The sequence below is a fragment of the Sipha flava genome, unplaced genomic scaffold (genome assembly GCF_003268045.1).
Source record: "Sipha flava isolate LNK unplaced genomic scaffold, YSA_version1 89_pilon_pilon, whole genome shotgun sequence".
NCBI lineage: Eukaryota > Metazoa > Arthropoda > Insecta > Hemiptera > Aphididae > Sipha > Sipha flava.
The window spans coordinates 610,958-669,867 of NW_020273631.1; the positions used below are offsets into that span (position 1 = coordinate 610,958).

The window sequence follows — 58,910 nt, forward strand, 5'->3', positions numbered from 1 at the left end:
AGTAAAAATAATTTAAATCATCATTAGAAACATTATTAACGAATGTAGTTCAATCAAATATTTTGTATTTATTTGATTCATTTATATCGGGCTTAACCACGGGAAAGACGAGAATCAGCCGGGGGGTAACACAGAACGTCTGTCTTCGTCTCGTCGCCAACTCATCCGTCTTCTCATTCCGCCCATCCGTCTACCCCTTACTTCTTTTATAATGTTATCATGTATATTACACGCGTTGAAAAGATATTCATTATTCAAAACAGAACGCCGACGTACAAACAGAACTTTTCGCTCGGACGAGGTGGGTTACACCGCAGTGTTCCGCCGTTCACGACGTTCAAGTCATCATCGTCACGGGCGTTTGTCCCGTCCAACTGCTGCAGCGTGAATCAGTTACATTATCTTGGAGGCGGCGGCCGTACCCTCGAACATATACAGATAGACGTTAACGAAAGATTTGCAAAAAGAGAGGATGGGAAGGGAAGCGAAAAAAAAAACCGTTTACACGAAGGGTTAAGAACACCGTTGTCGAGTTTTAATCACTTTATTTTTCTTCTTCTCCTTTGTACAACAAATATTTGTGTATTTTCATGTATATTTTTCGACGGCTTATACGAAGCTTCGCGAATTATATACATGTACGTGCACTGTCTGTCGGCAAAAAAACGACGCTCTCGATAACTGTCAACCGCGCGGCTACAGGAATTTCATTGTACACACGTACACGTCGAGTTCAATTTGTCGCGTTGCCGTCGTACCATCTCGCACAGCCCGTCGTCGCGGGGTTGCGCCGCGGGTACGAAACTGAACGCAAACGGGGACGGCACGGAGGGATGGTGGGTGGGTAGGCGTCGCGAAGGAGCAGGAAACAGCGGTCGATGTACGCGTGTGTACACGGCACACGCACGCACACGTGTACAAAGCTCGGGGAGAGTGCGCGCGCGCGTTTTTGGCACGCGGTGAGGGGGTGCGCGCCCATCTGTCTGCAGAATCAATATATAAAAGGAAGTTTTCGGTGGCGGTGACGAGGGTGGGCGCACGCGCTCGAATCGACCGTACTACGCCGTCGCGCCGCCGGGTTTCCCGTACAAAATAATACTTTTTACTACAATACGCGCGCGCCGCACGCAGACGTGACCATCGCACACAGTGGTGGCCGCACGAACATCCGCCGCCGCCGCCGCCGCTGCCGCCGCTGAGTGTAACCGCGACCATTGCCGCCGCCGACGCTGTTCCTACCTAAAAACACCCGCGAACCGATGTAACGCGTGCACACACGAGTGCGTGTCGTCGTCGTCGTCGTCGTCGTCGCGCAGCCGTTACGGTAACAATCGAACGGTTACGATACGCAAGTTTTCAACGCTAGCCGTCCCGGTTTTCCCTGCCGCGCGCGTCCGTTTCCCGCTAACCGCCCGCAGTGCACATGTGTCTTGTCGTCGACGCCGTCCCAATAGTGCGGTCGAGTAACGCGCGTGCCGCATAACTCGCGCTATGGTTTTCGCCGACCGTCCGGCCGCCGCCACGGCCGCCACGTACGTTTGCCTCGTGCTGCTGGTCGTCTCGCCGCTGTCCGGCGTCCGGGCCCAGACCGAGGACATACCGCACAACGAGTGAGTAGTTGCGAACGTGCACAGTGGGGGTATCGGTTAGGTTAGGCGTACAACTTGGCAGTGCTAAAATTAGGTGACGAACCACCTGCGATTATTCGGCAAAAAAATGTTTTTAGTTTATGAATCAAACAATTTTCCGTATTACAAATAAATATTATCAATAAACATCGCTATTTTTTTTTTTATCAATAAGCGACCAAAACTGTAAACGGTAAACAAAACCAAAATGGCATTCCAGCAATAAACTTGACCATCCTCACAGTATCACGTGCACATGTAACATTAACACAAATACCCAATATTCTTACTAAACACATTATTGGATTGCACCAATACAAACTGGAGTATACTCATTCTTATAAATGCGAAATAATACTCATTAAACAATGTTTTTACCTCAAAATAAACTGGGAGTACTAATTTAGAACTTGGGAGTGTTAAGCACCCCTTGGCACTCCCGTATGTGCACCAATGGTCTTGTTAATCTCAACGGTTTTGAGAAATTATCCCACCAAATATCGTATTAATAATAATAATATTTCCCGATAATAAAGTTTGTCGATGACGTTCGTGCGTAGCACGTGCACTTCATTTAGTTACCGATACGTGAACGTCGATTGCGGTAGTCGGTAGTTATGTCGTACTACATAGTGTTAATTTGGTACTGCATATTTGAAATCAATTTCTCTTAATGGCATGTGACGTTAGTTTACAGGATAAGTTAGATGTGATAAAGTTAGTTGATAAAGGGACCAGCTACAGTATCATCTCAAGAAAATTTGAGATACGTATATCCACCATCAGTGATACAAAATAGAACAAGGAAAAAATAGAGAAATTTATCATTCAAACGGTAAATGGTCTAGGTAAGAGTAAAACCATAAAACAACCAGAAAATCCAAATTTTGAGAGTTCGGTTTTCATATGGTTTATTCAACAGAGAGGTTTACACGTTCCAACGAGTAGTGAAATGCTTTGCGAAAAAGTCCGCCAGTTTTTAAAAAATCACCATGCTTTTAATGCAGACAAAGATTGGTTATACAACTTCAAAAAGCATTATGACATAAGGTCTCAACATTTTTGGTAAAACATTTTTTAGTATAGAAAACTCCATTAAACCGTTCTAGGAAGAGTTTAAACAACTTATCAAATAAAAAAAAAAAATTAAAGCAGAACAAAGTTCAATGCTGACGAATCTGGATTTTCTGGTGAATGTTGCCTGACCACACTTTTGTGCCATCTACAGAAAAAAATTATGAAAGAAAGGGTTATCTTTATGTTTTGCACTAATGCAACTGGCAATCATAAGTTTCCTTGGCTTGTTGTGGGAAAGGCTCACAACTTTCGTGTGTATGAATCGGTTGCACTTCCTGTGCGCTATCAAGATAAAAAAAATGTGTGGGTCACAAGAGATTTATTTTTAGATTGGTTTAACAGTGAATTCGTTCCTACCGTTCGTCGTCACCTTTTCCAATGAATTTTCCTATGGAAGCTGTACTGCTATTAAATAACTGTGACTCATCTGCAGAAGAACTTCGCAGTGAAGATGGCAAAATACGAAATACAATAAATTCAAATAAAAATATACTAAACCAAAAAAACTAATTGAGCAGGAGAAAAGTGTTAGGTATTCTTCGAGCCAAATAAAAAATTCAAATTATAAAATAAACCAATGTAATAAAATAACAGAACATAATCTTAACATTGCTTTATTACTAAAAATAGTTCAAAACAATTATAAAAAAGATGATGTAATTTCTAAAAACGATTTTGTAAATAATTGGAATTTTACCTAGATACATTTTTTAAAGAATCTGTCCCAACAGAGAGTAAACAAAATTATAAATCATACATAGACATATTATGAATGAAATCGATAACAATAACAAATCTTTCAATATTATAACGCTCGATGGAAAAATTAATAGCTATACAGATAAGACAAAAAATTCATTACGACACGCAATCTATTTACGACTACGAGTCCAAATTTACGAATCAAAGTACCTATTTGGAAAATAAACAAAATTCATCATTCTTTTGTTATTGATACAGATGCTACCGTATCAATAATTAATATAAACAAACTACCAATGCTGGTTAAACTTAAACAAATAGATTTCATAAACTTAATTACATCAAACGGTTCTAATTTAGAATTACTTGGTACAGTTGATGTCACTCTTAATCTTAATAATTTTGATTTCCCAATAAAATACATGGTTGTCGAGAATTTAGTAGGACCTAGCTTATTAGTTATAGCCTTTTGAAATAAGTACCAAGCAAATATTGATTTTGTCAATAAACAAATAATTTTATTAGGCAGTGAAAGCTCAGTGACTTTAAAATGAAGCAGAAAATTTAAATAAATCTCAAAAATTAATAAAAACAAACACACAATATAGAATGGTGCTAGATTATAGAAAGTTGAGTAGCATAACTATTAATGAATCTTTTCTCCTTCCAGTAATTCAAAATATTTATGATTGTCTAGCGGGAAACGAATTTTTTTCATGTTTAGACCAGTGCATTTTATAACATATAAAAAACTAATAAGGAAATATATAAATAAATAAGAATAAACTAATAAGGAATTTCCACTGAGCGACAAAAAATGTTTTTCTCAAAATAGTCAATGTATAATACCATAGTACGATTATAGTATTACACGTTAGTTTCGCATTATTTCGCCCAATCTTTTAAAATACTGTCGACAGAGTATAATCACTGGGTGACATTTGTGTGGCCTAGTTAACTAGTTAAAAAATGCACTGATTTAGACGTCATGTCGGGATTTCAATTTTGGGATATATTAGATACATATTGGTAGAATAATTCAATTTTGTAAAAATTTAAACAATGGCTAAGAGTAGTAATGTTCAAGTCTCAGCAAATACTCAACGAATATTTTGTGTTCGTATGCTGGTGTTGTGTTTATTTAAATGTGTGATGAACTTTTAACGATAACAGATAGCATTTAAGATAAATTTGATGAAATTGTTCATTTATAACTATTTAAATTAATATCTATTTTTATATATAAAATAATGCGTCAAATTTATATAATTGTGTCGTTAAATGCGTAGAATTAATATTCGTCGAAATGTCGTGTAGGTCCAATTGCTTTGCGTCGAATTTACCGCATCCATTTGACTGAAACGCGTTGAAATGACATACATTCACTTAATTGGGCCCTCAGAACTGTTTGTTCTCACGAAATAACCCCCGTTCTACCCAATCCAACACTAGGCTCTTACGATTGGGACATCTAAACATTCAGCATCCCAAAAAGTATCTAATACTAGGCGTGATGATATTTCATCGTTCATACTCGTAATTGCAATTTGATCGTATATACCACTAGATGCATTCAGCAGCTTATTTTCACATACTTTTCTGTAGATTTGCATAGTTTTTTCCTCTCGACGGATGTTTTTCCTGTTGGCAAGTAAGGTTTTACACTTGTTTTCGTAGTTTGATACACATACAATGAATTCAAAACTTTCTGCACATAATGTACGAGTATGGTATGTCCGCACGTTTATATTTTTTTCACGTATATTTTCATGAACGGTTTAAGCGTTGATCATTACATTTACGGATTCAGTTTGGGTTAATCCTTAGAGAGTACGATTAAATTTATAATATTCTAATCTTTTGAAATATCGATACCACTGAATTAAAGTACATAATTTATAGTATTATGTACTATAGGATAGCTCACCGTGATATCCCGATAGAAATATCTCCGTAGATATTAACTTTTTTTAAAATTATTAGGTTTAAATGGTTATATTATAGCGGGAGCCACATAAAATATTTACAGTCAAATTTGTGTTTTCATATCTTAAACGATTAAGAAAAATAACTTTTGAATTTTGAATTTCCGTAAAATGACTATACATACAAGTTTTGATATAAAAAATTCAATTATACCGTAATCGAAAATCAAATTATTGGCAAATGTAAGTTAGTAGAAGGGGCTAAGTGTTAATACCAGAATTATTACTGACTCGTTAATAAATTAGTATAAACTAGATAGGTACCTAATATATTATATTTTAATGTTATAAAATAAACTATCTTATATTGAGGCATTTATATGATTGCACTCTCTATCTACATGTTATTAATCTACATATTTATATACGGAAACAATTAAAAGATTTCTACTATCATAATAATCAACGTTTCTGTCGTATCTACTTTATAATAATTTATTATAATTGTTAAATATGTTTATCCTCACTCATAAATATACATTTAGGTACTTCATTTATGAAACCAAAATTCGATTTTCGATTGCGATACATTGATATTTTCACAATAACTTATACCACATATTTAAACCAACTTTATAGAAATGAAAAAATCAAAAGTTATTTTTCCCAGTCGATTGAGAGTAAAAGTTGTAAAATTGTCTAAAAAGTTTTCTCCTTCCGCATATTAACGTATATGTCTATAGTTTTTTGTAATTTTCTTAAAAACCTAAAATTTCCTAAAATAACCTTAGTCAAATCTAAAGTATCATCTGCATCAAATTCTCGTTCTATATTGAACAAATATTTGTAAAAAAAACTTCAATTATATTGCTTTATTCGATAAAGTATTAACTTGAAAAACAAATTTGAAATACAAATAATTAAATAACACGAATAAAACAAAGATTCACTATGCTTCAAAAAATACATATTAATTATCATTCGTTATACAATTATAATATTTTTTTCATATTTTTGACCAAATTAGCTAGTTAACAATAGTTTAGTTATATCTAGTCAAACATATTCTGCAATCTTTTGAATATTTTATTTAAGTATTTTATGAGTAAAAAGTAAATATATTTCATGATGACTACATCATGAACTAAATTGTTAAGACTATTGATATAAATCTCTGTACGAGTATAGTCCTTTGTATATTGAGTTGCAATTAAACTTTAAATAAAAGTTATAAAATTAAAAATATTATTCAATCATGTAGGAAAAACATGTATCAATATTTTATGGTTGGATGATTTTAAAATAGATGAAATAAGCATTAAAAATTATTATTGAATAGTATTGTTTAAGTGATTGTTTATTAAGAAAATCAAATTGAACCAAGAGTGAAAGATAATTAAATATCTTATCTCAACATATATATATATATATAATAAGAAACTGAAGACGGGTACAGTATTTTTTTTATTTTATTTTTGAAAATTGGTTTACTCACCAAGAAAACATGATTTTTTTTCAATATATAATATTTGTTTTTAATACAACAAGCGAATGTTTTCATAAATCGTTCAAGTTATAAAGTTTTATAAAACTGTTACTATCCCTTGTACCCAAATAAATTTTCTATGGTTTTTTTTTTTTTTGATAATATTATTAAGCTTGGCTAGACATCACATTTTTTCTTCTAATAAATTTTACATTCAACATTTTACTAAATCTTATCAATAATAAAAGGAATTTATACTTATTTAAACATTGAATTGCTGTATTTGTTGTAATCATTTCAATTCCATAAAATAAAATTCATAGTATAAATAAATTAAAATTTTACATTAATAGTATCATAAGATATTTTCTTATTTTTATTTTATAAACAATTATGAGATAAATAATAATTATAAATTTACTAGTGTATTTTTAAAACAATATATGATTGAAATTATTTGCCTAAATATATTTTAAAATCATAAAATAAATTATTTATTCAATTCAATTTCTTCGTAATATTTTTACCACTTGGAGTAGTGAGACACCATTAAAATATATGTACTTACTTATTATACTCGTAGCTAAAAATAAATATAAAAAATTAAAATTATTTTTTTTTGATATTGACTAATTTAACAAAATGTTTATTATTTATGTAAAATTTTATATAACTATTGTCTAAATTTTCATTAGATTAAGTAGTAGTTAGGTTAGGTTTAGTAATTTCATGTCGATCTTAATTAGTTTTCTCGTGTTATAATTATAAATATTAAATCAATGGACACATAAATCATAAAACAATAGTAAATACAAAAAAATGGAAGAATATTAGAAACATTTTAATTATTTGACTGATTCAATGATTGGCATTCGATTATTTAACATTACTGTATGTCAATTTATTCTCTCTCTTCTTGTTTTCAACCCTATGATTGATTTTAAAGTCGAATAAGCGGTCTTCACTCTATCCTGTTACCATCTAACCTTTTTATTTTATTGAAGCTGGATAATCCAACATCAGAGATCATTTGATCGACAAATAATGTTATCGGATATTTTCGTTCTCTATAAACTTAAATTTTCCCTTCTATTATTCTATAAACTAGTTTATTTTCGTTACTAATCATGTTCCACCGTCTTGCTATGATGATTATAAGTATCTCTCTGTGTTCATTTATTTCACTGAGTATGCTTTTGATTATACGGTGTTCCACCCGACTCACTTGCAGCATCCTTATTCAACACTAAATTTCAAAGCCTTGGATGATCGTTATTCTGCCTATATTAATTATGTCCAACGCTAATAATCTCTCAATAATCTTATTTGAATATATCTATAGAAAATACCCAAAACATTTTTTTATTTTTAATATTTTGTTTTTAGTCTCACCAATGTTACATCCTCTAATTAATTTCTTAAGATCTTTATAGCAAATGTTAAATGGTTTACTTTCATATTTTCCACGATGGCAGAAATTAAAATACTTAATAATCTCATCCGTCTTTAGAATACAATACACTTTCAATGATTTTAATATAGTATCAATTATTTCTAGTTTTTTATTTTTTTTTATCGTATTACACAGTTTTAATCCATCGTGACTCTGGTGATAGCTGTACAGGACACTGAGTACACACAGTTAATTATTAAAATTACGTATTATTTTTTTATTAGCTTGATGTGGTTGTGAGAAATATAGGTAATAATCAAACACTTATGTTAAAAACCTCAGTTTTTTTAAAAAGTTATAATGATTTATTATTTAATAAAAATGACAAAATATTTAATATAGCTTACTAATATTTAGAAAAAAACAATTTAAACTGGGTAAGACTATGTACTTGTTGTGATGCGGCTAAAATAGAATTCATGACGAGCAATAGTTTATAAAAAGAGTAAATGACCAGCTTATTATTGTCTAACTCCTAACTACTTTCTAATTTACACTAGGTGCCCTGCTCGTATGTATACGATTACTTACAATAACGTACGGTGGCGTAATATTATTAATAATATGCTTACTATGTAAATTACAATATTCAGCAAAAACGGATTTAACATATTATGTTATATTCGAACTTTAACTCTCTTATTTCTAAGAATGCATATCATATTGCACGTACACCATATTCAAATTAAACAATAATTTATATATTGAAATTATGTATTAACTATAATAGCTGTATTCGGGTTGACTACTTGACTTAATAAATTTAATAACTTAACTACTTGCACTTCCGTTCCTCATCTTTCATGTCCATCTCCGTAGTTTAAAAGTATATTAGTATGTTCTCAATTCGATTACATATTATTTTAATTATTTTGGCTACATGTACCATTTACTTTATTCTAAAAATCGAATTTTTCTTCAACTTACATTAAAATATCACTCCAGGAAGAAATAACATAAATTGAATAAAAAACATCAACTATCTATTCTCTAGCAATCTTGCGAAAATATTTCACTTTAATTAAAAAAAGTATCTAGAACTCTAGAAATACATTCATTAATTTTTATTTAATTTTATTGAATCGAAAAGAAAATATTGAGGGAGCAATTTTTAATGGAAAACTATTGTACTTTTTTTGATAATATACTATTAATTTTTGTGGTTAAAAAGTATTAATAATTTTAATTTAGGGTGTTTATTTTTAATATTATAATATTTGATTATTATATTGTAATTCAGAAAATAAATATCGTAATGATTAGACTATAAACACTCTCAACGAATACTTATTTTAATTACAAGTATATATATATATATATATGATGCTTTTAAATTATTTTAGGAGTTATATTTTAATGAATGGTAATTTTTAAAAACCAAAAATATAATACAAGATTAATTCACGATTAATACATATTCCAACATTAAAACAATCTTGTTTTTTTTTTTTTTTTTTTTTATGAGAGTTTAAAGTATTTATTATATCAATTTTAAATATGATAATATAATGAATATATATAATTCTTTAGATTTTATAAACATTAATTAAGTATTGATAAAAATTTTTTTTTTATGAGCACTTAAAAATGATAAATATCGTATCAAATCTTGAAGCACTTTAAAGTATTTTAAAGATTTATGGTTTATTATTACTTTCACCTATTATAGATTAAAAATATCCTCTAATTTTTATATTTTTATTTATTATTGTAAGAAATTGTTTATTAATTGAACATAAATGTAGTTTAAAAACACAGAAATTCTATAAATTAAATTTTTTTCCATCTAAATGACCGTTAGAGGTCTTTGTTGACATATTTATTACTTGGAAGGGTAAAGTAGAATGTAGCACCTTTTTGTTTATCTTGTCACGGTCATGAGATATATGTTCAGTATAGCTAATAATTCTTCTGAAAACACGTGAGCACTATGTTATACTCTTATACTCTTTATATACTCGTTATACTCTTATATACACTTATACTTATATTTTATAAGTTTAAATTAATTTAATATGGTGACTGTTATTATTAATAAAAATAACATTCTAACTCTTTTGTTAAACGAAGAAAATGAAGATAACATTTTTTCTGGTCAGAAACCAACGAAAAGAAATCCAACTATAAAATATTTAATAAGCGTTTTAGTCATAGACCTTGTACTATAAGTATAAGGTCTATGGTTTTAGTGAGGGATTTTTTGAAGTATTAATCAACAGTCATTTAAAAAATAATGAAATAACGAAAATTTTTTCGAGTACTATTTTTATTATTCATTTTGATGCCATAGCTATATGGTATATTGGTCAATGGTCGTTATGACGTATTGCATGCTACTGCTATTGAAGCAAAAGTTTGATCGTAGCGACATATCACGTCTTGCAAACTAGTGTATACCATTTTCGTATAAAGGGATAACAACTTGTCGCTGTGACATGTCGCCTCTTAGAAACCGTACCCTTAAATGTGCATTTTTTTTTAAATTGCTGGGTTTAAACTGATGACAGCATGCGTAGTAGCCAACTATTTACAGGGCCACATTTAAGATTTTGTCGGCCAGGGACAAAACATTTTTACCACTCCTCTTCCATAAAGTGCATAACTGAAGACAACTATTCATTACCTATCTATTCATAAAAACCCACTCGTTACGCTCACAATCCATTTCCCACATTTAAATATACTATTATGCTATATTTGTAATTAATATAAGATCCGAAAAAATAACTAAGTTATAATAACGTAAATAAAGTTATGTAAAATTGTCTTTAATAAGATTGATTAGTGGTACCTTTCGGTCTTAATGACCCACTCTAATACAAATCAAGATTAAAGCAATACCTATATCTCAATAAAATATCATATAAAATAGATATACATACATTTTACAATCTACTAAATAATATAAATAATTGTTTAATATTACATTTAATTTTCACATATTTTTATTTATTAAATAAATTTTATCGTTTATAAATAATTTCCATTGAGGATGTGAAAAAATCAATTTGTTTTTGTTTAGAATCTCTGTCAAAATTTTGCCACGCCCTTAAATATTTCAGAAGAGCTATTGCTTCCCTGAACCACTTCTTAAATACACCACATATACAGCATAATATAAGTTAATATTTTACTAATAAGAATTGTAACTATGTAGGTTCAGTACCTACTTCCTTATATTTTCGTATAAAATAATTCAGTTTTCAAGTTTTTTAAACGATTTATACCTATTATATTTAATAATTTCACCCCTGCACTCAAAAATGGTGACCCAAAAAAATTGCTTATCTCGGTGTCTTCTTTTATTTTGCACTCAGGGCAAATGTCCCTTTGATCCTCACGCCCCTTACTGTGTAACCACTGTACCACATTTCTCCAACTAAAATTAATAAATACAAATATTTTTAAGTTATTTTATTTTGATTTGATTTTTTAAAAAAAAACAAGATTGTTTCTCATATTTTAAATTTGTGTAAAAGCTGTTAAAAGATTATTTATTATTTTATTTTGTAACTTATTGTACTAAAATAATTGAAACTATAATTTAAAAAATAAATAGGTTTTGCGTTGAAAATGGCTTCTGATTATTTAATAAAGATTCAAAGATTTGAAGAAATGTAACATTTGATTTTTAATATTGTAATTTAAAATATGAATTATCATAATCATTTTCTAATATATCTATGAAATATTTTTTATATTCTGTTTATAAATATTTTAACAGAACTTTAATAATTAATATATCATAATGAAAGAGATTTTAGTAATTAGTGTTTTATTTAAATACAAATATCGTGGTGTTTAAAATGCTTGGAAACAGCTTGACTGAAGCTTCAATCTTTTGTTAAACATTGATGGTGTTCCATTAATGCTGTACAACTTTTTACATTAATTTTAAAATAATTTTTAATTACTGTTTTTTTATTTATATACTTTATTTAGGGCTTAAATAATTAACATTTAATATGAGACTATTTATCGAAACTCTGTATGGTTTTCCAATGTTGTAAATAATGAACCAATTTTGACAGAATACGTTTTCTCTTTTAGATGTGTATTCATAAATGATTTTGTAACTTATACTTAAATAAAAATGTTTTTTTTATTTACGTATTATTATTATTCTTTTAATGTCGGTAATGTCATGTGTTCAGAATATTACACATTAAATGTATTGTTTTATATTTTAATATTTTTTTAAATACTTAGAAGTAGTAATCAATAGAATACTCAAACTGAAATATTTTTCTTTAAAAGTACTTTTAAAAAACAATAATTATTATTTAGAATTAAATTATAATAATTATTTTGATTCGACAAATGTATACAAAATTTTGGAAATAGAATACAATATTGATTTCAATTCATATGGATTCCGAGTATAATTTATTCTTCGAATATCGTAATTGTTTATTGTAGACATTCTATAATCTCCTAATTCTTTGATTGAAATATAATACCTTCAATAAAGTTGCTAGAGATATCGAAAAGTAAACATTTTTATTCAGGGTGAATATTGTATCTCTCTATAGATTATTAGTTGTTGTATTTCTTCGAGGTCTTCAAATATTCATTATAATTGACTTGAAAGTATTTTCCAAAAGGGTTCTGAACCCCTAAAATACGTCGGATGATACCATACACACTTGAATACGCTATACTTCTAATCGTGTTAATGACATTTGAAACGAGGTGTTGATACGATTTTTGATTACGGCTCTCCCTCCGTTCACACGGTACGCGTCTTAGAATCATACGTACAACTTACTACGTTGACGGAGCTTCTTATTTGTTTCGTATTTTCTCCTATATTCGAGAGCGTAATTTAAAACATTTGCGAACATTAAGCTTATTGATGGTATACACATCGTTACGGTGCGTATGAAGAACATGTACGATGACAACAGCGGTGTAAATATGGAACACAACGATGAACGAAGCAGAAGAGGTTATGAGCGATTGGTTATCGTGTAACCACTTACCGCACGGAGAAGTAACGGGCGAGAGATAGAGAGGCATGGAAGTAAATAGGTTAGCGGGTATTGGTCGGTACCGAGGATATAGGAACGGCGTCGGGAAATCTAAAACTAGATACAGCAGGCTTACGCGGCCCGTGTGTGTGCAACGCACGCCATTAATTTTATCTCGAATTTGATCCCCGGTGGTTTTCCAAAAGGGCATTTATTCCCGTACCACGCGCGTTGTGGTACGGCCCTGTATAATGAACGGGAATCGGTGAAATATTGCACTGTAACCGCCCAGGGGAGGGGAGGGGAGGCAACAGATGCCATTGTACGGAACCCGTAATAAAATGTTATCTCTTCGCGCGTACGCCCGCGCCGCAGTCGGCAGAGGTAGTGGTTTGTCGGAGACGGCGTGCGACGATCGCGACGGCGTGTTCGCGCGTCGCCGAAGCCGTCCTTATTCCACCACATATCGGTGGCCGCACGACTTGTACACGACAACCGTGGTGTATCGGAACTTTATGCTCCGCAACGGTTTGTTTTTTCGTTGTTTACCGATTCACGTCACATTACTGTGTAGTTATTGTTGTCCACTTGCTTTTATTTATTTTTTTTTATTTAAAAAAAATACTCGTTTATACCCTTCCCTCACCACCGGTCGCCGCAATCGACAACGTTTGTTCGTTCCTCCTACCTACTTACTAGCTGCCTACCCACCGCCTCCGTTCCACATTATTAATTGATATTCGCATTGAACCCAACGCATAAGGCCGGGTTAGATTCCACCGCGTTTTCCGACGGACGAGCTATACAAGACGTATCCGCCGAGCGTATTCCGCCTCGTATATCTATACAATATCAATGCAATCGAATATGCAATCGAATAGCACAAATTAATAATAGGCACTCATCGATCGATCATTTGCACTAGTCATTTCGTAGGAGTAGGTTATCATTATGCCGAAAATTATACCAGCGCTAATAATTATTAGCTATGCCTCATTTATGACAATTATAATTGTCATAAATGAGGCATAGGAAGAAGAAAGAGAGAAAACTATACACAGGAAGTTTGCGGTACATCCTTACGGGGAAAAAAGGACAGAAAAGGTTCAATATAATATATGAAGATTTACGACGATTTCTGGAAAATTTTTTTAGTTATTACGAAATTTCTGTAAACACATTTGATGAATTTTTAAATATTGTAAAAAGTGACTTGGAAAAAGAACAAAACATCAAAAGTGATACAATACTGGCAGCGGAAAGATTATCGATAGCAATAAAGTTTTTAATTTCGTGTTATTATTAGCTGGTTTCACGTTTGGGTACTCATAATTTTGATATAATTTATAAATTTTGACGATATTATAAATTTATGACATAGTATGATGGTAATATAATATTGTTTTATACTTTCATTGAAGTATACATTGGTAAATTATTATTTTTTGTTTTTAACATAAATTATTTTATTAACAAAGTTCTTCCAAGTTAGAAATTCTCCCTCAAATGTCTTCGAGTCCACCCATTTTTAAATTTTTATGAAGGGAGGAACTAGGAAGTTTCAATGCATTTTATATACCAATTTCTTTGGACACCACCTATTGAACTTTTCTATGATTGTTACATTGTTACAAAACTGTTCTTAATACTTCAATAAATTGAAATGATGTAAAAAACACAAATTGTTAATACCAATTATAAATTAAAATGATTTATTTACTTAGATATGTTGATACAACTTATCAAGTATGAAATAATTAAACATTTTTATTTATGTTATATATTACCTAACCTAATTATAAAATATATAATCTATTTATTATTTATTGACTAGGTAAGTAGAATTAAATTAAATATATGAGATATTGAATATCCACTTAAAATTCTCGTATTCATAAAATGATGGCGTAGACGCAGCGTTTTCCGTCACCAGTATAACCCATCCTAATTTAAAACAACGTAAAATTAGGAGTTAGCGTTTTTATTACTTTGGCGTTTTCCGCCGCGGATGAAAACGCAACGTACTACATCCGTCGTGTTTAGCTACTCCGATATAAATCAATGCATTTTGAATATGACGGAAACGCCGCGTAATACGCGGCAGAATCCGCCGTGTATAGCCCCGGCCTAAGGGCTGCGCGTGTGTTGCAAAGAAAAACAATTGAAACGACTAACGAAAAATTCTTATACACTCATTTTTCACGTGGCTTGAATATACAGTAGCGGTGGATACAGCTTAAATAAAACGCAAGCCCGTAATTTTTTTCATGCAAATCGTATTGCATGTTTATTAGATTCTCGTAAGTATATAAAAAAATATATTCCTCGAACGGACGAAACATAGATCAGAGTCTAATGAAAAATGCTTCAGACACATGTACGGAATAGTAAAATATTGCGTGATGAACTGATCTGAGACTGTTCATTCAGCTCAATCCTGTGGGGTGTTGTATCGTAACAGTTGAATGTGCCAATGGATAAGATATAACTAATAAATATTCACAAAGTGACCTGGTTCAAAAGTATACAGCATGTACCAGAGAATAAATATGTGCAATACAACTTCTTTAGAATTACTCTCAAAAATCATACATTTTGTACTTGAAAAGTTTATAGCTGAGGCTTTGAACCAATATAATTTAATTTTAACCAACTAATGAACCAATTTACTATTTTTTCGGTCTTCTCAAATAATTATGTTTAGTATAGATGAATACAAATGCAATTCATAATTATTTAAAGATAAGTAAGCTGGAAATAAATAAACATATTATTAAATTGTTAAAAAATTATATTATAATATAATTTTTTAACAATTTATTGTATACAATAACCTAGTACACGGTGAAAACCCGAATAGTGATCGTAATATTTGTTGGCGCGGCAAATGCCCAACAATAATATAGGGCTGGCTTGTTCGCCGGCTAAATAAAACACAATATAAATATTAAGGGAATTTATAATAATACAATATAAGTTGGCCCTAACCCTACAGTGGTGCAACTAGAAAAAATAATGTAATAAATAATAACAATATGTGGCCCAACACGGCACATAATAATTATGAAAATAACTCAAAATGTGTGGCCCACACGGTTCACACTAAATATAAGAATAATAAATATAATAAATACAAGTGTTGGCTCACACAGCGCACACTAACATAAATTAAATAATATAAATGGTAACAAAAATGGCAAGGTGCAAATAATTATCAACACAAATACATAAATATAATAAATCAAACATGTGGCCACACCGCTCACATTAAATATAAGACTAGTAGATAAATAATAATAATACGTTGGGTCTACAGTGGCACAACTAGTATAAATAATGTAATACCAATGCCCTTGACGACTAGACCCGTCGGCCTTTAAACAAATGAAACAAATATGGTCGACCAATACTCATATGTGACTGTAATTGATGGCGGATTTTATACCAACACGACAGCACTGTGATTTTATAAATGCCTACGACGGCACACCGTGGTGTATGAATAAAAAATAAGTCACAGCCACTAGTACGTGCGACCAGCAAAACAGTCACCAATGAAGATGGAAGGTCTACAGCTCTAGACAAGACAATACGAATGAAAACCACGTTAATCACACTGGCTGTTGGTTAGTGACCACTCTAGAACATGGTCACTATAAATAGATCCGTATCACCAGCACGTCCACTTTTGAATAATAGTACCAAACCTTGACAGTATTTTGTACTTTTTTTTTTTGTAGAATTTTCTACAACCAAAATAAAATTTTGTACACTCATCCAAATCCAAGAAAACTCGATTTTTCTATGGCCGTTCTGGGGATACGCATCCAAAGCACGGCCATTAACCAATTATTATAAAATTGAAATTTAACTTTACAGTATTTTGTAAATCGCCCAAACCTGAGAAAATCCAATTTTTCTATGGTCATAACATTTTATACTGTGCCTACTACCTATAATAGACACAATAGTGTACAGTAATACCGTATTACTAAAATAATATGACAATAAGTTAATAATAACTTAAAAATAAGTATCAACAACCTGAGTTTTACTTTCCACAGCATTATACCTCTCATAGCATATGGTGGACTAAATATAAATAAAAATAATTAAAAATAGAAAAACCCCAATTTCTGGTTTGTGTATGTAGCTTGAATTATTTGACAGTCGAACAGTGTCATACAAACTAAGGATACTGTTTATAACATAAACTTCCTTACTTTGCTACCTACTTGAATTTTTTTTTATCCTTACTTTGATACAAAATAAATACATTAAATTTAAATACATTTATATACTCCTATATCTTTTACCATATCCTTCAAAACTTCACTTTAGGCGTATCTGCCATTTTTTTTAAAAAAAATCATAAATAATTAAATAATTTTATCACTTACTTATTATATTAATAAATTTCAATATGGATTCATTAAAAAAAAGTTTTAAATTAATATTTCAATTCTTTATTAATATAATTAGGTACATAATCAATACAAGTTCATGACGTGTCAATAAAATATCATGCAAAATACTAAGACATGTCCGTTGTAAGGTATATACTTATATACCTATACAAGGTACTTGTACCACTGCTATCTTATAAATAACAAAATTTAACAATTATAAATTGAATAATGGTACTTACTACTTAATAGATTAGAATGATAAAAGGTACTTCGTAGTGCGTAACACTGACATTATGAGAAAAATGTAATAAACTAAATACAGTATTTTATAGGTGATTTTATCATTAACGGGCATGGGTGAGTGTACAAAATGTTATTTTGGTTGTACAAAATTGTACAAAATACTGTCAAGGTTTGGTACTACTATTCAAAAGTGGCCGTGCTGGTGATACGGACCTACTATAAATAAAAGCAATACTATTTGCGCAGAACGACACTAACCAGACAGCCGACACGAAAACACAGAAAACGTGGTTTGATGAAAATGGCTGTAGACCAACGAACGAACACTTGAATATGCCACAGTTGGTATGTACACAACGACGAACGGGAAAAGAGAGCGAGACGGCGCCGGCGACATTCACCACGAAGGCTCTGGCCGACGGACATCAAAAAATGAAGATAAATGTCTCAGTGCCACCACGCTAAACTAAAAGAGAACTTATGAAACTTTGTGGCACTGAGAACATGAGTTTGACTTTTACAAAAACATAACCGGAAAACTGAAAACGTGGAATAACGAATTTTTGCGCGCGACGATAACAGCGCGATTACGTATCTAGTTGTCACTCACGGAGGTTATCACCGCCGTTGATAACGGCCGCAGATACGCAACGCACCGCTATGCATCGCACGAAAATGATGGCAAAAATTTAACGAAAAATACAAAATACATCAAACAATTAATTGCTGAGCAAATAATGCTATACGATTACAAGGTTAATTATTGCAGTATAGTGTCCGATTTTACGCACGACCTATCGTGAAATTATAATTTTTTTTTTAGCTTTCGACACAAAGTAATTACAGTTGAACAATTAAATCATACAAGTAAGATAACTAAATTTACATTATAACATTGATATACATTTATCATTATCATAAAATAATATTAGTGTAACCTAGTTGAAAAAATAATAAAACAAAAATTAATTAAATATAGGTCGAAGATATTCGACCTATTCAAGTTAAAAACAGATAACATATTCAGTGATAAAATACGTGATAATTTAAATTAATAAGGTAAAAAATTATTTTTACTATGGGTTAAGCAGTGAAGAACAGTTGTAAGAAGGGAAATATGAGGATTTATTAATGTCGAAAGATCTGAAATAAATTTGGAAAATATCTTAGTGTTCAGAGAGCTATTAGATGTAATGATATTATTAGAATCAGTGACAGAGGCGTAAAAAGCTTTGGAAAGGTGAGAATATTTGGTAAAAGGAGACGTGAGCACAGTAATTTTATTTTGGTGATTTGAGTGAGTTATCTTGTGATGTTTAAGAAATAATTCATATTTTGGATAACGTCTATAGTTGGCAGTATAATCACCCGCGTAAAGGGCAGATTTAGCTAGAATATTTATTTTTTTTGGTAAGACTGAGTAATGATTTCCCTCACATTTAACACAACGTAAAGGGTGATGGCAATAATCAGCGCTGTGTCCTTAGCTCTGGCATTTTCGACACTAAGGTGTTCCACTATAGATATTATAGGGTAATCCAACTTTAATTTTGCTGTACAACATTGATAATGCGTTAAGAATTTCTTTATTGTTTATATTTGAATTAAACTCTACGAGAAACAGTGGAAGTGGATGGTCATTTTTAATGACGTTCTTAATTCTTTTGGCAGAATAACCTAATTCAAGGACATCAGATATATCAATTATAAGTGTTGAGTGGTGCAGATTTCTGATTATAACCCAGTATGGTCGATATTATGATGACGTAAAAGATTGAAAACAAGCACTGGTAGTCATTTGGTGTTTCTTGATTGTATTAAAATTTAGACGTCCACGAAGGCGAACAATAAAAAAAGAAGACGATGATTTACATCCGAACCCTTTAGGATCTATGATTTGTAAAAACATGTTTTCGAATGCGCAGAAATTATTAATATTTTGAACATAGATTAGTAAAGTCCTGATGTTGTCATGTTGATGGTGAACAATAGATTCGTTGTTTACATTAGGAACATCACAAGAGGTATCAAGTTCAATTTCGGTGTCCTCTTCGATCGCCAAGACAGCAATATAATTAGGCGAAACTAATGGCTTGGTTTTTTTTTTTACCATGTGGAATAGAGAATTAGGTTACTATGACAGCGACTGTTTGGATTTAGTAGTAAACGGAGAGGATATATTATCCATCATGAAAGTGAAGGCACATTCAATAAAAAATAATACCATGAACTGATTACATAATTATATTCGCTATAATGGAACCAGCAAATGACAATCACATAGACATGTAACCGTTTAGGTCAATATTAGACTGAAAATGATAGTGAATGGGCTTATTAATAAAAAATGAATAAAATATATAAACTGATTATAATAAAATATACGTAGACATTTTATAAATATAATCTAAAATAATAATGATTGTTGAATGTAACATTTGAATAAATATACCACTGTTTTTTTTAAAGTCACCGTTAATATACTATCGATATTAATTTTTTTTGTATAGCAAGGCTTACTGTAGAAGATATCAGTACTTTAATTTAGAAAATATAGAAAACAATATGTATAGTTTAGTGGATAAATCATTTATCGTAATAAAATAATATTGTTATTTATAACATTATTGTTGTGTTCATATCTTCGATCTTATATTATGATCTTCATTTAGGAAAATCATTGTTATTTTTTACCTTGCTTTGCGTTTCGATCTAAAGTTTACAATTAAGTATATTATTATGACAAAAAATAAATAATAATAACCTTGAGTTTGTATTGAAATGTAGTATAATATTTAATAATTAACTGTTTAATCCTAAAATGTTTGGAATACTTAGATTTTCCTCAGCATAATGAAAACATGTTTATTTAAAGATTCCATAGCAAATTGTTTACATAACAAGATTTATTTCTTAAATTTCAAGAATTAATTTTTCAAATATTATACGTGTATTAAGACATTTAAACTGTTGGAATTCCATTAAGAAATGATGCCTTCTATTTTGACAGATTTTAATTTTTATTTTATAAAACAACATATATTGAAATATTATCTTTCTTTAAAAAAAAAACATTGTTTAACTTGCTAATATTTGTATTATTTTCTTAGACAAAACAATAATATTTTGCATAAGTATTTTATAAAAAAAAGAATTTAAAATTTATTAGTGATATTTTCATAATTAATAATAATTAATAAGGATATACTAAATTAATTTACTTATATTTATAAATAATGTTTAATTTTTTTCAAAATTATTTCCTAATTAGCAAATAGAACATCATACACATTTAATATCTGACGTATAATTTAATTTATTAGTTTTCAAAATTTTAATCTCTTATTAAACCCAATGAATTTAAATTGTATTTTAATTAAATTTTAATACATTACAGATTTTATTAAAAAAGTTTTTTTATGCTAATAGAAGAACCTTTAAAGTTTTTTTTTAATATTTTTAGAACTTGAAGAAGAAAATTGTTCATTCATTTATAGAAGTAATGACTTTAAATGATTGCTTAATACTGACATATCTTTGAAATATTGAAGTGATGTTGTAATTTACATAAATTAAATTATTTGTGTATATTGCACAAATGAACCGAAAAGTTGAATTACATCAAACAATATAGATTAAAGAAATACTGTAAAATGTATATGCTTAATTTATTTATTAGTTTTAATTTTAATGTAGAAACATAATAGATAGAGCTATGAGTCAAGTGTTTAGTATTTGGTTGCTAATTTAAGGCCTACTTTAAATTAATAGCAAAAATAGCATTACTCTTCATAAACATAGACTTTTTTCAGCATCTTATTAAGAATTCAACTGTTATTTTTTATTTTATCGCTGTATCATGTAATTAAAATTTTTTAATAGAAAAAGAGTTTGATCATTACATTTGGTAACATTTACAAAGGGACTATTGGTCATTATAAATATATAAGTACCTGTATCTACGTTGATATAAATATAAATCATGTTTAATAAAGAATTTGTAAGGAGGTGATAGAATATTTTAAATTTTAAAGGAGACTTCAATAAAATTGAATTTTACAGCGTGATCACGATAAGTGGAAATACTCAATGACTTTGTGCAGGCTTTAAATATTTCAATTCTGCTTTTTTGGCTTTCTAATAAGCATTATTATACACATTTTCAGATAATTAGACTATTTTTGACCATAAATTATTTTTTTCTATATTTTTTAATTAATTTTAGTAGTTAAATATCTTTTCCAAGTTAAAAATTGACCAAGTTATAGCAACTTGATTTTATGTTACTTACACCGGTATAACAAATTATAAAATACATAATGATAATAATAAAAATAAAAATAACTACCTAATTCAATTTATGAAATACCTGTTTACTTTTAAAAAATTAAAACTAAAAAACATTAACAAAGACAGACCCTATTTTTATGCGCACCCTGGCACATAATGTACACCATGAATGTACAAGTGTGCACTACGGTTTTAACGTGTGTGTACTACGGTCTACAAAAAAAAAAAAAATTAAATAATAAGCCAACTAATAGGAAATATGAGTATTATTGAATTTTTTGAAATTGAATACATATATATATATATATACTATGTATATAATATATTTCTTTTTCTAAGACAGTAGCGAGACTAAATTTTCATTTAGAGCAGTTAAAACAAGTTTAACATTAAGTGTGCAATCCGAAATTGTACAAATAATAGGGCCTAAACAAAGATGTAGATAAAGTTTGTTCGTACATACAATTTTCAACCTTTAACACAGTTATGTACACAAGTATTTATTTCTCTATTTTTTTCCTTTTATTTATACATTTATACCATTCATTTCTATTAATTTATAGATATGGATACCAAAATAATGGAAAAATGATTCTCTATTTGTATATACCTTCAAAAGTTGCTTTAAGATTGAGATTGGCATCTCTCTCACTCTCTCTAACGTTTTAAATTTCTTCTTATCTAAGTATTTAAATGGTTAGTGAAACCACAGTAATTATAAATCGATTCACAGTAAAGTGATGACTCATGTCAATAGTTTATAAAAACTTTATTACTACTACCTTTGCACGTTGTAACAATAATACCTATATCAATCTACCATTGAAGTATTCTAATAATAGTTTTCAAATTATTTCCATTGGTTCAACAAAAACTGTTAAATTCAAGACAGTATACCGACAATCAGCACTTCACATATTTTCCTCCTTAACGACAATGACCCTAATTATCAACACAAAAATCACCAAAAACAACAAACTCCTCCTCTCTTTCATCAGAAATCAAAAAATCTTAACCAATAATTAATCTCGTTCAATAAATTCTCTATATCGTGTTATAAATATACACTAAGTTTTGAACAAACTATATAATATTAAAAATGAATACTTTTATCATCATATACCTATATTTATTAGAGGAATCTCGTATTTTTGTTTAAATCAAACTATAAAAAATTCATTTTTTTTTTTGTATTTCTGTTCGATTTGAAAATAATTTAAAACTCAGATCTATACAAAAAATTTACTACTTTTTTTAAATCAGTAGCTTCTATACACATCAATTATGAGTAAATAATCTGTAACTATCCGAATTTTCATGTCTTTTATTTACCTCTTACTTTGCATAAACCAATAAATAATTTTTTTTTTTAGAGATTTTTTGATAAACGTTAAAAAACGTAACATTGGGTATAATTAAAATAAGATTATTAACATGTAAATAGTATGTACTATCCGGCTATAACGATGGAAACTGATAGTAAATTATAATAAATTTAAATGATTGTATTAGAATGCCAATATATATTCTCTTGTAATAGTAAAAAATATTTAAGTAATATATCATAGTTTTTAAATAAAACCTATGTTTAGTTATATTCGTAATTTCAGTGAGAAACCATTTAAATAATCGTATTTAAATATTAGATGACCTCGACTAAAGTGTATAATATTATTTATGTTGCAAAACGTTTATGCGTATTATGAATCAAATATAATGTGCAGTGATTTAATACTTATCGGTTAGGTATTGAGTATACATAATGTATAATCATAAGAAAAGATGATTTTGTAGTACTACAAAGATATTTGAAAATAATATTCATACAAGTAGATAATTCTTAATGCCAAAATAAATAATATAATATATGTGTGGTAAAATCAAGGACTATTATTTTTGTAATAGAAGAAGAACAAAATTATGCAATTTTTGTACGAGTAAATATTATAAAAATATACCTATCTGTCATAGTGAATAGTTTTATCTAGGTATCAGTAAAGTATATGAAATATATAATTACTGTAAAATAATAAAAAGAGATTATTTGATTCTTAGAAAAATATCTATAGAGAATTTAAAGTGATTTAGAATTATTACTCTAAGAAGATATAATACATGTTAATTATCAGTATCAAAAAATAAAAGTAAAATTTTAATACGAATGATTGATTGTTCTATTTTAACGTATTGATTAGGTATTACATGGTTATAAATTTATCTTCATAATCATAAACACTAAAACAAATGCAAACATATACAGATGATAATTTTAAAATTGTGTCATAATTAAAATATAATTGATGCATACTTAAATTATGTAATGAAATTAATAGTTTTAAAATACTCTTTTTTTGATAATAAATTTTAATAGACTTTGTGAAAAAATAGAATCGATGTATCAAATAAAACTTTTTATTATTCTTTTTTGCAAATTTTGAATCCGTCATGATCTTATTATAGAAATATATATGTAAGAATACTTCTCAACAAGAAACATTGCAAATTGGTTTTTTTTGTATTTTCACTCAAAGTCCTTTGTTAATTGGATAAACCGTTTAATAATTGTATGGATAGATAGATGGCAGGGATGACAATAATAATTTTTAAAGTAATTAATGATGTTGGATGAGTGTGAAAAACAGAAAAACACGATGAAATTTCAAAGATTGTAACATAAATAATTGGTATGTATTTGAAATTTTTTGGGTCACTAATATCTGATTTACTACGAAATAATATATTATATGGGTTTCATTTAAATTCTGTGAGCTGTACCAAAATTATAGTTGTTTTCTTTCACAATTTTCTCAGAAATTACTAAGAAATTTCAAAAATGACCTGTCTAAGATACCATCTGTGTTCTATTTTCAATCGATAGAGAGAGGTCATATGAAACTTTCGGGACATACTCCCTCAACTTATAGACGTTCGAACGTAATACGTTTGTAAGCGCCACCTATACGATTGAAGTAGAAACGAATTAAAACCATAGAATGAATGTAATATTAATTCCATACACGAGCGAACTGTTGATCAAATCGTCGGGTGTTATATATTGGTTAAATATACATATTTAATCAATGTTTATACGATATTCTAACGTGAATTTCATAGGAATCAACGTAAGTAGTATTTATAAAAAGGTTGACGGAAAGAGACTGCGCGTACATCGTCAACGATGTTATCGTCACAGAAATATTAAATTATACGCGCGTAGCGAGCGATCGGATCGAAAGTTGCAGACAACGTAGGAAAAACAAAATTCCACAGATCGCTACGGTTACGGTGTTGACGATGGGGAGGATATTATAGATACGGCAAGGGAAGAAGCTGCGGCGGCAACGATGTGGAATACGAGGAAACGCGCTAAAGGGGGGGGGATTGTTCGATGCAGGTCGTGCGGGCCTGCCGCCACACTCTCGTCCCGACCCGACGCACGGCGACCCACTATCGTCTCAACCCACCCGCGCACACTCACACGCATGCACGCTCACACGGACCCACGCGTACACATACGTTCACCTTTTTCGAAGGGTATAGAGGATGAACACGGTCAGGGAGAGAGGAAATCGCGGACCGGAATTCAGGGGGTTCGTACTCCAACTGATCGATACGGTGGTGACGACGGTGGCGGGAGGCGCTAACGTTCCCGTGTGTACCGCACACGCACACGCCGTCACGGCGAACGTACTACTAGTAGTGGTAGTTACAGTAAAAGTAGTAATAGTAGTAGTAGTAGTAGTAGTAGTAGTAATAATAGTAGTAGTAGTAGTAGTAGTAGTAGTAGTAGTAGTAGTAGTATTAGTAGTAGTATTAGTAGTAGTAGTAGTAGTAGTAGTAGTAGTAGTAGTAGTAGTAGTATTAGTAGTAGTAGTAGTATAGTAACTGCTTGACAATGTCTGTGCGTGCGAAAATGCGCGCGCACACGCGGGAGCTAAGGGTCACGACGGTGGACTACCCCGTCCCGCTTGCCGACTGTACGACATACAACCGCGGGTGTAGAGGTGGCGCGCGGTTGCGCATTCCACCCTGCTACCGTCACCAGACCGTTCCGTGTGATTAATGCCTCTTAGCCATAATAACAATAATAATAATAATTGCTCTCGTAACCATCTCGCCCGTTCATTCGTTAACACCGCCGCTCCGGAGTTCGCTTTAGTGTATTATTGGTTTATTTTTTCCATTTCTTTCCGTTCACAGATCATCCGTGGACATCACCTGCTTCCACATAGCTCCGTCATCCTTCCCCAACTCTCGATATCCGCAATATTATTGAAGTTATATATATTCGCACGTATTGACCTACAAACTTTTTCCTTCCTTTTCGCTTACTGTTTCTACAATCTTAACAAACTTTCACGACCATGGTATAACCTTAAAAAATAGTTCGTGTTTCGTGGAATACCACTACAATTCCAGTCGGTCTATGATACACTCGTATTTCGTCATAAAACTGAACTAACTTTTTTCAAATAATAAAGAAGAATTTTCTGAATATTTGCATATATATTGTAAGACAATTATGGTTGTTTTGAGAATACATCAGGTAAACACACTTAGGAAATAGTTGATCTACTTGATAAAGTAGATATATAGATTGATAAAGTATCATCTACGTGAAACTTGCCAATAAGTGGCTGTTTATTTGATTATTCATCCATAGGTACGTGTTTACTATTATTGGCTGCATCACGATTGCGTAATTTTTCCTTTTTTGACCCGATTAATTACACCACGATTGCACAAAAAATTTATAACATGATTGCACCCCGACCCCTTTTTACTTGATAAAATCACAATACCATTGCGCACCAAATAATAATATGTGTATATACTATATATAATAATTTATATGTAGTATAAAATAATGTATACAGTACATACTTTCTACATATTATTTTCATATACATGCGCTCAAACTTATTACCTATTAATTCACAATTTTTCTTCCCAATTATTACAGGCTTAGGACTGTTAACAAATTATCATTGTTGGCTTGATAAAAAATTGTTTTTTTCTAAATTACATATATGCTAAATGTATATACTATCATGGTCAATAATCGAAACATTTTTTATTAAAAATTTTTTTTTTTCTTAACTGATAGTCATTAGTCGATATTATTATTATAACTATCATAAGCTCAATCAACTTTTCATTTCGATTTGAAAAAGTGCATTTTGTGAATTAATAGTTTTAGTGCATGTATATGCAAATAATAAAAAGTATGTATTGTATACATTATTTTATGTTGTACATAAATTATTATACATAGTATATACTTACACATAATTTGGTGTGCAATGGTGTTGCACCGCTATTATTTTAGTTATATGCTACCGAAATGTTTGCGTTAGTCGTTGTATTGAAGTCAACTAGGGTTGTATTAATTAATTAATTTACCATTAGTGTTTTATCGATAAATCGACCATGATTAACTAACACCCGAATAAGTCCAAAAAAGTTTCTCGTTGAGATTATAATAATTTACCAGTGTGTTTTTAGTGAACATCCATGTTTTGCCAATAGACCATTTTCAAGCGCAATTAAATCAATAGAAAATAGTGACCACGTGAATGACTAAACGACTTATTTATGTCATTTTTTCACCATTTTTTCATAATCATACCAACAATATACTCCAACTCGCTATCACCGAATTTTCAAAAGCCAAGTGAATCTTAGCTTTCTCGCCATTAAAATTCACTATGTTGTATTCATAGGTTATGGTGCATTAAACTTTTTACTATTCGAGATATTCGTTAATTATGCTTCTAAAAAAGTGTATTATATAATACAGTGGCAAATGTAATATTCGGCAGGCATGTAAACTCCGCCAGAAAAATAAAACAAGTAAAATTGGGTTCATGTAAACACCGCCACAAAAAAAAAAAATCAGGTAAAATTGAGTACATGTAAACTTTACCGGTGAAGAAAATCGAGTAGTAGTATAAAATTAATATAATATATTATTAAACAAAAATTATAATATTATATAATATCATATTGTCCACATTAAATATTTTAATCACAGTAAAAAAAAATCATTGCAATAGATGACAACGTATTTAATGTGAGAAGGCACGTGGCAATGTGAGCACTAAATAGGTAAACAAAAAAAAACTAGAGGAGTTTACACTAGACCTTTTATTACCTTTTTATCTTAATTGGTATTCTGGCAGAGTGTACAATCGCCCAATGTTCGAAACTATAAACTACCTGATTATAAGATTAGACTTATTATAAGCGTATAATTTTGGTTTAGTTGGTTTCCTGACGGTTAGGTTTATGATTTTTTATTATTCCTTTGATATTTTATACATTTTTATGTATATATATTATTTTAGAATTGCTAGTTTTTTTTTTGTTTGCTAGTATAAACTATTAATATTATTCAAGTTTCATACAGTACCTCTATCGATTGGACACAGATGTTACTTAGGGTTTTTCAGAGCAACTAAATGAGGAAAAAAGGTTGGACATCACTGGTATATAATAGTACGTACTCGTATATTAGTACGTCAGGATATTGAAGTGCTCTCGAATGACTTTAAACTTAACTAACTAGACTAGTTTTTCCATCTAATAATATTCACTATACCAAAGTAAAATGTTGCTTATACATAACAATTCGTCGATTTACTGTTACTTTGGTGCTTGAATTTTATAAGTAAATTGTAATACAACACGCATTAATTGTGGCCGGATCATATTAACAAGTATCACGTACGTGATATGTATAACCTACAAATATACACCCACCATCACTGAATAATCACGGTCTAGTGAATCACCAGACATACCCTCGACTACCTTTAAATCCACCCAGTTATATACATATACTTATGACGTACGCTTGTGTTTTGTTTTAGAGTGAAAAATTGGGCACTGAAATTTGGCGTGGACCTGTGGGAGTTTGGCAGACAAATCACTAATATGAATGAAATACAAAGAGTAAGTTGCTGTATAATACAACTGTAGAACTTTGTACTTTAAACATTCTTCTGTTAAGTATGTTTTATACGTTTCTATTGATAGGTTATCATTGGGATGTATTTATTGAATTGTTGGAATCAGTTTTAATAAAAATTAAGTTAAATGTATTTATGTTTGATATTGGAGATTATGTTAAATACACTAAGTCAAGTTACTGAAGTAGGAGAAAAAATTAAAATAACATTTTACGTGGTAGTTATAAAACGAATTAATAGTTAAAATAAAAACATGTAAAAATCACTCAATTTTGATGTAAAAACATTAGTCGATGAGTTTTAAAAGAACGTGATTTATAAGTATTTCAGAGGTATTACGAGGTCCCTTTCTCCAGCACCCCCACTTTCAAACTTCGGGTTCGATCCAGTCCCAACCGTTTGTACCTCGTTTGTACCTGATTGTACCTCTAGTCCCTTCGTTTGTACCTCAACAGATTCTAAGTTGTAAATGTTTTAATTGTGGGGGTGCTGGGGAAATGCCTGCACCCCCACTTTCGAATTTCGGGTCCGATCCGGTCCCAATCGTTTGTATCTCGTTTGTACCTGATTGTACCTCTAACCCTTTCGTTTGTACCTCAACAGTTTTTAAGTTATCCATGTTTTACTTGGGAGGATACAAGTAAATCACACTTTTACTCTAGAAAATAAAAAACATTGTGTGTAAAGTTTAATTTTGTCTATGATACATACATTAACTTATTTTAAGTTATCCCTGTTTACTATCATGTACATTTTCAACATTTCTTAAGTTCGTGTGGTTAAAATTTTTAAAATTTTGCGGAATTTTACATTTTCCGCATCAGATGTATTTCCATGACTAGTATAAGATTAGGCATACATCATATTCAAATTTACAATATATTTTTAATAAAAATGAATTAAAATACAAACGGTTGAATATAAATATATGTGTATGTAAATTGTGACGAAAGTTATATTAATCAACTTCACTTTAATTCTGTTTTAATAAATTATATACGTAATTTTTTTTGAATTCACTATTTAAGATATATATTTATTTTATTTCTTAATAAAAAATAATAAATGTCGTATTAAAATTTATCCAATGGTATTTATTTGTTATTAGAACTCCAATATTGAAATATTTTATCATATATTTTTTATAATAAATAGTTTTGCCTAAATTTTTTTTTATTATTTATACTTTTATTATAAATTTATATTTACATAAATTATTGCCGGCAATTACACGTTTTGGTCTGACACAACATTTTTAAAGCATTAAAAACAATGTTTACAATTAGATATTTAGAAATGTGTTACAGTTTTCCTTGATTTGTGAACATTTTGGTTTTTGGCAATATCACCTTTTGCATTTCTCCCCTTCAATTATTGTATAACAATGTTATAAAGATAAACCCCAGTAAAATTGATATAATATTATATATGTTTAACATTATTTTTTATATATAAAGAAAATGTATAAATAAAAATGCAAATAAGTATCTGTTAAACTACACCTGTGGCCAGGCGCGTACACAAGGGGGGTTTTAGGGATTCAAATCCCTCCTAAAATTCAGGAAAATAATTAAATTTGTTTTTATATAATAAAATTTATAAATATAATTATTATATAAATTTATAAATACATAATAAATATATTTATAAAAATGTACAACCTAAAACCCCTCCTAAAAAATTTATTTATTTCACTCAATTGTGCTACGTTAGTGCCGTTTGTTCTACTTGGTCCCGCGTTTGTGCTGACTTTTTAACCCTGTGAAATCAAATTTTAAGTTTAGCCGGGCTGAAGAAGTATTAGCCTCGCCATATTGGAATTTCGAAAAAAAAAAGAAAAAAAAGTTGATTCTTGATACACAAATCAAATTAGTTTAGTAAGAATCAATAAAAAATGTAGTTACTCAATTAAATGAATAGCAAACCTAATTATATGTTAGTATAGTGTTAATAACTATTATTATTATTATTATTATTGTATTATTTCTCTATTTTCATGTCCTGATATCAATTGCTTATTTGATATATTATAGTAATTTCTAATTAAATATAGCTTTTTATAGCTATATAATACAAAAAAAAAACTTAAACGCTTAATTAGTTAAATCATCTAATACTTGTTGGTGTCTATTTTATTTAATGATAGTGAATTATTATTATCCAACATAGTCAAGAAGAAAAGCTATCTGCATTAATAATTTTATGATTAAGAATAAAAGCTGATGTTACTACAGTATTAAGCTATGAAGATGTTATTCAAGAATTTGCTCAAGACCATATATGACAAATAATATAAGAGTATTTTTATAAATTTTTTGTTGAAGTATATTTTTATTATCTGCAAAAAATATTTACCATTAATGTATATTTCATGAGTGTGGAGTGCTAACTAAGCTTTGTAAGTAATATAGAATAATAATAGAAAAAAAAACATAATAGTAATTTAATACTAATTTTAGTGCTTCCATAAAAAAGTAATAGTAAATAAAAATAAAAATAATGATAATTTCTTTCATGTATTAATATTATAAGAAATATATAGAAAATGTATATATTATTATGCATTACATTTAAATAGTGTAAATAATCATTTCTGCATTAATAACTGTAGTGCCTTTACATTTTTGTGGGATATCGTTATAATCATCTCATAATTCTCATTTGTTTAATCCTTCTCGATAACAATATGGCATAAAATACTTAAAATCTAAAATACTTAAAATATGAAAAAAATAACTTAATTATTAATTATTATTACAATATTACGTAAATATATAATAAATATATGTATATTATATTATATATGTAGAAAAAGATATCAAGATGCTGAGAAGAAATATGACTGTTGACCTGGCATTGGACAGGGAAAGATGGAGAGAATTGCTTGTGGCAGCTCGGGTCCTATAGGGACCGTTAAGCTAAGGAAGAAGATATTATGTTATAACCTACTCATTATCAATTTTACACATTTCTAATAAAAAATTAATTCAAATGAATTCGGATAATTTAGTTAGGGTTGGGAAGTCAGCACAAACGCGGGACCAAGTAGAACAAACGGCACTAACGTAGCACAATCGAATGAAAAAAAAAAAAAAATTAAAAATTCCAATGTGGCGGGGCTGGGAAAATAGACATTATATTTAACGGAAAATTATTGAATTATGATAACATCAATAATAATCAAATTAAAAGCCAAAAATTATAGAGACTTTGTTAAGTATTTAATGGAATAATCTTTTCACAAATAAAATAATATTACCGGCGATCAGATGGTGTCGGATTATAATAAAATCGTGCCGTCGGTCCTTTTATTAAAATAATAATAATAATAAAATAAAAAACAATATATAAATAATAAAAAAGGTTTGACTTAAATATATTTAATGTGTTAATTTTAAATTGTTACAAAAAGATATTTCAGATCAAAGTCATAATCCGAACGGAAAATAATGTGTACCTAAATAACATTATAATAACATAAAAAAAGTTTATTTAGTAGAATAAAACGGGCCAAAGCCCAATAGTACATATAGTATAGTTTGAATACAAATACAATAAGATACAATATACAATAAATATCTGAAGGTATATAAAGATTACGAAAATCTAAAAAAGGAAAAATAGTATTAAAATTGAAAAATAGATAATTGATAAATAATAGTTAAATAGTCATAATAAATAGGCAAATTTAATAATTACACAAACTATAAGATAAAATATTTCAATAGAGTTCTAATAACAAATAAATACCATTGGATAAATTTTAATACGACATTTATTATTTTTTATTAAGAAATAAAATAAATATATATCTTAAATAGTGAATTCAAAAAAAATTACGTATATAATTTATTAAAACAGAATTAAAGTGAAGTTGATTAATATAACTTTCGTCACAATTTACATACACATATATTTATATTCAACCGTTTGTATTTTAATTCATTTTTATTAAAAATATATTGTAAATTTGAATATGATGTATGCCTAATCTTATACTAGTCATGGAAATACATCTGATGCGGAAAATGTAAAATTCCGCAAAATTTTAAAAATTTTAACCACACGAACTTAAGAAATGTTGAAAATGTACATGATAGTAAACAGGGATAACTTAAAATAAGTTAATGTATGTATCATAGACAAAATTAAACTTTACACACAATGTTTTTTTATTTTCTAGAGTAAAAGTGTGATTTACTTGTATCCTCCCAAGTAAAACATGGATAACTTAAAAACTGTTGAGGTACAAACGAAAGGGTTAGAGGTACAATCAGGTACAAACGAGATACAAACGATTGGGACCGGATCGGACCCGAAATTCGAAAGTGGGGGTGCTGGGGAAATGGACCTGGTATTACGTATGGATGATTACCTCATTATCAAATTCGTGCCATACATCATATTATACTATATTATCGTATTAATGTAAAGTTACCAATGAATATATTGTATATTTTTGTTTGAAAAAATAAATAAATATATCAGCAAGATTTATTGTAATGACTAGTAATATATTTCAAATTAAATTATAGTTAATAACTTACTGTATATTCAATATACATCATTATTATAATATTTATATCAATATTATAATTTTTTTTATACTAAACATATTATCAGTACATTTATTTTATTGTTTAATATTATTGTAACGTAATTTTTTATTGAGATAAATATTAAAATAATCCAACTGAAATATATCTAGATAAAAATATAAATTAACTTAATTCATATTTATTCAGGTAAAAATATACACTATTTTATTTTGATAAAATAAAGATTTTTAATGAATGCAAACCTGACATTATCATTTTTTTTTTTTTTTTTTTTTTTAATTTATAATTTACTTAAATAATAATGTGATTGCCTAACAGAACTATGTCAAATTTATAAAACTCAAACACAGATTATATTTATAATTCTTTTTTTTTTTTGGATTATTAAATTATTGTTTATTAATGAAACAATGAATAAATAATAGGAAAAATGAAGAACATAGTTTTTGAAATTACATTTTAAAATAAATATTGTTTTAATATATCAAATATCAATAAGAAATTTTGTCATATTTATAATTATAAATAGTTAAAATATAAATTAATTATTCACTGTGTGACATTTAATTTAAGATTATCCATATCTCATAAGTAAAATGTTATTAATAATTAATAAAATATTAATGCTTATTACTGCAAGCATCCATTCTTATAAGATTATATTTTTGATTTTTATTTATAAATAATAAACATTATATCATCAATTATAATTATTAGTATTTATCAATAATTATTTCTGCCGATGTGCAATGGGAAAAAAACATTATAATTATTTATACATTTGTTTAAATTATATTATTTATATTTTATTACTTATTTATCTAGATAAGATAAAATATGAATTAAAAATTATTTAGATAAATAATATACAAAGTGTAGTATGAACTTTATACTACACTTTATGCACTGAAATTATGATTCTTATTTTTAAAAATCCAAACACATACATGTTATGAAAATTTGTAAATAAGATATAACTTGCTTTTATGTCTACAAAGTTTTGTTTTTAATTTAACTTTTTTTCAGTTAAAGTAATACTTATGGGTATATATTATCATTAACCGAATGATTTACAATTAAAATATTAATTTAATTAGAAATACAATATTAATTTATAATAATAAAAAGGCCTTATTTAATTTTAATATTATAGAAATATCGAGAGAGAGAATCTAAAGTTCGAAGAAAAGATGGACTCTTACTTATTCGTGATTTAGCAGCTGAAGTTAAAAATATGATGGACATCAAAATGAATTCTGTTTTGGTAAGTAATTTCTATAATTTATTTATTCCGTATGCAACATAACATAATGGTTAGTTGATTCATTATATTAACAGAACAATAATTATAAGAACAAGTAGTAGTTATATTAAATTTTAAATTAAAATAATGCATTTCTTTTGTTTCGAATTGTAATTTACGCAATTATACAGACAAGCTAGTGCTTACAACCATAAATAAGCGCTCACATTATTTTGTTAACGTTAATGTAAGCATACTAAATCTCTTTAATTTCTATAACTCATATACACAATCAACTAATGTCATTGAAATCACACAACCTTCCCCCTCAGTGGTTTGTCGCCGTCGAGCATAATTATATTGTGCTTGTAACGACGTTTACTTTATATGATGGTAACGTATACTACGAGATTCCAATCTGATTAAAACATTATTACACATCTCAATATGGCGTCTATATTATATCAATAAACGTTAATTAACTTAGCGCGGAATGAGTGTAAGGTGGGGAGTAATTAGATCTTCATTGGGTGTGTTGGCAAAGGGTCTTAACAATAAGCTTTCTATTCCTCTCTCTCTCTCTCTCTCTCTCTCTCATTCTTTCTTTCTCGTTCTCTTTCTCTCACTCAATACCTCTCTTTTTCTTATTAACTCTCTGTTTCTCTCTTGCTTGCGTGGTGAGGGTTGTTGGAACCAATTGTTTTGTCAAATTGTTTTGGCACTGAGAGAGTAAGAGAGGGTAGAGTATAGTGAAAGTGTTGGAGGGAGAATGGGTTTAAGGGGTAAGAGAAAATAATATGGATGAGGAAGAGACACTTGCACACTCGCGCATATAAGCACAGGCACAGTGCAAAACTCGTCGAGGAATTTAATTAACAGGATTCGTGGCTGAAAAGGAGAACCACACCATTTTAACACCCCTAATGACTAAATCCTCCACACTTCTCATACCATCTGATGGATGATATTATAAAGCACTACGTGCAGACCTAAAATCTCTCGTTTCTTTGCCATTTAATTTGCATAAGTCGTAACCATCATCTAACCGTTATTATTTGTATGCTATGCTCATTTTATTAACTTAATATCCTGTCAAAACAATCTCCTAATAATAATAATTTCAATTAAAATTGAGTCTTCACCGAAGCGATCACATCGTTAATAACATTTAAACGGCTTATTTTCATCGTACTATAAATTTTAACAACATCAGCATTGTTTTTAGAAATTTTAATACATACATTCTATATTACTTTTAAAATATTTAAAATTAACTTCACGGTAAAAATTGTGTACATACTCGTAACTTTGAAGGCAACAATATTAAAATATAAATATATTTTCTAATTCAAAGTCTTGTTATTATGTACTATTATTAAAGAAGTTATAATCACAATTTTTTTTATATGATACATATTCACTATCTATCAGCTATCAGAATAAACAAAAGCCCACGTAACTAAAAAATTGATAGTAACATTAGGTAATCATCAAAGATATATTTATTAATTAATTATATATGAATCTGTTCATAATAAATATAATTCAGTATTAACGGGGATTTAAAATAAATAATCTTAACCGAAGTAAACACACTTCTAAAATATCAATGGTTACCTCTACGTATTATTTATGTATATTGTATATAATATAAAAAAATTAGTATCAAGTAATTTTTAGTTAAAACTTTTAAAATTAAATAATATAAATACTAATAATTAAATAAAATTAAAATTATTTTATCATACTTAATTAATTAAATTATATCTCATGTTTAAGATTATATGAATAAATATTATTTACAAAATTCTTAATTAATTAATGTAGGTATTTATTTTATACAATCATTTGAGAAATTTGAACTTTATGTGGAAAATAAAGTTGTATTTATATCAAAAAATAAAATTTATATTTTTATTATTATACGTAATAATTATTGTAATATAAAAATGAACTTATAGTTAATATTTACCGTAAAACTTAATTTTAATTATTATTTATTATTAAATATTGAAAAATTTCATTATTTATTAATATTTATAAATCAAATATATTCACTAATTCTCAAAATGGATTATTTTCTGAAGTCTGTAAAAGTGAATTTGTACTTTCAAATTTATTTTATACGCATTATTTTAAACGTTTCAATTGTCTATTTTATACTCTTACTTGGTCAACTCAGACATGATTTAATACTTTTAATCTATGTTAAAAAAGCAATCTTTTAAAAATTAAATTTTAACTTGGAAAATAACTGTCAACATAAATGATATTAAAATGTGAAAAAATCACACTAACTGTCGTAAATGTAAACGTGATCTGATTAAAACCTTCACAAAAACTTTTCTAGGCGGTGCCTGTCAGCATCATCCTCTAACGATAATAATAAATGTAAATATTTTTATTTAATTTAATACATCTCAAAAATGCATCAGTCAGTTGTGGTAGTTGTCGTTTTAAAATTACAAAAGCATATTTTAAAATAAATTTTTAATATAAGTAAGGTTTAGTACTTATAATAAAATTATAGTCGTTTAAATAAAATTTATCTCGAATAAGAATGTTTAATATTAATTGTATTTTTTTTTAAATATAGATCAATTTAAATTAAAAAGTATTAAATTATAACAAAATAAAATAAATGTAATATTATTCATACTATTTAATTAAATAGAAGACAAATTTATAAATGTGTGAAGTATTCTTCTGTTATCTGTATTACAAAATATATCCATAGGGTAAAAGATTAAACATAATATTAAACTTTTATTATTATAATATTCTAAAAACGAGTTATGAATGATTTAACTTCAATGAAATAAAGCTTGTAATTTTATTACAAATTAATCGAACAATATTTTATTTTTTTTATTAATGTTTATTTGTCTAATTTTAAAAAGTATAAATTGATATACACACACAATATTATAAACTACCTTCAATCGCAAGTATATTTAAATATTTTATAGTAAATTTGCATATTGTAATAGATCTGGATTTCCTATAACTTATACAGGTCAGTAGACAGAGATCAACGTACATTTTACTATACTAATATACCGATGTTGCCACACAAAGTTTTAAAAAATTACTCGACGACAACTTTCGACTATTGTTTTACAGGTTTTTTCGATTTATTCCTGTCTCAAAAGTTTTGATCCTATTTACCAACTTTTTTCATTCTCCAGACCTTACTTTTTTTTTATTTAAAATATACATACGCACCACAAAAATAGGATATTGTGCGTCCGATTTCGTAAAATTTAAACTTCAGGAAAATAGTTAAAAGTTAAAGAATTTGATAGCAAAATACCAGTGAATAAATAATTATATTTTAATCTTATAATTAGACTCTAATAAAACTAACCTTTAGTGATAATAACAAATATATTATATTTTTTAATATATGTATATTTTAAATATTTTTTTAGAGATTAATGGAAGCTGGTGAACAATCTAATCTAGCTCACCAAGATACATCTGTGAAGAGTGAACGTTATGTAAATGATGGTTTTGGAGATTATAAAAGTTTAGAATCAATAGACCGATATGATCAATGTGCATTTAATACTACTGTAAATTGTGTACTGCTACAGAGTACATATGTAGATCCAGGTAACGTTTCATTAAAGCTAATAAAACGTGTTCGGATTCGTATTATGGATAAAAATAATACACATCATACATTAATATTTATGACTACTTAATATTAAAAAATTGAAATACAGTCAATTCCAATTAAGACAGGTCTTTATTTAAAATTAAATATTTATTTTGTCCGTATAATTCCATGTAAAACTATTTACACAGAACAAATAAATAATGTATTTAATTTATGAAAATGTAAAATTTTTAATTTATTTGTTTTATATTTTAAATTTCTATTTAGATTCAGTGGACGAAACAGTGTTACGAGATATGCAATGGACAGACAATTTGGATCCAATATTTGTTAGCAATTACGAAATGGATCCTGTACTTTCGTGGCAATATTTTGGTAGCACAAAAGGAACACTAAGAAGATTCCCAAGTAAGTGTGTTACGGCGTCCTAAGTAGGCAATTTAGCTACGTTTGTGTCCATAATTCTGAATTAAGTTTACATAATTCATGAATCACATTTGCACGTTGACAAGTATATTTTTATATTTAATTAAAAATTAACAAATTATATTTTAGACGACTGCAATACATTTAAATTAAAATAAAATCACCTACAGAAATTAACTATAGTTTAATAACTTATTTGACTATATGAAAATTTTTATAATAGACATTTAAAATATTCTACTTCATAAAATTAAAATACTATGTTACTAAGCCAAACCCAAAAATATTACCATGGCATATAATAGTAAAAACACTTTTGTAAATCTATAGATTCAGAATAGAAAAAAATTCAGTTGACCGAGAAAATATTATAATTTGTTTGTCTTACAAGTTACAGCTTCTAGACCTACTACACAAATTTGATTTAACTGTTAATTTTAACATTCTTACAAAATATTTTATGTGACCAAATTGACTCTTATATTTTATTTCAAATATACTTTCAAAGATTCTAATAGATTTATATACAAAATAATCATTTATTTTATAATCCTTAACTTTCCATTTACTCAGAGAAACAAACCATGTATTGTTTGATGTAAATTAAATTATTTTTACTATCTTGTTTTATTATATATAATATTATATAATATCCTCTATTATATTATTGTGTACACCTATTGTATTCTCCATTGTTACTAAATATTTATAATTAATATATCTTAACTACACCTAGAGCTCAATTTTGTAATAGAAACAAAATATATAAGGAGTCATAATGACGAATTGAAAGTTAAAAAAATAAATATTGCACTTTAATATTTTTATAACTACTAAAAAAAATATCAAATTAATAAGAAGTTAGGACTCTGTTGGTAAAAATTAATATTTTTTTTCTCACTAGACATATATAAGAGCCAATATAATTTTTTAGTTTTCAAATTCATCATATGAAAATAAGCTTAAAATTACTAAAAACATTTAATTTTCGACAATTACTCAGAAATCTTTAAATTTACTTAGCCTAAACATAACCTTGTCTTTTATTTTAAATTATTGTACAAAATATTTTATAATTTATAACCAAATTAAAATTAAATTTCCAAAATAAATTACTCAAAAACTGTTAACTACTTTGTTATTATAGCTTTGAGATGGCCTTCGTATTCGGGATTATCGCCATCTGCTCTATTTGATTACCGACTAAATCCATGGTTTGTAGAGGCTGCAACTAGTGCCAAAGACCTAGTTATTATAGCTGATTTCTCCATCGCATTATCTGACTATAAGCTAAGTCTCGTAAGAGCTACTGCTTTGGCGGTCCTTGATACACTGGGAGCTAATGATTTTGTCAATGTCTTATCTCTTGAATCGTCAAATTATGAAATAGTACCATGTTTTAAGGATGTTATTGTGCAGGTAAATTATAATTATTAATTCCAAACCTTTAAATGATAATTTATTCTTTTGGATTCTAGGCCAATGAGAAGAACTTGAGAGATTTAAGATCAGCTGTGGCACAGTCAAAGTTTGCAGGCAGTTCTAACTTCACGGGAGCTCTATCTCGTGCATTCGACATACTACACAAAGTACCTTTGAATTAATTAATTTAGAACGCTATAACTTAGTATAGGGAGGAGTTAAATTGTTGAGGAATGTGAAAGGGTGGATATTTGTATTGTGTTAAATTCTATCCATGTTACCTACGAATATAATCTTAATAATATCTGTAATATTATAATTCAGTTTAATCGTACTGGTCAAGGAAGTCAATGTAATCAAGCTATATTGATAATTACCGATGGTCCATTTGGTCCGTACAAAGAAGTTTTACAACACAATAAACCACATATGCCGATTCGAGTTTTTACGTATTTAATAGGTAAAGATAACTCAAACGCGGCTGATATGAATTGGATTGCTTGCAATAATAAAGGTAAATTTTAAATTTCTTACATATTCATATTTTAATTTTTATAAAAAAATGTTTGTATTAAAAAATATATTATAATATCAAAAGGGTATGTAAGTTGTGACAACGAGTATTTATCAAATATTCATACAAAAATATTATATGAATTTCGATTTATATCTAAAATCTAAAATCTTTAATTTATTACAAAATTATTAAAACTTATTAAAATTATAGAATTACACATTGTATTTAAAAATACTTTATCGAGAAATTTTAAAACATTTTTTTTTATTAAATTCTTATTTTATTTTCGTAAATATACTTTTAAATATTACTGAATAACAATATTATAACTAAAGACACTAAATTAACCAAATTATTTGTTATTTAAATTTAAATTTTTAGCAAATTTGCGTTAGAGTCGTAATATGAATTAAATTCTATGTTGAATACATTTTTTTATCATTGCTTTCCTATTTAAATGACTTTTTATTTTCTAATAATTTCAGGATTTTTCGAACATATTGAAGATCAAAGAAATCTTCGAGAAAAAGTATTAAATTATATTTTAGTAATGGCCAGACCCTTAATTATGTATCAAACTGATCATCCTGTATATTGGTCTCCAGTATACCTTGCAAGCAAAGTACTACTTCTATCAATAAAAGCATTGAATAAATTATTTTATTTTCTATTAATTTTTTCCTTTTTTTAGGTTGATAATTTAAAATCTACTGACTCCATAGATGGTAGGCTCATGACTACAGTATCAGCACCCGTTTTTGACAGGAGAAACCATTCGGTAAATATACTGAGCACTTTAATATAATATTTTATAATACTATATTATACTTCACCTTGACAGGAACGAGTCGCCAATTTATTAGGTGTGGTCGGTATGGACGTTTATATTGACGACCTGAAAAAACTTGTACCGGCCTATAAGGTAAGGAAAACATTTTATTTTTTTATTTTAAAAAGATATGTTATAAAATAATATCAATATATCAATGTTTATATTATTTTTGTTTGTTTTCACAGCTCGGAGCCAATGGTTACTCCTTCATATTGGACAATAACGGACATGTCCTTTATCATCCAGACTTCCGTCCAACGGTAATGTAAAATATAAACTTATATTTATTTGACTATAAAAATTAATTATAATATTGTTTGGTAATAATATTATGCAGCAATCTGATTCGGTCAGACCTCAATATAAGACGGTCGACCTGAGTGAGATTGAGTTGCCGGACGCGGACACTAATAATAACACTCTATTACTGGAAGTAAGTACACATTTTTATAGAAAAAATAATAACTTATAAATTGAACATTTTTTGTTTTAGTTAAGGAGAGAAATGATTGAACAACATGAAGGTGAGACTACCTTAAAAGTCAAAACTCACTTGGATAATATGGTAACCAAATATAATATTTTTAAAAAATTAAATATAATAAAAGAAAATAAAACATATTTTTATCAATGAAAAATTTAAATTTGAAAATGATGAAACTGTTTTTTATCAAAATTATATGAAACGCAACATTAAAATAAAATAAGAAATTACGTAATATTTAAAATTAGTATAAAATATTTTTCGAACAAACTAGGAATAAAATTAATTGTTTACATTTTATTGTTTAGGAAAGTTTATAGGCTTCAAAAATGAAATACCTAGCTCAATATATTCAATATCAGATATGAATTATACTACAAACAGAAATTTTGTTTAATATTTCAATAGTTTAATAAATCACGAGAAACAGAAAAAATGTAAACAAAATAAAAATGTACGTATTCATTTTAACTTAAAAAGTTTAAATCATAATAGTAATCACTAAATTCCATGTATAAACTTTAAATGATCAAAATAAATCAAACGCCTAAGATAAAAATCGCTGATGGAATAAACAATTTTTTTTTAAAATATAGTTTTATTTTTCAATCTTTACAATACACAACTTTACTAAATAAGTCCATTTAAAAAAAAAAAAAAATAATAAGAATTCAACTTAATAAAAAGTTATTAAATAAACCCAAAATAATCTTTTAGTCAAAAAAAAAAAATGTTTTAGAAGTATTTAATTAATCGTTTTTAACTTTCAGAGACGAGTATCCACAAGAAAATATAAATATTTTTATCATCCCATCGAAGATACACCTTTTAGTTTAGGCATAGCTCTGCCCGAGAGTTATGGAATGTATGAACTTATTGGAGAAGAAGAAATCAAATTAACTCAATTCAACAGTAAGTGTCTGAATAAAGTGTAATCATTAGTTAATATTATTTTTTTTTTCCAGTAACAGAATATTTTAAAGGTAAAAATTGGAAAGTTCATCCAGATTGGTAAGTACATTAATACCTTATAATTATACTTATATAAGTGTAAATTGATCGTTAACACTAATATTTCTACAGGGTATATTGTGAATATAACTATGGAAATGAACATAACTTTAAGACTCCTGAGGATAGAGTGTTGCATTTTTTGTCTAGAACAAAACGTCCGGGTTGGAAATGGATGTCACTGAGGTCTAGAATGCCACAAAGAGAACCTGGTAGTTATTTAATAAATTAAAATACACGAAATATATATTAATTATCTTTCGTATTTGAAGGCACAAGTCAGGTTTATAACACGTGGAGAAAAGAAAAAGATTCTCATTATTGTAAGTGTTGTGTTGATTTTTAATAATTTTATTTATCAGTTCTTTGATGAGTTTTTTTTTATTTATAGGTGATAAAAATCTTTTACAGTCATTAGTATTTGATGCATTAGTAACAGATAGCCTCGAAAAACTAACGAGTCAAATATCTAAGGCGGACAAACAGTAAGTGAATTACAAATTTATCACATTTTATACATAATCTAAAATTATATAAACATAGTTTTTTATCAACTTCAGTGTTTATGATTCTACTATTGTATTTGTTTAATTTTATTTTATTCCCCAAAAGCTTGAAAAATTTTTAATGTAAAAAAAATATCCAAACTTTTATTTTCAGTAAATCTACAAACGCGTTACTCAAAATGCAAAATTTAAAAAATAGGTAAAATGAGAAAAAAATTCTGATTATTATTGTGTAATACACATTATAGCGCACATATAAATCACCAAATTTAATTATATTATTGGATTATTATACTTATTATTCTCACAACTTTTATAACACATTTGCACCAGTTATTATTATAAGCATGATTATTTTAATTTATAAAAATTTTAAAACATAAAATAAAATATCTGAACTTAAAATTAATCAAAATATTAATTATTTATTTTTTAGACAATATTTAACTGAATTTTATGCATTTATTATGCTGAGTGATTTTTTTTTATTACAAATACATGTATTTGTATAAAAAAAATTATACTTTTAAATTAAAGTACAAATTCATAATAAAAATATGAAGCATAAAAAATAACTAAGTATTAGAGTTATTTAAATTTACTGTTGTGTAACTAAGAATATTTAAATAAAAATCACTCAAATTTATGACACATTACATAACAGATATTATAATCCATATTAAGAATGAGTACTTATATACCTGTGAATTTTACTCAAAAATTATAAACAAACCATTAGATCTTAGATATTTTATTTTATCCATGAATGTTAGTAAGAAATAATTGTTATAAGTCGATAAATCACGGTAAGTTAGAGTAATTATTGTTTTTGTATAAATTAATTTAAATTTATTGTATACTTGCACCTAATAATATAACAAATGCACTAACCTTGTCTACATTTTAAAGCCCAATAGCCACACTAATGGCACTTCTGCACAGGTAAAGTAGATAATACACGTGGTACATTCAAACGTACTATTTGCACTGAACTATAGATCGCTAATTTTATATATTATTAGCTCAGTGTGACAGTACCTAACATAATTTAGGATTGTTAGTTTAAAAAATATGGACTTCAATTAAATTTGAATTACATATTTTTTACTTATGATTAAGATAATATACCTCCACAAAAAAAAAACATTTTGAATCATTTTGCAGCGGATTTGGTAAGAGGTCTTATTCCCATAGTAAATTAAGGTACTAACATCTGAAGAAGTAACTATAAAAATTAAATTTATAATTACATAACAGTATGATGTGGATATTTTTCAAACTTACGTCAACATGTGACATAATTAAAATATCAATTCGAAATTGTATGGTTTTTATTTATAATAAACTTTATTGTGTGACTTCTTCAGAATAGTTTCTATTATAATATAAATGTTAAAATGTTTAAAATTATGCTATTTCATTCTGAATTAATTTGTTTGTGTCTTAAACTATGTTTGCACGCACTCGTAGCCAAGGACATCATATGTTTGGTGTCACACTTACCTTCATAGCGACAAGGAGTGGATTGTTGAGATGGCGGGATCACGGAACAGCTAACAATAGAGGGCCTGAACCGTAAGCCCATTGATTTAAACCGGTCATATTATTTATAATACTATTAATATTGTACTCACGATATTCTAGACATTTTAGCGAAACAAATAAAAAAGCCATAGACGAGGTGTGGTACAAAAGAGCGATTGATCAACACAACATAGAACCTGAGAGTTTCGTGTTTTCAGTACCATTTAATTCTGGTTACATTTCATCATTTATTTTCGTAGTACCTAAGAGAAAAACATTTCTATTGTAATTTTTAGATTTTCTAAACACATATTTCCAACGGATGAGTATTTAAAGCATGTGATTTTGATAAATTTAAATATATTCACTATTACGCATATTATCAATAAGAGAGTTAATAATACTCTAATCTTTATTTTTTTTATTTCGATCGGATTCTGAATAGAAAATACGTACAATGTAAATTATGATCTGAAAATTACAATGGAATTTAACGTTGACTCGGAAAGGTAAAAAAAAAATTAACTAAGATCTCATAACTATTTTTCAGGTGCTGGACTCGACCGGCCACTGATTACAGCCACACACGCCATGTTCGTAGAAAACAAAGGTCATCGTGCAGCAGCCGCAGTCGTCGGCATACAATTCCAACATTCGTCGATCGCTTCGCATTTCATCAATATCACTTCGGCCGTACGTATTACTGATTAACTAAACACGTATTTATTCAATAGTGGAAAAACTTTTTTCCTTATTGGTTCTCAATAGTGTACTGGTATGACCGGATGCAAAAAAACCTGTGCTTCCGACGATCTCGATTGTTACGTGTTGGATAATAACGGTTTCATTATCATATCCGAACAGTCCCATCACACCGGTCAATTTTTCGGACAGACCGATGGCACGATTATGGATTCATTGGTTCAAGACGGTATTTATAAGAAAATCACCGTAATGGACAACCAAGGCGCGTGTCATAGCGGAATCGAACCCGGGACTGATTCTGCGTCTGCGCTTCGTGTAATTATAGTTTATTCAATTAAAAATAATATCGTCAAATAATAAACAAATGAACGTCGAATTTGACTGTTCATATTTATATCTGATTGTTTATTAATGATTGACAGCCTCTCCAGCCAGTCATTTGGTTTGCGCAATGGTTATTGGGTCGGTTGGCTTGGTTAGCAGTCGAAACTCACATCTACCACGTACTATTTCCAGATTGGATTCAAGCGCAAGAAGAAGGTATCAATCGTTTTTCCTATTCTTAATTCCGTTATAGCGGAAATATGGGTCCGGTTAAAGAAGAGAGAAATAAACACGTTTTTGTGCTTAAAAACCGTGTGTTTATACAGTATTGGGGTTGAACACGATTCTGTATGTTTGTCCTTTTTGTCAACACGATTGCGTACGTTTGTAAATGGATAACAAAAAAGTAGATAAGAAAAATAAATAAACACGATTGCGTATGCAATTGTATGCAACGTTGTCAAATTTACTAATAACGGTAAAATATAATTTATAATATTTAGACTTAGAAAAACTAAAAACTTAACAAAAAAATTAAACAAAACTTAATAAACTTAACAAAAATTTAACAAAAAAATAAAAACATAAAAAATAAATAGTATAAATAATAGACATAAACAATAAATATAACAGTTCTATAATAGTAAAATGATAATAAGTAGTAATAATAATAATAATAATAATAATAGTAAATAAAGTAATTAATAAATAAATAAAATCGACAGTTTTTATTTAAATGAAATTATTGTTAATAAATTATTTAAAATGCTTAAATTTGGACTCCTTGACTTCTAAAACCTACTACCTTTACTGAAACTCGAAAAATACCATCTAATATAACGGAAATAATGAAATTTTGTTATATCTGATATATTTGATATTATTAACAATAAACATGGGTAATAAAAACAATAAAACACCAAGTATTTATTAAATTTTTTAAGTTCCCTTGTATAGGCATGTGGTCTACCAATACCGGTATGAAAATTGGCATTAACGTTTAAAACTTTATAGTAAACTGTCGTAGTAAAACTTTGTAGATAAAAATCAGGTAAAATCGTACGGGATCGTGTAGCTTAAAAAGATATCGACGATAACGAACGTACGGAATCGTGTTTTACCCCAGTATTGTTATTTACTAGCTCACTGTTGGCTACTAGTTTATATTGAACGAGTATTTTAATTGTTTAAGAATTCTCTGTAACTATGTTTGATGTTGCGTTATTGTCTGGTAGCAAAATGTATTGGTGTTCTGAAGTTCCAACTCGAGATAAGCCAACATATAATTAGTTATGGGAAAAACACTCCTATCTCGTTTCAATGCCCACTAGGCGACATTTTTGAAACTGAGACTAATTTACCGTGAGGTTAAATAAAAATTTTACTAAAAACTGTAACTTTACACTGGTGAAAGAATTTTCAAAATTGATTCAGTACGTAGTTCCACAGATCACTTCTAACAAACAAAATCAGAAACTTATATTATTTAACTTACTTATTTCGTGTTTGTAATGACTATATACCATTTATTTAATCCTTAAAAATGTTTGTGTAAAATCTGAAAAACGGCCTGTTTATATGGTTGAGGATTGATAATTCGTCAACTATTACTGATTTTTTTTTTAGATCCAATGTATTCGGAATACGACCTGGGACCAGACGAATTCGTACCGGATCAAGGAGAAAAGACTGCTGACCAGAGTGACAAGCCTACAATGGAAGGTAGCGATCGAGGTGGTTCCGACAACGATTACAAAGACACGCCACCACATCCACCACTTTACGTGCCTAGTATGAAAAATTCCGAGTACTTTAACCCCGTTTACAACCGAACGCAACCAGGCGTAACCAGAACCTGTCGCAAAGCAGTCGACTTGTACGTTCTGCAGCCCAATAGATTGAACATGAGCGGGTCGTTTAATCCGCTCAAAGGAAAATTGACCAATTGTCACGCTACTGGATGTGAACGGTTAGTATAGTAATACATCACATTCGAACCATTGCAACACTTACAACGCTTTAACCATGTAAATTGATATCCACTAACTACTTTTTCTTCGTTCATTTTTATTTTTTAGCCTATTGTAATAGGTTTTCCAATTTAAGTCTATATGTATGTCTTTGTACACACACACGTGCACTAGAAAATTTCTATAAATTCCAAAAACATAATATTGCTATATTTTATCGATAAAATATATCCAAAGCTACAACAATTTTCACTCTAAGTATATATAGTTATAACTTATATTACATTCATTCATATGTAAATCTAGGTACAGATTTTATTAATTTAGTGACACGTTCATAACTAATCGATATCAAAAGGACGTCTGTTTTTTATGCTCCCGACATAAGAAAATCGCACACTGAAAATGGCACTTGCATTTTACTCGACGTAAAAGTTACTAAATATTTATATATGGGAATACTGTTTTTACAGACCATTTAGCGTGCAAAAAATCCCCCACAGCAACCTAATACTATTAGTGGTGGATACGTTGTGCCCCTGTGGTAGCAAACAACTCAGCATTGAACCTCAAGAGATCCGAATGGCAACAGATGAATCCGGACAACCTGTATACAATTGTCAAGACCATAACATGTTCCGAAGGCGTACTGGAAAATGCATTAACTATCATCCAGAAGTAAGTCATTGTTATTTGTATATCTTAAAATAATCATTGATAAAAGATCGTTGGATAATTTATAAAAATTTAAAATATAATATCGTAATACATTTAATGGACAGATAAAACTTTGTTTTTCTTAAAATAATATTTTATCATAACAATAACATTTATATGAACTGATATAGCATCAATTCAAATTTTTGTTATTTGAAACCTTTTGAAAAATGAAGGGATGTAAAAAAATAAAATTAAAGAACATTTTATACAAAATTTAGTTAAAAATGTATTTATTCAGTTTTTTTCCCCTCCGTTGATTACGAAAATACGGAAACCTGTATCTAAACTGATGTAAAAAAAAACCTAATTAAAAAACTAAGCTACTAACTATTTTTTAAATTTAAATATTGATACGTTGTATAACTTTTTACTAAAAGTAATAGTATCTAGTACCTAGTGTTTTAAAAATTAAGTTATAATAATGCATTCATTTTAAATTTAAATTAATTTGAATAAATCAAAAAAAAAAAAAACCTAGGCATAATTGTATTAAGCTTATAACAAGTATTTTTCAAATGCGATTTCAACATGTTTAATACAACTTAGGCTTCCTGCCAACATGACCATAAGATAGAATTTATCTTAATAATTGTTTTGTCTTTTAGGAAATTGAAATCAAACAGTGCGGTTCGAGTTCAGCGTTATTGGTCACCTCATACCTAGTACTGCTGGGTATGATAACAGCTATATGGATAACGTGATCGTCGTATTTCAGCTGAACGATCAATTCCTCAGCGTTAACGTTTTTACGAAAAATATATTATAAATGTATGATAATTATTAAAACAATATTTTTTTTTTATATAACATCTTTTATCAATTTTTTATTGTTATTATTATTCGTTTAAAGGCCAGTCCGCGAATGTGCGAACTTTTACGTGCCCCGCTTAATTGTTGTAATAATAATAGTATTTGGTCTACACATACACACACACACACACACACACACACACACACACACACACACACATATTAATACTCACAATATGAACGCATATCGTATATGGTATATGTATTATGGATTTTCTGTTATATGTATATAACATGACTATACTAAAATATTTTTGTACGTCAAAAATTATTATGTACTTGGGAATGAATTTAATATATTATAATAATAATAATAATAATAATAATAGATAAATACTAGACAATAATGTTTTTGTAATGATCAATCGTATTGATTATAATAATAATAATAATAATAAAATAAATAAACATAATGTATTTCACATGACATGGTGCGATGAATATAAATATTTCATACTCAAAAGTTCCATTATTCTGTTTATGCTTTAAAAATAATCTGATGGTTTTTAAGATTTCAAATATGATAAGTTAAACGAGATAGATTTTTTTTAAAAATTAAATAAATACATTTTTTTTTTTAATCCAATTTTCTAATAACCTCTATCTATCTCTAAAGTTTACCGTAAATAGGAAATTGGCAATGCAGTAGATGCACTATGTTGTAATATATATATATATATATCATACATCATTTCTTATTACAAGACTCATTGTTTATTTTTTTGCATTATATACATATATATTATTATTATTAGTATATCAGTACACGTGTATCATAAAACATATGGTTATAATATAATATAAATAGAATAAATTATAAATTACTGAGTTGTTAGAATCGTTTGAGTACATATATTATATATAATACTTATATATTATAAATAATGTATGTGTTCATATGATTCAATTCGCGGAAATGCGATGGTTTTTAATATATTTATATATTAATATTATTGTTGTATTCTCTCAGTATAACATAACTTTTTTTTTTGCAAATATTTTGTATCTAATTTTAAGAAACGTATGCTGCAGGCCGCTTTTAAATCTATATTTCCTTTTATTTTTAGTAAAAATTTGTACAAAGTAATGAAATTATCTCGTCTAGTGTCTGCAGATCACGTGTAACGACTTTTACCAGTTGTACTATGTATATTGTAAAAAAAAATAGGTATATGCTAGTGATGGGTCGAACTGTTCGAATCTCGAACCGAACCGAACCGAACACTTGATGATCGGTTCAGTTCAAAATTCGAACTCGGCATTAAAAAAATCGAACCGAACTATCAAGCATCTTTTACTGTTCGAAAATCGAGCTTGAAAATATTTGTCGAACCAGACTTACTGGCCACGATAGTTCGAAAATCAAACATTTGTACAATTCTTCAAAAGTTATTTTTGAAAAATAAAAATTAATATTGATTATTTAGAAATAATTAGACTATTGGCGATAGAAAGTGATAATCTGTAAAGGGCACGTTATGCATTGTTTAGAGTAATAATGCTATTATTATAATAATGTTATTTTTCCAGTCGCATGTTACACACCCACCCTCCGCCAACCAAAACATTAATAAGTTGTTTATCGCCAATAGAAGCAGTGTATCTACATCCATAAATTAGCTATTTTTGTTTTTATCATATTTATTATAGTGGTTATAATCTATTTTGGGTAAATCCATGGTAATATTCCGATACCCCGACTGTGCTGTTAATAAAAACATGTTTACAACTTAGGTCTTACATTATAAATTCTAATAATCATTCTATATTTCTGAATTATAGTTATTATTATTATTATTTTTATGTATTATTAAAATGCATTAATTGTATTGTCATATTACACTCATTACTCAATACTCAATGAATATTTTATAAGCTACAAGACAACACGAGAGAGCACATTAATGGTTTTGAAAAATAATAATATTAATAAGAAATTATCTAAAATTTAAATATATTGTAAATAATACAATTATTTAGACTTCAAAGTTAAAATGTAGAATAAGTAATACGAAAACTTAAAATACAATAGTAATTAATAATTATGGTTGATTTAATTTGTAGGTAGGTACAATGTACACGATAAAAAGAATTGAGTTCGAGTTCGAGTTTAACTTAAAATCATAATAGGTTCGGTAGAAAATATGAAGATTCGGTTCAGTTCGAGTTTGAAAAAATAATTTAAAGTTCGGTTCGATTTAAAAAATCAGGGTTCGACCCATCACTAGTATATATGTATAAGGTTTTAAATCCCGGGGATTCGATTCACTATTTTTAATTATATATATATATATATTGTACACGGGTCGACTTTATAACTTTTACTAGTATAATACCTTGAACATTCGATCGACAACGGGTTCGAGTGGCGTATTAAAGACCAGGGGGTGTAGCAGCAGATCTTCCAAGATTCCAGGTTCAAAGTTTAAAAACCTGCTGTAAATCTCGAAAAGAATATAGAAATTATATAACAAAAATAAAAATTTAACAACTTATTATGGTTAATTAATGTACTTTTTTTTTCTTTTTTTTTTTTAATTTGCCTTACAGCAAATTAATGTACTTAAATACTATATATTTTTTATGATAACAATTTCGGGAGCTAATTCCCTGGGATTTCTTGTAAAGAACACATTTTAGAAGCAATGTACTCTCCAAAAACATGTCACTTGGTAAAGGTCAGCATTTCGATGAAGGGTATACATATGCCCAATTAGAGGGGGAAATATTTATCTAGAGTAAGTCATAAATTAAAGTGATGCAAAAAAAAAAAAAATTAGCCTACCCAAAAATAAAACCCTAGTTGCATCTATGAGGGTACAATATACATTCTCAATATCCTTCACATATGCTAAACGAGCTCATACAGGTACTCTACACAGGCGTCTCCAAATCTTTAACAAATAGTTTTTCTTCATCCCTATTATTATATTATATGCATATGGATTTGCGTCGTTGTTTCCACTGGCGTTTAATTTGGAGATGCTAATATGAAATTTAGAGTTGCTGAGCACCACCCCCTCCAATTTTGCCTTTTATTGGTACGTATGTGTTCGTATTAATTTTACATTTTATTCTCTTGCGTTCGTGCGTTCGCCTTTCATGAATACCTACGTACCAGCGTGCCCGAGGATGATTTTAAGTTGTTCCGTTATACGCCTTTACCGCCTCTACCACACAAACCCCGTGTCGACAAACGTCCATTACATCCCATTACGTTGACGTACTATCAAACGACCGATATCGATGTCGAATACTCGACCCGTTTCCTTCGAAAATTATACACACAAAATGTTTTCGAATTCGCTTCAATGTTGACGACTAAATTTAATGCGTCTCATTGGTTTTATATACGCGGTAGTTTTTAGGTTAAACAAATCGTATTCAAATGTTGTTAAAAAAATTAATAAAAGCTTAGTATATCATGTGTAAATATATAGTTAGTCTAGTAATACTGTTTTCATTAGATTTTATAGCAACTATATTGTCGTTTTAAAACACGTTATGTTTGTATAAGTTTGATAGAAAAATATTTGTATGCCTAACCCTAACGTCCCTAATCAAATACTACGATATTTTCTGTTTTATTAATTAATTTAAAACGTTAAATTGTTTAAATTAAATTTTAAAAAGAAAACCTTTTTTTATAGTTACCCGTCTATAAAGACTTGAGTTTTTTTTTTATATATTTAATTTTTTAGGCTTAATAATTTAGAATAATTATAAAATTGTAATTAATAGATCTAATATTTACTATTGTTTTAATAACTCAACGTGGTATGTTCAATTATGGTACGAACGTCTACTATTTTTAAGCATACACATATATGCATACATACATATGTATAACTTATGTCTTCCAGTAACATAATATGTTTATATAAAATTTTTAAAAAAGAACCTAAATTCGCTGTCAGTTCTTTCAGTTTTTTTGTAACAAAATAATTTATTATAATATATGTACATACATAGTTTAAAGTCTTTGTGTATATTTAAACCTGGAAGAATTCCTAAAAAAGTAAGTATCAAATAATCAACAGCAGATGCAAAACTAGGTGGTAAATATATTTTATTTATTTATTATTTTATTCATTAAAGCTACGTACTTAACATTGGGTTTGATATCTAATGTAGGGTGACCATATGTAAAAAAAAAAAATACAGGACATATATATATATATATATATTTATTTATTAATTTTTAATTGTGAAAAAACACAATTTTTAATAACACTGTATAACATTAAATTCATGTACTTTACTTTTTTATAAAACTTCTTAATTAATTTTGATGACGATTGTTCAGACATGTTTTCACTATTTGATCTTTCATATTTTTCTGAAGAAGTAATTAGCTTTAATAATTGTGGATTTTCTTAAAGAAATATATGAAATTCTGTACAAGAAACATTTTTTAAAATGTTGTTTTACGATCATTATCGATCTAATTGTGTCCACGAGAAATCGACTTTTCTCATCTGTCCATAAAACATTTGTAATTTAAAATACTCTTTCTACCGACGCGTTAGTTCCGGGAATAGCCATTGAATGCTCTAAAATAACCGTAAAATATTTAATTGGAATGTAATTTTTTTCTAGAATTTTAAATATTTCACAACACCTATCTTCGGCTTTTAAACCATTACTAGTTTTTAAAATTAACCTTCATTACATTTATCACATGATTAAATTCGTCAAAAAGTTCATCTTCATCGAATTTCAATGTTGGATTATTCTTAATAATATATTTCAAACTCTCTTAAATGTCAATCCAAATTGGAAAATCTAGTACTTGAATCCAACGAAAAACTTTTAGTGGTTCAAATTGATATCCCCATTTTTCCAAAATGGTCATTTCGATAACTCAGATAAGTTCCGATAACTCGTAAACATTCTTCTCATACTGATAAATTCAAACAATCACAAGATTATAATTATAATCATTATTCATTACTTTCGTAAGTTTCGTTTTCAAATTAATTTCGTTTGATCAAAAAAACAGGACAATAGGACACAATACTGAAATAAAGGACAATCCTGTAAAAAACAGGACGTATGGTCACCCTAATCTAATGGGTATAAAGGTGATAGTTCAGTAGAAAGATTCATACTTCAAGCTTTTTTTAGGCATCTGTTATCCATGATGAATGCAGTAACTGTATTATATTTATATGCATAAACGCAGAGATAGGCATTAACTAGTTAAACAGTTAAAGTTAAGCTAAAAAATTAATTTTTTTTAAATTTTTAAATTAACTAGTTTAATTGGCAGTTGAAATAACTTAGCTTGTCATAGTAAATTTAAAAAGGATCTATCAAGTAAAACAATTTTGAATTTTTTCGTTTATACGTAAATTATAAAAATATATAAAAATTAAATAATCGTGTAGAGTAAAATGTTGCATACACTGTACATCAGATGTCAAATGAGATTTTGTAGAATGGGGGCCCACCTTTAGCTATTGGGTTCTGGTCATGGATACAGAGTGTTATGTATAAATAATTTTAACTATAAAGACAAATAAATACGGTAGTGAGTGCAGGTCCGGATTAACACTATCGTAGGCACTATGCCCCTAGTCCTTGCAGGGCAGTTGTCCAGTATTTAAATGGTTAAGAAACCTTCTTTTTGGGAGATGAAGTGTTGAATCTCATGCAGTATTAAACTTTTAAAAATAATAATATTTAAAACATTAAAATCAAATCTAAACCTTTATATGATAACTAGGTATTATACATTTTTATACGATAAAAGTTTTAACAAATGTTAAAAAAAAAATTCATTTTAATTCAAAACATATATAATATAAATTGTCAAAAACCATAAAAAAAATGTTTATACCAATTTGCATACTACAAAAAAATCGTAGCCACACATTTTCGTATGCCCAAAAATATTTATAGGCCCTAGGCACAGTGCCTATGCGTTAATACGGCCCTGAATGAGTGGCTCCTTGATGTACAATGTCATAGTATTTTTCAAATACTTTGGCGCTATTACTGTATATTATGATAAAAAGTGCAGTAAAACTGTTTATTATAATTTAGGAAATTACGTAAATATTTCACAAATTTCGCAATCACTTTTTATGCGATTTACATACTTATTAAAAAAAGTAAATTAACTTTTTTTAAACCGAGTTAAGTTAATATTTTTTTCCTTATTAACTTTTAACTTATCGAATTAAATTTATGAATTTATAAATGTTAACTTTTAACTTATCGATCTTGTGTTCTCTTAACTTAACTTGAGTTGATTATTTTCATTATCTTACCCATCTTTGCATATATGTAATACTCGGTAAACAAATTATTCAGAGTAAAGTTATTAATGAAAATTTTGAAACTTTAAAAATAAAATGTAGGTAAATACTCTAGAAATAATCATGACATAAGAATGTGTTAGTGCAGAAACGTGATACATAATATAAGAAAAAAACGAGTTTTTTGAGTGTGATTCAAATTTTTAAATGCCAACAACACGATGATATGACTAACATATTGCCAGCCTCCTCCCAAGAAAAACTTCTAAAAAAAAATTATACAACTAATTAGCACGCGATTCAAATTAATTCGCAAGATCGATCCTGAAATTTGTACAAAGCTCTTTCCCCTTCAAAATTGAAAAGCCATGAGACTGGCAATTACCAAGCTTTACAGATTTTTTTCATCGACAAATGAAGATTTAAGAAAAACACAGATTTCAGGGTAATATTTTGTTTATGAAATAAAATATTCGATGTCTATAATTTTGCATAATGATGACGGAACCATAAATACGAAAAAACCACTGTCCACCCGAGCGATTAAAAGAACCACTGTTGGTGAATTACGGCCCATGTTTATGAAACAGACGTACGAGTTGCGGCCCGGGCTTATAAAACGAACGAATTGCGGTTACATTTTATTTATTGCTTCAAATCAGCCAAACAGCGTTATCCAGAAGACACCGTAAGGTTGGTTGTCTCCCAAAAATGTATTTTTATTATTATTTATAATTTATATCGATTAATCGTGTAATTCATTTTGTGCTTCGCGATGGAAATTTTAAGATCAAATAAAGATAATGAAAAAATTGCTTTAATCGATTATATGTATACAAAATACAAAGAATGTAAACAGTTTATTCAGTGAAAATCTACAAAAAGTAGTTCTTTGAAGTGTCCAAATCAGGGCTTATTTTAAGGTTTTTTTTAGAAGTGCGCAAAACTTAATACTCAACCCCCTCCCCATACTTTCAAAAATCTACCTCTACCTCGACCATGAAGTGGGTAACTACACTTTATTATTGTGAGAAATTGTTTTTAAAGATAGTATTTACAACTGCGCATTTTTCATTTAGAGTTACGCAAAATGTGTTCAACCGTACGTTAAAATAAGTCCTGGTCCAACTATATTAAAAACAACTTTAAACAAAAACAAGAGTGATACCTACTCTCAATATACGAGTAGATAAGACACGCAACAAAAAAGTTAGTGACCAAATCTGATTTACCTATTACATAACAGCATTAGCTATCAACTAAATGAAGGAACTAAGCCACAGATACATAGGAGAATGGCAAAAGTGAGATTTCTTCTTCATTAATCATACTATTGGAATTTCATATTCCATCACAGTTGAAAGTAGTTTATAATAATAATAATAATAGTACTCGTAATTGGAGTAATTAGTACACATTGCAGTTAACTTTTTTACTGCTATACTCATAGGCGTAAACTGGTGAGGGGGGGGCAATTTCTCCCTGGAATAAATATGGAAGAGTAGTGCCCTCTCTGATATTTAACATACCTTGTTTTAAAATAAGTACAAAACAGCTAGTTATAGCTATTTATATATGATTTTTTTTTTTTTAAATCTTAATTTTCAATTTTCGCTTATCTAACATAATATTAGAAAATGAATAATTTTGTATAATAATATGTAGGTAGTAAAGCGGCATTTAGCCGCGGACAGGGTTGGACTAGGCCACTGAGGCATGCCCCGGTGGGCTGCTGTAATTTTGGTTAAATAAAATTACTTAGATTTTTTATTTTTTATTTAATACGTCTATTTTCTGTTCTTAATATAAAATAAAAAATATCGCAATGTAACATGATATTACTAATGGATGCGGTAATACAGGATTAGACAACTTGGAGTTTGAAAATTGAACTTATTTAATGTCGCGATAGGCCGATTGATAACAATGATTTCATCACAATATTTATAAATAGAAAAATTGTAGGAAATTTTAATACAAAAGATGTGTACAATATGTTAATCATACGACGTACCTACCGTTCGCGTTTGTTCAAACATTTAACCAAAAGAAAATGTTGATATGGGTAGACACGGTCGTGCAAAGTATGCAATAGGTAACGAAATTGTTTTTTCGATAATAATTTTTATAAAATTTATTAAACTTTTATTTCAAAACATTTTAATAGTTTTGACGTTCAGTCAATAATAAGTCTGTAACTAGTTTCCAAACTTTCTGTTGACTTCAAGTAAATTATTACCGGTAAGCAATTATTTTATTAAAAACAATATGTTCTAACTCGGTGGTCGGCAACCTTTATGGACCTTTAGGTCACATTCACAAATTAAAAATAGTTCTAGGGTTAGACAATATAAAAAATGTATATGATACTCAACGACATTTGCTAGTTTTGAAATTTACTGCGGGCCACATAAAAGAGACATTAGTTGTCGACCCCGCTATTCTAACTCATTTAAAATTAAATATATTAACATATTTAAATTAAATCATTTTTTATGATGTAAAATTTATCTTAATAGGTAGTTCATTATATCAATATTATAGATAAGATACATTATGCGTAAACTAGATTTATTTAAGGTAAAACATTAAATCTGAAAATATTCAAATGTATTTGTGTGATTATTGTTTTTTGAGTTACGAAAATACATTTTCACAGTGGCGTGACTGGGAAAAAACCTAGGGGGGCAATACATTTATTATTACCAAAACCCTGACCCCTGACACCCCTCCCCCTCACCAGTTAAAACCTTTTTTTATTGTATGTACTCATATTTTATACACTATATCTAATTGTTTGATTTTACATAAGTCTTTT

At 28.3% G+C, this 58,910-nt stretch overlaps 1 protein-coding gene across 1 annotated transcript; it reads left to right on the plus strand.

Moving 5' to 3' along the window:
* Positions 1 to 1,072: 1,072 nt before the first annotated feature.
* Positions 1,073 to 50,111, plus strand: LOC112693638 (voltage-dependent calcium channel subunit alpha-2/delta-3). The gene is made up of 28 exons (XM_025568801.1): positions 1,073 to 1,610; positions 29,056 to 29,137; positions 34,867 to 34,977; positions 38,388 to 38,571; positions 38,846 to 38,986; positions 40,152 to 40,423; positions 40,483 to 40,593; positions 40,751 to 40,940; positions 41,429 to 41,565; positions 41,635 to 41,721; positions 41,785 to 41,865; positions 41,961 to 42,035; positions 42,113 to 42,208; positions 42,269 to 42,340; positions 43,030 to 43,171; positions 43,225 to 43,270; positions 43,343 to 43,482; positions 43,543 to 43,593; positions 43,662 to 43,755; positions 43,931 to 43,975; positions 45,247 to 45,351; positions 45,421 to 45,533; positions 45,851 to 45,993; positions 46,069 to 46,320; positions 46,428 to 46,545; positions 47,956 to 48,298; positions 48,773 to 48,977; positions 49,625 to 50,111. Exons 1-28 carry the CDS (start codon positions 1,492 to 1,494, stop codon positions 49,718 to 49,720), a joined length of 3,651 nt encoding a protein of 1,216 aa, XP_025424586.1. The 5' UTR covers positions 1,073 to 1,491; the 3' UTR covers positions 49,721 to 50,111.
* The last annotated feature ends 8,799 nt before the right edge of the window (positions 50,112 to 58,910 follow it).

Coding starts and splice junctions, on each gene's coding strand:
- LOC112693638 (XM_025568801.1), top strand. CDS start 1,492: ATGGTTTTCGCCGACCGTCCGGCCGCCGCCACGGCCGCCACGTACGTT. Junction 42,209..42,268: donor ATAACACTCTATTACTGGAA/GTAAGTACACAT, acceptor TTTTTGTTTTAG/TTAAGGAGAGAAATGATTGA. Junction 43,594..43,661: donor AGAAAAAGATTCTCATTATT/GTAAGTGTTGTG, acceptor TTTTATTTATAG/GTGATAAAAATCTTTTACAG.